Genomic DNA, 69451 nt, shown 5'->3' with positions numbered 1-69451 from the left:
GAGGAATGAAGTGAAATCAACAGAGGGGACTGTGGAGTGTCGCTCTCAACCTCCAGTCCACCCTTCTCTGGAGAGGTCAGAGAGCTGAAAGCCACATTTCTCAGAACTCGCTGGCAATAGGGATCCGGGTGCAAATTAGTTTCCCCCTAATGTAGATGCATTGGTGGTATTTGGAAGCAGCCGTGAATGCCCTTTTGGGCTGCTTTTGCTCCCAGGAAACGTGGAGGAAATGTGCCATTTTTCTGCTGCAGCCTCCCAGGGGCCATTCTGTAGCTTCCCGGCTGTTGAGAGGCCGGTTTGGCAGAAGCAGTAGCAGCTTCCTGATCCCTGGATGGCAGCCATGGGGTGTGATCTTGATCTCTGCGCTCCAGTGGGGCCTCAGAGGGAGAAGTCCCTGGTGGGTCCCAGATGCTCACCTCCTCTTCTGGGAGATGTCGTCCTCCTGACTTGGGCAGGGCCACACCTTTCTGGTAGGAGCCACATCTCCCTCTGCCTGGAGGCTTGTCTTCTCTTCTTCTTACCTCTCCTCCCTCTTTCAATCCTCTCCCCACGAGAGCAGCTCAGTTTCCAAACTGTCACTTATTCTGTAGATTCGAAGGTACCCCTGGGCTTGCAGGAGGATGGACAAGGAATCCAGAGGTTGACAGTGTAGCCTTGGAGCTGTCACTCACCACCTGAGCCCTGGGGAACACGCCCTTTCTTTTGTGGGCCTCGGTTTTCTAATCTGTAAAATGATAGTGTTGAAATGAAAGTTCCCTCCCAGCTTGAACCTACGATGATTCATTCCACAAACACGTAATTGAGGGTCTGCTGTCTGACAGGTACTGGGCTGGGTGCTGGGGCAACAAGATGAATGGGGCCTGGTTTTGGCAGAGCTCACCTTCTAGAAGACAGGCAGGTGAATAAGCACGGAATTAAACCATAGAGGGCTGTGTGCTGTGCTGTGGTTGAAAGAATAGAGCTCTACCAGTCTTGTGAAGAAAGCAGCAGTGTCCTGGCTCCCTGCCCCCCACCTCCACCCCTCCACCCCACCCCAAGTCCCCCCACTCTCAAGTCTTTTAGATGATTCCTTTGAGTTTTAGCATCATACATATCTGTAGAAAAGAGACTTGCATCACTACTTTTTGACTTTTCAGTTTTAGGTGCCAATTAAGTTCTCACTTTATAAGATGTAGATTAAATTCCCTTTTATCCACCCTCCCCATTAGAACCTTCCCCCAGAACCCCTTCGTGTCTCCCCATTCTTCCAACATGGTTACATCATCCTCTTGGTTAAATGGGATCTCAGTGTCTTCATTTTTATGACTAAATGTTATTTATAGCTAAACCATGTAGTTAGTATATTATTACTATTTCAACATTTTTTTCTCTCTAGAGTGAGCTGCCCTTTTTATTTGCTTAGTTTTCCTCATACATATTAGTGTTTCAATCTCTAAATCTTCCCTGGTAGTGTGGATCTCATCTCAATATGTCCCAATTTTAGGCATTCTGAGCATTTCATCTTGAAAAAATCTCTCCCAGAGCCCTTTCACTTCTCCAGGAGGACCTGCTTGCTCTCTACTCCTGGCACGGATCCTAATCTCTCTCTTACGTTGATTTTCTGCTTTCTTTTTCTTGTGTTTGGGGGAGGGAACACATCCTCCACCCTCCCACTGTGAGAAATGGTAAATGAGAGTTGCAGTTTGGGGAGAATTTGCATGTCTCAACATGTTTTTATTTTACAAATTAATAGTTTAGCAGGGTATGGAATTTTAGGTTGGAAAAAAATCTCTTAGAACTTCTACGGCAATGCTCCATCATCTTCTGTGACAGTTCTGTTGAACAACCAGTGCTGTTTTGAGTCCTGATCCTTTCACGTGACTCAGTTTTCTCTCTAGAAGTTTGTAGCATCTGCGTCTCCAGTTCTGAAATTCCATGATGCTGTGCTTTGGTGAGGGTACATTTTTTTTTTTTTTTTTTTTTTTGCGGTACGTGGGCCTCTCACTGTTTTGGCCTCTCCCATTGCAGAGCACAGGCTCCGGACGTGCAGGCTCAGCGGCCATGGCTCACGGGCCCAGCCGCACCACGGCATGTGGGATCTTCCCGGACCGGGGCACGAACCCGTGTCCCCTGCATCAGCAGGCGGACTCTCAACCACTGCGCCACCAGGGAAGCCCAGTGAGGGTACATTTTTATATGCTCATTGGCCTGTTCAGTTTGGAACTCATGCTCATCAATTCTGGGAAATGTTCTTGAAATACTTTTTAAGGGATTTTCTCTTCTCTGTTTTTTCTGTTTTCCTTCTTTGTTTTTGTTTCTTTGTTTGCTTGCTACAGTTTGGGAGGATATCTTTAACTTCCAGTCTTCCTGTTTAATTTTCATTCCTGTTACGTTTTAAATTTCTGAGACCTCATTTTGTTCTCTGAATGTTCATTTTTATAGCACCTTATTCTTATTTCATGGATGCAATATCACATTTCTCTGAGAATAAATAATTTTTTTAAAAGTTTCTTTCTCTCTGCATAACAGTTTCCTCCAAATTGCTTTCATCTGTTTGTTTTGACCTCTGCTTTTCACATTAGACGCTTTCCTCATATGCCTATGAATCTTTGGGTTTCTGGGGTTTTTTTTTAGTTTATTTAGTTTATTTATTTTTGGCTGTGTTGGGTCTTTGTTGCTGCATGCAGGCTTTCTCTAGTTGCAGCGAGTGGGGGCCAGTCCTCGTTGCGGTGCGGTGGCTTCTCTTGTTGCGGAGCATGGGCTCTAGGCACATGGGCTTCGGTACTTGCAGCACGCAGGCTCAGTAGTTGCGGCACACGGGCCCTAGGGCTCGTAGGCTTCAGTAGTTGTGGCTCGCGAGCTCTAGAGAGCAGGCTTAGTAATTGTGGCGCACGAGCTTAGTTGCTCCACGGCATGTGGGATCTTCCTGGACCAGGGCTAGAACCCATGTCCCCTGCATTGGCAGGTGGATTCTTAACCACTGCACCACCACGGAAGTCCCTGGGTTTCTGCTGAAGCATGGAACTCTAAAAGCTTTGCAACTGTGGGCAGGCCTTTGCTGCCTCTGCCCTTTAGAAACCCTTGATGTCAGAGTCCTTCACCCAATCCCCTGTTGTGGTCTTGCCTCTCCTACATCAGTGTTTCCTCCAGCCCAAAGGCCCTCCATTTTACTCACTCCAGAATATGCATCTCCCATCACCTACAGTGGTACAGGGAGGGGAAGGGACCTGCCTGCACAGAGTAGGGGAGGGATCTGGAGGACTAACTGCTCCTTAAACTGACTTTCAACTAGTTTGCTTTTTTTTTTTTTTTAATAGACTTTATTTTTTAGAGAAGTTTTAGGATCACAGCAAAATTGGGTGGAAAGTATAGAGAGTTCCCATATACCCCCTGCCCCACACATACCCAGCCTCCCCCGTCATCCACATCCTCACCCCAAGGGACATTTGTTGCAACTGATGGACCTACACTGACATATCATTGTCCCCAAACGTCCATAGTTTACATACAGGTTCACCCTTGGTGTTGAACATTCCATGGGTTGGGACCAATGTATAAAGACAAGTATCAACCATACAGTCTCACAACGAGCATTTTCACTGCCCTAAAAATCCTGTGCTCCACCTATTCATCCCTCCCTCTTCCCAGCCCCTGGTAACCACTTACATTTTACTTTTTAAAATTCGCCTTTATCCCTACTTCTAGAGGTAACCAAGGTAACCCATGCCAACCCTCCCCTGACCTCTGGGCCCTGAGTGTGGAGCAGGGGGAGGCAGGGAGATTGCCTCTCAGCTGCCCTCTTCACTAGCTGAGGACTCAGCTTTCTCTGCCCATCCTCTCTCCAGCTTCTGAAACTTGTTGCTGTTATCTTCTCCCTTGTTCTTCTTCTTTTTTTTTTTTTTTTTTGCTGTGCCGTGCATCTTGCGGGGATCTTAGTTCCCCAACCAGGGATCGAACCCAGGGATCTTGCAGTGAAAGCAGAGTCCTAACCACTGGACTGCCAGGGAATTCCCTCCCTTGTTCTATTCTATTTGTTTCTATGAGTCTACACCCTAAAACAAATCCCTCTGCTGTAGTTTAGCAGGGCTTCAGGATGGCTGGAAGGGAACTGCATGAGCTCAACTGGCCACCTTTAATTAGAAGCTGCTCCAGTTGGATTTTCTGTTGTCATCTCAAATTCAACTTGACCCAGACACCCCACCCTTGGCCCCATCTTCTGCAAAATAAGCTCCTTCTCTTAGGAGATTCTTAGTAGGTTCTGATTTCTGCCAGTGGCTTCCACTGCTCTGTTACCCAAGGCTTAACACCATAGGGTCCTCTCTGCACCTGTGTGTCCCTTGCCTCCTGTTCATGAAACTAGTGTCCCGTCCGGTGTCCTTCCCATTTCCCCATCTCTGTTCACAGAGGCCGCCCAGATCCAGCCTCTCACACCCAGGCCTGAAGGAACGGCCTGTTACTGATCTTCAAGCATCCTCCCTTCACATTTAACCTACGAAGTGTCTTCAAACAAACTTGCCATGGTCATGTCATTCACGGCTCAGAAATATTTTGTCTAGAGTAAAAAGTGCCAATTTCTGAGTTAGGTAGGGGAGTTTCTACAATATGACTCCTATCCGCCTCTCCTGGCCTCATTCTCCTGCTAGGACCGCTGGGCATGGTTACGGCCACTCTGAACACACTGGCCCTTCCTGACTCTGTTCCCTCTGCCTGCACACCTTTCAAGACTCAGCTTAAATGCTGTCTCTGACACAGAGCTTCACAAGTTATCCTGGGGAAGTTGCCAACACCCTCTTCTGTGTTCCCAACCTCAAGTCGAATGTCCTAGTGCCATATTTCTCTTTTTTTTTTAATATATTTATTTATTTATTTTGGCTGCACCAGGTCTTAGTTGCGGCATGCGGGGTCTTTAATTAGGCATGCGGACTCTTAGCTACGGCATGCACGTGGGATCTAGCTCCCTGACCAGGGATCGAACCCGGGCCCCCTGCATTGGGAGCGCAGAGTCTTACCCACTGGACCACCAGGGAAGTCCTGTATTACCATTTTTCGGCTTACATATCTGTCTCTCTTTGGGGTTCTCTGAGGGGAGGGACTGTGTCTTATCCATCTTGTACATTCAGAGCTTAGCTTGGTGCCTTGTATACATTAAGTTCTCAATAAATGTTGAATGTATGAATGATTGACATTATAGTTATACTTCATTATTTGTGTCTATTCTTTTCTATGCTGCTGCCTTCATTATCACCATATTAATAACCCTTTGATAGGAAGATCGTTTTAATAATTAAACTCCCTGCAAGTGTCCTTAGAAGGGCCTTCTTTGTACCAAAGATTGCTCACAGCAAAAGGGGAAAGAGTATGTTCTTTTTGCATGTCGCCTAGCTTCAGTTATTATTTTACTTCTTTACATATCCATGTTCTTTCTCCAGCTGCTCTGTAAGCCTCCCGAGGGCGGGGCCTGTGCCTAGCTCTTCCTTCCAGCATTCTCCATAGCACCCAGCACCAGCCTAGGTAGAGAGGAGGGGCTCAGTGAGGATTTGTAGATGGAACGCGTGTGCTCTGAGGTCGGGGAGGGTAAGTGGGCTGGTCTGGGGTGACTCTCTGATGTGGAAGCAAAATCAGGAAGCCCAGCTGGGCCTGAGTCAGGCCTGGGAGGAGGGAGATGGCAAGGACCAGCGTGGACTATGGGAGAAGGAACAGCCCATCACAGCCAAGTGTTCTCTGGGAAGCAGGGAGAAGAGGAAGATGAGGAAGGAGGGAGGGGGAGGGAGGAGAGGAATGTGTGTGAAGAGAGTGGCAGCGGGGTGGGAGGTGGCCAGTGCAGTGGGGGAGGAGCTAAGTGGGTGGGAAGGCCTCTAGGGTCAAGGCCTCAGGGCAATTTCTTCACTCTAGGGGCTGATCAGCCCCGGTCCCCCCACTCCCCTGCCTCCCGTTCGCCTCCGGAACCCCACTTTGTAGTGTGGGCATCAGAGCCACCTTCAACTTCATTGCTGCTGAACCTTCCCTCCCTGAAGTGAGCACCACCAGGCCCAGGCCTCTGCTTGGGGATGGTGTGCCCTGCTCCCTCCCTCCTCCCCTCCCTCCCTCCCCTGGTGGGTCCCATGACCATTCCAGACTCTCCCTCCCAAAGGGGGCCCCACCCCTCTTCCTGAGCAGCTGTGGTCGAGTCCTGGGGGAGATCCTGAGAAAGGAGATGTGAGAAACACCTAATCTGATGGCGCAGGGAGGGTCCACTCACAGACACTCATGAGAGAATCAACCTGAACCTCTGCTTCCCTCTCCCCACCCCACTTAAATATGTATCAGAAAACACAAAATCATTACAGCCGAGAAGACTAATAGCAAAACCTTTTCTTGACATTCCATGGCGGTGTCTCCTCCCCTTCACCTCTGGGGTCCTTCTTCTCTCTCTCCCTTTGCTGCTAAACTCAGTGAGAGAGAGATTTCCCCCTCGCCTCTGTTTCTGCTTCACACAGGGACTCCTTCACGCAGCTCTCCTGTGCTCCTCCTCTCCTCGGAAACTATGCTGTCCTAGGGTGCCAGGGGCCTCCTGTTGCCAAGTCCATGTTGGTGGCGGTGGCATGGAGCCTGAAGGTGTCCCTGGCCTTGCCTTCCATGAGCACTGCGGCCCTGCCACTGCAGAGCCCCTGCCTCGGTCTCGGGACCACCTTCTCACCAGTTCTCCTCCCTCCTTGCCCCCTGACCATCTCTGCCTTCCTTCACAGCCATGCCTCTTGCCCCACGACCAGATGTGGGCCCACATGTGCTTCACCAAGGTCCATCTCTCCAGCCCCTCTGCACAGGGTCAGCTGGCTGTCCTGCCCCTCCCTGCAGGCCCAGTTGAACATAGAACTTCTTCCTTGGCTCTGTCTTGAGCCCAGAGGGGCTGAAAGCATGAGATTTCTTCCTCTGGCCCAGGACCCAAACCTTGGAATCATTCCTCTTTTGTTTTTAAATGAAATATTCCAGCCACACAAAGGTACAGGGAATAATGGAATGAACCCCTGTGTTCCCACCAGCTGGCTGAAGAATAAACCATTATCGATATACTTGAAGCCCCTTGAGTACCCCTCCCCATCGCATCTCCCCTTCCCCAAAGAGGCAGCCACCATCCTGAATTTGTTATTTATCATTCCTACAAATTCTTTAAATGTTCGCTGCATGTGTATGTGCCTTACATGATATATAGCTTTCATAGGCATGGCTTTATGCATTATGTAAATGGCAGCACTATGTATCTTTCTTCCATTTTCTCCCCTTCAAATGTACCCAGCTGATGACAAGTAGCTCTGGTGTATCCCTTTTCTTTGCAGTCTAATATTCCATTGTGAAAATGTGCCACACTTGACGTCCCCCCGTCCTGTGAATAGACATTTCAGATAACACTCAGCTGAGGTCATTCTGGACCTCTCTTCTCTCGTGCAGTCACCCGGTCCCAGTTTCTACTCTGTTGTTCACAAAACCTCCTGATATCATTTTCCAAAGCAACCTCCCTATTTGGGACTCCTTCGCCCATCCCCTGGACAACCCCAGTAGCCACCTAATGGCCCCCGCAGCCCCAGCTTAGCCCACTCGCCCCACGGCTACTTTCTCCCCGCACCTGATGTCAGTCGGTTCCCCTCTGCTCTAAACCCTCTCCTGAGTGCTACCCCTGGCCCCCCAGCCTGGACTCCCAGCTTGCCTTTGGACCCTCCAACAGTCACTCCCACTGGCTTTCCAGTATCATCTCCCAGTCCTCCAGCCTCTCTGGCCTTCTTTTTTTTTTTTGCTGTATACGGGCCTCTCACTGCTGTGGCCTCTCCTGTTGCGGAGCACAGGCTCCGGACACACAGGCTCAGCGGCCATGGCTCACGGGCCCAGCTGCTCCGCGGCATGTGGGATCTTCCCAGACCGGGGCACGAACCCGTCTCCCCTGCATTGGCAGGCGGACTCTCAACCACCACGCCACCAGGGAAGCCCTCTCTGGCCTTCTTGACTCTCCCCTAAATGCCCTAACCCATCCCACCCCTCTTTCTCTGGGTGGTTGCCCTGCTTGCCAGGCTCTCCTACTGAGCCTCATCTTTCCCTCGAGGCTACTACAGTGCCGTATCTTCTCCGAGAAGCCTGCTCTGAACACCTCTGCAGGCCACAGCATGGCGTGATGGAATCACGGATTTCGCCCCTGCCAAGCTCACTTATGTATTTATTGAAGTACCAGACTGTCCCCCTCTGATGTAAACTCCTCGGTGACATGGGCCACAAGTTTGAATCTTCAGCAGCAGCACCAGCAGCATCGCTGCTGACAGGGTATCAGCAGGCGTGGGCCCGTGTGCATGCTTCACATCCACCGTTCCATTTGATTCTCCCCTTGATCTTCTGAGGAGTCAGGGATTCTGATCACCACTTTATAGATAAGGAGACTGCACCACAATTCACATGCCAGGGGCCTAGCCCGGTGCCAGAGGAGGTAAATGTGGGGCGGCAATGACAGCGGTGGGCTGGGTTTCTGTCAGTCCACTGGCTTCTGGGCCCCTGCCTCTCTCTCCTCACTCAGCACCTTGTTTTCTGCCACGTGAACCTTCCCAAAGCTCCATCTAGGTCTACCTACAAGCTTAGAACATTTCTCCTCTCCCCACTTCCTACCCAAGTTTCCCCCTCCCAGCTGCAGCCTCTCTTCCAGGGAGTCCTCCAGGAGTGCACCGGTCCCCTCACCCCCATGGTAATTGGCATCCAAGACCACATTTTGTTAACAGCTATTATGTGCTGTGGGCCTAATATGCACTAGACATGTTTTGATATGCTGTATAATTAATCTTCTCAACAAGCCAGTGATGATCGCCCCACCCCAGTCTACAGACGAGGAAACTGAAGCCCAGAGAGGTCAAGAAGTTGTCCCAAGGCCACAGAGTCAGCAAGTAGCAGAGGCAGGGGCTGAACCCCTGCAGGCCCTGAGTTTTCCCCCCTGCAGTTCTCGGCACTTGGCTGATCACCGTCAGTTTCCCAGCCAGAGAACCAGCTCTCTGAGAGCTGAGTCCCGTGCGTCTCTGGTGTCTGCCCACCTGTGTTCCTGCGTTTGGCCTGCTCCTGAGCCCAGGCAGTGCCCTATGGAGACAGTCTGAGTTCCAGGTATGAGAGCAGGAGGGGCCCTGACCCCTAGCAGGGGTAGAAGCCTTCTACTCAGGGCCAGGAGCTCCAGAATGCCCACCCCACCCTGTACCAATCTTGCTAATTCGACCCATCTCCCAAAGGTGGCCAGTGCCCCCTCCCCACACCCCCTCCCCGGACCCTCTTGGGTAGGACAGAGGGCCTTTCAGCCTTGGCTGCCACCGTGACCATCTTCTTGGGAGGGGCTGTTTTTCTAAACTTTTGAACCTGAGGTGGAGGCAGACCGCAGGCGTGGAGGGGACCTGGGCCTGTGTGATGGCATGTCACTGTGACTACCGTGTGGTATGTGTCCCTGCCCTGGCTGGCCACAGGATAATAGCAGGCTTTCAAGATGGAAGGGACCTCTTGGTGTAAACGTAGCTAGCTAATTAGCAGCACGTGTGTGTGTGTGTGTGTGTGTGTCTGTGTGTGTCTGTGTGTGTCTGTGTGTGTGTCTGTGTGCGCGCGCGCCTTGTGAATCTGCACCCACTCCCACCCCTGCCCAGGGGCCTCTTTGCCTTCACTGCTCAGACTCACTCCGTTTTCCAGCAGAAGGCCCCCCAGTACCCTGCTCCCACCCTCATTAGTTTTATAGAGCGTTTCAGCCTTCTTTCTCCGGTTCCCTCTGTCCCTTAGTGACATTCCAAGCCCCAACTTACCTCATTCTGCCTAGAGAAGAGCAGCATCTGGGGAACTCTGAATTCAGGGCCTGATTCCTGGCTCTGAGGCACTCTGTACCTCAGTTTCCCCTTTGGGAGTCTCCAACAAGGGGTGGGGGGAAAGCCAAAGTGTATAGCGTCACTAGAAAGCTGAGACTAAGGCACGGAGCCGCTGTCTTCCCTTCCCCCACTGCAAACCAGATTCCTCATTCTTAATGCTTCATCTGTTAGCCTCTGAGTCCCTGAGTCTCAGTTTCCTCATCTGTCAAATGGGGATAATAACAGTATCTAACTCAGAGCTGTTGTGAGGATTACACAGAATATAGGGCTTCTAGAATAGTGTGTGGTATGAGATAAGAACATTAAATGTTAGTAATTATTGTTACAATTAAAAATCTTTACTGAGCCCTTTGTGGTGAGCAGTGTACTAGGCTCCAGAGGCGTCATCTCTCTAGATCGCGCTCATCTCTCTTCTCCTATTTCTACTCGGGGTGCTTCATACGTCACAAGTTGGAGGGGGTCTGGAAGCTCCGAGAAACAGCAGGAGGAACCCTTTTCTGCCCGAGGCTAGAGACTGTTCTCAGGGACATGAGGTTGTAGGGCTGTGGTTGTCACAGGAAGCTGAGCGCCCTCTCCCCACACCCCCACCTCCCATCCTCCCCTGGAGGGCAAATTTGCCCAAAGAGGAGCAGAAGCTCGGCTTTGTCTGAAGCGCCCTCTGCTGGCCATCGGCGAAGGCCTTGGGCAAGGGCGGCGAGTTAAATAGAAGGTTGGGGGAGGAGAGCCTTCTGAATGTGAGGGGAAGGGGACTTCTGCCCGATGCAGAGCCCACAGTGCCACCTTCTCACCCTCAAAATGCCTGGCTTGGAGTTGTTTTTTTTTTTTTTTTTTTTTTTTTTTTAACCAGCCTGAGAACAGTTTCCAAAGACAGCTTCTCTCTCCCCTGGTAAATGCTGAAATAGACCAGGGCAAGCAGCCAGCCAGAGCTAACAACCTGCCCCCCACCAGCTGCACAGAACAGTAGGAAGGATAGCAGCTAGACAGCATGCAGAACTTCCTGACAGCAAAACATGATTGGGGGCGGGATGTGGGAGGCGGTTCTTATTTAGAAGAAGGTAACGATGTAATGACGGGGAGGAGTGTCCCGCGTGGGATCTGTCAGATCAGAAAGGAAATTATTGGGCTTCCCTGGTGGCGCAGTGGTTGAGAGTCCGCCTGCCGATGCAGAAGACACGGGTTCGTGCCCCGGTCTGGGAAGATCCCACATGCCGCGGAGAGGCTGGACCCGTGAGTCATGGCCGCTGAGACTGCGCATCCGGAGCCTGTGCTCCGCAACGGGAGAGGCCACAGCAGTGAGAGGCCTGCATATGGCAAAAAAAAAAAAAAAAAAAAAAAAAAAAAAGGAAATTATTGAGTCTGTACTCAGAAGATGGAGGCCCACAGCAGCCTCCTGCTTCTCATATTGTAAGACCTTCTTCTCTGCCAACACCTGGGATAGATCTTCACCCCATGTCCAAATGTACTGACCAGACATTTGCCGGATCCCTGTGGGGAGGAATCAAAAAAAAAGGACTCAAGTTTGAAGCAGGAGTTAGATCACTGGACGGACTGCCCTGGAAGTGAGGCTGGGTGTATCCTTGTCCCTCTAGAGTCTCCCATGTGGGAAGGATGCTCCCAGGGCCAGCCTAGAAAACAAATCTTCTTCCGTGGGTGGAGTAGGGAGTTTGGCAGCCAACACCTCTGGATTTTCTAGAAGGCTGGTGGGTTCCAAGGGGGAGGGGGGAGGGGAAGCGGCGGCTGCAGTGAAGCTGAGGGTAACTGCTTTATTGCGTTGTAGAGAATGCCGTTGTCCACACCAACTATTCTGTTCTACCGTACAGAACCCTGGCGGCCTCCACGGAGAGCGAGGTGGGGCAGATTATTATCAGTGCCACTTGTTCATAGCGCCTCGTGGGCGAGCTGGTGGGTGGAGGGTGGGGATTCTGAGCCCCCAGGCTGAGCTCCCCTGGCCTGACCTGGCCGGGCCCCTCCTGAGATGCCCTCTGAAAGGAGGGACAGGGTATTCACCCTGGGCTCTACAACAATGTCCGGAGGCTTCGAGCAGGGGGAGGAGGCAGGGTGGACAGAAAGTGGGGAGAGTGAGACAGGACACAGATGGTGGCTGAGAGTAGGAAGGGCCTGAGACCCGTCAGTCAGCGGAGACTCCACCTCCGGCTCCTGCTGGCTCTCTTCTGCTCGACTTCCCTCAAGCTTGGCTTTCGGAAAGTTCCAGCAGTTTGGTGATTTGTGGGGTTACTGATTCCAGTTCTGCTGCTCTCTCAACATCTTCCCCCCTCTCCCCGCACTTCCGCCAAGTACACACACTCCTTCCTGCGCCCTGCTCTGGAGGAGGGAGTGTCTGGAAGGTGAACACAGTGCGGGGAGTAGGGAACTGGCCGATAACCCAGTAACGGCACTGGGGTCTGAGGAAGGCGGAGGGGGCTCCCTTGTTGGGGTGGGGCAGCAGATGGGGAGCCAGGACTTAATGTGGGCTGGTGTGGTGGTGCCCCCCACCCCACCCCGCCTTTAACAGCCTGCACCTTTTCCTCCCCCAGCTGTCGAGGTCCAGATTGCATGGGCTAGAATAACCTCTTTTTCGACCTGAGCCCACCAGTGCTATGACATTGCACACAGGGGTGGGTGAGCATTTCAATGCCCCCACACACACACCTATCCAGGTAGCCCCCAGGAAGACACGGGTGATGGGCCCAGAGGCCACCTGGGCATGCGGTCCTGCAGCAGGAACCCTCTCCATCCCTAGAGGAAATCTACTCCCTGATGAAAACATCCAGGCCAGGAACCTGGATTTCAAACCCACAAAGGAACCGGGGCAAGGAGCTGTGACTTTGAGAGAAAACAGGAGAACGATGGAGAGACCTGGTTTGAAATTTCCGAGAATACTAAGATGACGGACGGAAAAGGGGGCCAGGCAGAACAGAGAGGAGCCAGAGCCCTGGCTGGGATGAACGTGGAGGTGACGGTGCCCGGGGCTCAAGCCCACTCCTGTACGTGCAGGAAGTGCCCCTTCAGGAGCCCCCAGCTGTCCAGAGCCATCTTTGTGCTTCCACGCCCCTGCCCTCCCTCCCCTTGCTGACACACGCAGGGCCCTGTGAATAGAGGACGTTTAATATTTCTGTGCTGGTCAAACAGAACACAGGTGGGGAGTACACAGGGGAGGGGGCGGGGGGGCCCCCTGCCTCTTGGGAGGGGTGGCTTGTGAAGGGGTGTATGTGGGGGGTTTCTTGGGAAATAGTCCAAGGAGTCTTCTCAGCAAAGGGGCCTGGCCTGGGGTGTCATAAGCATCAAATACACCCAGTCCTTGGCCTTAAGTTGGGGTCCCCCATAGGGGGTCTGTGGAGAGTCTCACTTTTTTTCCAGCTCCTTCGCTGGAATCCACACTCCCAGTGTGATGGGGGACTTGGTCCTGGAGAGAGGGGTCTGGAGAGCCCCCAGTAAGCAGCCCAGGGTTGGGAAGAGGGCTCCCGTGCCCACCGCCCAAGGGGCCGAGCACCCCGCTGGGTGCCGAGGGCTGCCCATCTCCTCCCCTCTGCCTGCTTTCCTTCCCCCGGGCTGGGCAAGAGCAGAGGGGAGGTGAGCAGGGCCGCCAACCTCTACTGAGTCCCAGGGTCCTCAGGGTGGGGTGGAGGGAGGGTGGAGAGAGAGGGTCTTGGCCACCAACAGACACTGTAAACTTTGGTTTAAAACAATAACTTAAGTTGGGGAGGGCTTCCAGCCTGGGGCCGGGATGGGAAGCGGGATGAGCAGGGGGTGTGGGAGGCGACAAAGGAAAAAGCCAACAAAAAGTTTTGGTTTTTGCTTCCGGCATAAGAAAGGTCTTTGGTCATCTGTGTAACTGGGGGGAGGGGGGCACAGGGAAGGGGTGCTGAGGGCGGGTGAGGGAAGACTGCGATGGGGGAACCTGAAGGCTGGGATGGGAGTGACCTGTCGGGTCACATCAGCCACCATATTCATCCCACCCGCCCCTCAAGCCTGGTTTCAGCCTGGCCTTTCCCTGGGACACAGGCAGATGCTTCCCGCAGTCCTGGCACCACCTGGGGCCCCAACTCCAGCCTCAAGGGCAGCTCGGCCGCCTTCAGCGGGTCCACTTCCACGAGTGCACCGGGCACAGGCCTCTGTGGAGGAGGTGGGCACCGGGCCACTTCCTATGCTCCCTGGCCTGGGGGGCAGCACCCAGCAAATGGGGGTGGAGGCCCCGTTCGGCCCTGTTGGGGGGGGGACCTGGAACCAGGCATCCCTGCTCCCACGGAGCCCCCCAGGGCACTCCACTTGTCCCCCCCACCACCACCAGCTGTGGCTCTTGATCGGGCACAGCTGAGGAGCTGATTTTTTCTGGGGCTGCTCTGAGACTTTAGCTGCCCCCGACCCAGGCCAGGGCAGGGGTAGGAGCGGGGGTGGAGCTACTTCACAGTAAGGACAAGAAGGTGGAAGGGAGCACAAATTAGGGAAACGGGGGCCTCTGGCCAGAGAGTACTGCCAGAGCAAGATTGAGGGGCCCTGGGTGTGAGAGGGTGGCTCAGCCCCGCCTGCGGGTCTCCATGGCACTGAGGGGCCCTGCGGGGGCGAGCTGGTGGGGGAGGAAGGCCCTGCTGCTGCTGCTGGTGGTTGGGGGGCGGGGGAGGCAGGATTCGGATGTGGGCGGGGGAGTCTGAGGAGGGGTCTGGGCCCTCCGTGTCCTCTGCCAGTCCCAGACCAGGGGTTCTGTGTCCCCTCGGGGGGCGGCCGGTCCCTGCCCACCCCCCCCACCCCCCCGACTCCGAGCGTCGTCAGGTCAAGTCACCTTGGGAGTTGCTGGCCCAGCCCCCCATCTGAGTCCTGGAAGTGCCTTGAGGTTGGGCGGGGCGAGGAGTCGGGGTAGGTGGGGCCTGGCTTCCGGGAGGGAGGGGTCTCACCCCTGCCCTGCCTGCCCCTAGAGGCCCTTAGGACAGTTCCTCTCCAGGCAGCTCCTCCTCCAGGTCCCTGTCTTCTGGAGGCCCCGAGGTGCTGGGGTTAGGGGGCCCCAGGAGGGGTCCCGGCCGCCTGTCTTCCTCCGCCTCAGCTGGCTCCTCTTTCACCTGCACCTGGTGGCTGTGACAGAAGGGATGATGTGGGCACCCTTGAGGTCCTCTCCTGCCGGCCCCAGCCCAAAATGCATCCAGGATCTGGGGGCGCAGGGATGTGTCCAGAGTTTGCCTCCCCAGGACCCCCTCATCTCTGAGCCGCTGGGGCCTGACGTCTCAGGTCTGGTCTCCCTTCAAAGGAAAGGAGGTCTTGGGATGGACAGAGATTGCCTTTGGTTGGGAAGGAGAGAGGAAGGGAGATTACAGAGGATGGAGAAGGGAGGGAAATACAGAGGATACGGGGGGGGGGTGGGGGGGGCGGGGCGGGGAGCAATAAGGGAGGGGCCACCTGCCCTGGGAAGAGAGCTGTGGTGAAGGCGACAAGATGGGGATCCCAGCTGCAGGGGGAGAAGACTCTGCCTTCCTGATGTTTGCGGGGGGCACGGCGGTGGGCTGGGGTCCATGCCATGGGCTCACCTGTACTGGGGTGGGGAGAGGCGAGGGGGGCTGCTGCTGCCGTTGCTGGGCAGCGGCTCCATGGGGGCGCCCATGTCGTCATGGCTGAGGGGCAGGAGGCTGCTGGCGGAGCCAGGGTTCAGCATGCCAGGGCTGTTGAGGAGGGGGAAGCTGCTCTCGGCCAGGGCAGCCTGGAGGGCACAGAGTTGGGGCCTGTCAGCGGGCTCCACCCAGTCAAGTCCTGTCCCTTCCCCAGCCCTAGAGCGCCTCCCGTGTGTCCACGGGCTGGCAGATCTCTGGCACCCCCTCCCAAGGCCAGAGCTCCGAAGCTGAGCTGCCTCCCAGCCTTCCTGAGAACCTGGGCCTGACTTCTTCCCTTCCCGGGAGACAGAGGACCCCCACCCCCTGCCCCCGCTGCCACCCCAGATCTGTAAGCCAGGGAAGGGATCACCACTGGCTATGCCAACCTACCCGCTCTGTGTCCCGTCTCTGCCAGGGAGGGTGGGGGAATGTCTCTTCTGAAGATCAGTGTGCTGGAGGGAAAGTGAGGGGGTGGGAGGGCACTGGGCGGGGACCAGTCCACTACCTGGTAGCTGGCGTTAAGTGCTCCATAACTGAGGCCCGAAATCATGTTCTTCACCAGGGTGGGGCTCCTGGAGGAGAAAGAAGGCAGCGTCTGCTTCATTCATTCGCTTGTTCCTCACTCAGGCCTTGACCCCAACTGAGGGCGTGCTCTGTGCCAGGGACTATCCCGTTCATCATCCTGGGAAGCCAGAGTTGGCTGTGCCCCATCTTATTCAATCCTCCCACTGACCTGGCACATCTGGGACCGAAAGCCCCCTTCACAGGTGAGCTGCCGGGGCTCCTAGGGGCCCTGGAATGTGCCCAGGGTCTCAGGGCTGAGAAGTAGGACCCAGATCCCTCCCTGTGTCTGTCTCCACGTCAGGTGGCCCAGTATTTTCTCTCCAGTCTAGATTTCCCGATGTCTGGCAAGGTCTGAGTGATAACCTCCATAGTCCCCTACTATAAAATCCACTTTCTTGCCATCCTGAATTTTGGGACACCCAATAAGCCGTGTGCTCAGCCTGTCCCCACATGCTCCACACCAAAGGCTTTTCTGCACAAAAAAGTGTTCAGGAGTTGGGTCAGGAAAAGCAACGGCTTAAGGCCATCCTTCCACAGTGACTACCCCCAGTTTAGAGGGTGACTCAGAGAGGTTAAGGAACTGGCCCAAGGTCACACGGCTGGTGAGCAGCAGAGGTGTAATTCGAGCCCAGGTCTTCTGATTCCAAGTTGATAACAGGATATAAAGATTCCAAGCATTGTTGACTGGCACATGGGGGCACTCAGAAGGGAATGGCTTTCCTTTTCGGGTCCCAACCCTGCCCCAGCACCCACAGCTGCCTGAGGGTAGAGAGGCTCTTGTCTGGGGTGAAAGAATCTTTGAGGGGCACAGGCACCCACAGAGAGCCATCTAACTTGCTTCAGAGGCCCAAGATACGCAGGCAAGCCCACGTGGGGTGCTCAGAGTGGGGAGGTGGTGGCGCTGGAAGGGAAGCTGAAAGAGGAAACCTCCCCCAGGTTCCTCAGTTTCCACTGGAAGCGCTGCGTGGTAGAGGTCAGAGACCCAGCTCTGCCAGGAATCTGCTGTGTGACCACCCTCCAGCCCCTTGTCCTCTCTGGGCCTCCTCTCCCTGTAAAGTGAAGAGGTGGGGCCTGGAGATCTCACAGACTGGCTCATCGGGCAATAAGATGGGGGAGAGTGGCCCTGGGGATGGCAGCCCCCTCCCCAGCGGCCACACTGGCTGCCATCTGCCCATGCCCCTGCTCCGGCCGGGGCTACTTTGGGCTTCTGTCTCTCTCTGGTGCCAGGTTCCCCCCAGCTCCTTCCCTCAGTCAGAAGCAGAAGAGACAGAAATGTCCTCTTCCTAACCAACTGTCACTTCCAGATTCCAGGCTCTCCTGGGCTCCTTCAGCCCTTTTCTCCCCCGCCCCCAACCCCACAGTGGGAAGGATCCGGGGCAGAGAGGTACCCTGGAGAGGTATGGGGGGTGTGGGCCCACGTACCCTGTCATCTTTGGTGGTCTCCGCTTCTGGTATTCCCGCTCGTCCACAGTCCACACGGCACCCTTGACGTTCTCCACACGCACAAAGCACTTGTGCAGGCTGAGGTTGTGTCGCACTGCATTCTGGGGGTGCAGTGACAAGAAGCAGATGCTCAGAGGTGGCCCCTCCTCCACTCAGGGGAGCACAGACAAGAGGGTCCTCAAGTCCCACCTGGTCCCACCTTCCCCAGCAACAAGCAAGGGGAGGGCCGGGCAGGAGAAGATGCAGCCGGAGCCGAGGGAAGACCCCTCTCGGCCCTTGGAGCCAGGGGCTCCGGCATCCTCACCACCGCCAGCCCGTTGTATTGTCTGCTCCCTTCTCCCTGCCACGTTTTGGAAAACTCTGTCTACCAAGTGAATGATACCTCATTAGCAATAATCTGTTTTCTCAACATCATTAGTCAGATGCATGTAGCTGTTAGGGCTTCTGAGCGGCACGAGACCATACTCAGGTCCTGGCACCTCAGTGAGCCTGGGACACCTTACCTCAGGTGCACACAGAGTTCCCATTAAGCCTTTAAAAGTTTTGGAAATAACTCAGGAAGCCTCACTGCAACCTTCCTTGACCACCTTGGAGCGTGGGAGCCTTGACTTTGGGCTGTGGCTCAGAACAGACGGCTTATTGAGAGCATGAGGTATACAGTAGAGGCCTAATACATACTTGTTAACATAAAGAAGCTGAGAGAAAGGAGAGCCCGGGTTTAGTGGCTGTACAGCAGGAAGAGGAGGGAAAAGTCACCTTGTCGGTCCCACCTCCTCCCAGCAGGATAACTTCAGGAATTGAGGTCATGCGGTTTGTAGGACACTTGGGTGGGGGCAGGGGTGCTTGGCCCAATCCCCCCACCCCGGGAACCTGGGCCAGGGCCCTAATCCACCCCACCACCGCCCACCATGTGCCTCGCTCCTGTCCCCACGCTCTCCTCTCGCAACTTCACAGCCCCAAACCGTCCCTGTCCCTGTTACCTGTCCCCCCCTCAGCCTCCCACACCTCATCTCCAGCCTTGTCTCCTCTTTACATTTCTAAACGGGGAAGAAAGCAGGCTGGGCAGGCAGCCCATGCCCCTGGAGATCGATCCCCTCTCCCTTTCTCCCTTCCAACTCTTGCCACTTGCAACTGGCCCGATTTCATTACCAATTTTAATTTGCCTCTAATTAAATCCTGTGTATTTTTCCGACTCGCTTGCTAATCCACGAGGGAGGCGGGCGGCTGGAGTGGAATCTCTTGGAGCGATAATTACAAAGGGCCTAATCACGCCGGGGCTCCTGCCTTGGAATAAATTTGCCCGCATTACGGGGCTCCGATCCTCTGCTTTGCAAATGAGAATGACCCCAATTTCCGAGGATGGCCTCACTGGGGCTTTTTTCCCTCATTTCGAAGCCTGATTCGTGATGAGAGACTAATTCGTTACGCTGAAACATTAACGGCAATTTAAGGGGTCTGGCAGGGGCTGCGTAAACAAAAGGACAGGCCCACAACATGGGCCCTGGGAGGGGACAGACACAGGGGAGGGCTGGCGAGGACCATCAGCTTGGCAGATGGCAGCTCTGTCCCCGGATGAACGGCAGCTGGCCTGGCCCACGCCGGCTCCCAACCCTTCTGCCCTGGTCTGAAGTGGACAGCATCCCAGGGTGGGGGCCCAAGAGAGTAAAGGAGGAGGAAGGAAAGGGAGCTGAAATAGTTGAGGAGAAGAGGAGGGACCTCAAGGGGCAGATAAACAGGTCGGAAGCGGGGGTGGAAAGAAAACAGAATTGGGAGTAGACAGGGTGCATTTCCCAAGTGACATGAATGGAAGCTTGGCGGCAAAAAATCCTGAAGGTCAGAGTGGACCGCAAGCTGAGGTGGATTCTGCTGGGCCACAGGGAGGGCGCAGGCAGTGCCCCCAGTGGCAGAAACAGCAGCAGAGCACAGTTAAATGGGAAGGTCACTCAATGAGCTGGCTTCTTGCTGAGACCTAGACTAGGGGAGGGGAGATGGAGGTGAAGACCTGGGAGGGAGGCACGCCGCTGAGATGACCAAGGCTGGGCCACCAGTCAAAGGTGGTAAGAAGGCCTAAGGGGGCTGGGCTACAGGAGAGGTGGCTTCATGATGGTCATCGAGGGGTTTAAGAAAGTCACCTAAACCAGCTCCTCCCGACCTCACGAAAGGAGAGAAGTAGAGATTGCAGAGGGTGATGCAGTTAAGAGAGAACAAGAAAAGAGGGTAGGTGGATGAGAGGCACTCTGCCCCCAAGGAGGAGGTTGCCTAGGGCAGTGAGGCTCCACATTGACTCCCCTAAAGGTAGAGGGTTAATATACAATATTAAAGTGAACATTACGTTAACAATTGTAATGATCCCTAAAGTTTGTATAGGACTCTCTCATTACGAAACCTGGTATCCAAACTGGCCTGCAGGTTGGAGACTGAACCAGGTGGCTCCAAGAAGGCTCTGATGGCTCAGAGAGAGGGCAGGACTGTGGTTGGCAGGAAATGACATCACTCGCAGCCAATCACAGCAGCTGTCCCAGCCTTGCAGCCTCTTTGCCAAGCTTTGGGAATTGGGCACGGGGATACAGAAGGTCACGGAGCAGTCTCTCCTGCTGCACTTAGCACAGAGAAGGCAGAGAAGGCTGGGCCCTTACAGACCCCACCTTGTCCTGGTCACTGGTAGGGAGGGGGCCCTAGTGACACTTGTTGAAACCTGGTGGCATCGGGGAGGTAGGCTGTTTAACTGCAGCTTCTGCACTGGCCAGCAGAGGGACTCAAGAACCAGGGATCCAACTCAGGTCCTGAGATGTGGGGGACTCCTTCCCGGTGTCCATCCTACCCGACACTCCCTTCTCCTTCCCCTCACCCCCTCCCACCCTGCTGCACAGAACCTAATATTCTCACCCATCAGCCAGCCAGACAGACTCATACCCCCCATGCTGGCTCTAGAAAAACAAATGGCTTAGTGTCCCAGCCCACAACTCTTGTGTCCCATTTTCCTAGGTTCCCTCCCTTGTCTGTTTCTGATCCCCCAGGAAAACTCTTATGGCTGAAGGTGTTAAAATGACTAATTGGATGAAGACAATTATCTTCCTGCTACTGATGGCAGAACTGGGGAGAGTGTGAGCGTCTCTGTTTGTGCCCCAGTGTATTACAGTCCAGGGTCTTGGTCCACCCACGTGTCCAGGCCTGTGAGCCCCCTCTCTCCACCGATCCTGGGCTTCAGAGCATGCGCCTTTAGACGAGGACTCTGAACCCTGAGGGTCTCCTGTGAATGTAACCCAGGCCTCCCTACCAGGCTCAGGCACTACCGACTCCTGCAGGCCCTACTTCAGGGGGCTGGGGTTTTTGGGCCCATGGGGGGAGTGCTCCAGAGAGGTGGAGGTAGAGGGGCCCAGGGCCCAGAGCCCAGCCTGGAACCTGGTGGGGCCACATCTATAGAACTGCCTCCCCGAGGGGACTGTTAGGCAGCCTTGGTCTCAAACAGATCTGGAGGGGCTTCCCTGGTGGCACAGTGGTTGGGAGTCCGCCTGCCGATGCAGGGGACACGGGTTCGTGTCCCAGTCCGGGAAGATCCCACATGCCGCGGAGCGGCTGGGCCCATGAGCCATGGCCACTGAGCCTGCGCGTCCGGAGTCTATGCTCCGCAACGGGAGAGGACACAACAGTGAGAGGTCCGCGTACCGCAAAACAAAAACAAAAACAAAAAAACAAACAAAAAAACAAAAACAAAGAGATCTGGAGATGTCCAAGGCCGCCTGGGACCCTGGCAAGGAGGAACGGGCATGCCTCACCTTCCAGGTGGCCGTGTTTCTCCGGAAATAGGCGAACATCCTGGTGAACCAGTTATAGATCTCATTCAGGGTCAGCTGCCTGTCGGGGGTTTCCAGGATGGCCTGTGGACAAGGAAGAAGTATGGGGACCCTCAGTCTGGGCCTGCAAGGGCCACAGGCCTGTGTGCTGTGCTCCAGCTCCCCTCAGCCTGGCCCCTAACTCATCTGAGAGCAGAGGAGACCCGCTGCGGAAGCACGTGGACAAGGCTGGGGGTGCTCGATGGTCCCCTGAGAGGGGCAGGCTGGTTACAGCCCAGAGGCTAAAGGGAACACGAGCCTCGAGGGCCATGCACTTGTGCGAGGAGCACGTGAACTTCTGCTGGAGGGAAAATGGCTCCAAGGGCCCCTGCCCTAGACTGGGAAGGAAAGCAGTATTCTTGGGAGAAAGAGGTCCGGGGGTGGGGGATGTGTGGAATTTGTCCTGGTTTTTGTAAAGGGCACCCTAAACATGAGATGGCGTGTGTGTGTGTGCGCGCGTGTGTGTGTGCGCGCGTGTGCGTGTGTGCGCGCGCGCATCTGAGAGAGACAGAGAAAAGGAAACAGACTACAAGTGACCATAAGTCTATCAGAAAATTATCTCATGGGAGTGTGTGTACGTGGAAATGAGGGTATGGATGACACAGGGGGTGTAAGTGGCATCAACAGTGTGTATGCTCCCACACAGGTCTGACTGACCAGCAGGATGGCTCAGCCGAAGCCCACGTGAGGGGCCGTCTGGCTGAGAAGGAAAACGCAGGTGTGAGTGGGAGATGGAAAGTTACGTTCTCTGGTCCCAGGACCCTGAGGGAGGGGTGCAGACTGTGTGCCTCCCCCCACCCCCCGACTCCGTCTACCTTCCCACGCTCACCTGGCGGATGAGGGAGGCGTAGGTGAAGGGGGGCCGGACGTCGGCATTCTTGTAGAACTCGTGATTCTGGGCCAGCTCTGGGGGAGACAGGCAGAGGCTGAGGTAGCCAAAAGGGGGGTCCAGCTTGGGGAAAGACGCCCCTCCCCACGGCCCTTACCTGAGGAGATGGGGGAGCAGAACTTGTCGCTGGCCCTCCGCCGGGCGGGTCCCCCACTGTGCAGGGAGGCAGAGCCGAGGCCAGGGGGCCGTAGGGGGGTGACAGGGGCAGCGGCCGAGGTGGGGGGGTGTACGAGACCATCTGGGAACGAGTCCGCCGCGGAGACGGTCACCTTGGAGAATGAGGAGGAGCCGGAGACTGGGTTTAGCTGTGAGCAACGGGGAGGATGCTGAGACCAGTGCCGACGGGATGAGGGGTCCGGGGTGGGGGGGCGCGGTTCTTGGAGGGCCGCAGGGAGGGGAGAGTCACTCACTGGCTGGCTGAAGGGCTTGGGCTCCGAGGGCCGCATGTGCAGATGGGCCATCATGGCCTGTAGCCGCTCGCTCTCCTTGGCGAGCTGTGGAGAGGTGGGAGGTGAGCAGGGGTTGTGCCTGGTGTCGGGGAGCGGGCGGGCGCAGCCGGGCCCTCCTCCTCCACATACCAAGCCCGTCACCACCACGCGCCCCCGCCCTTGGCACCCCAGCTCCCTCCGTCCCTTGATCCTGGAGGACCTCGGCTTTTCCCTGCCCCTCTGGCCCCTCACACCTGAAAGCCAGGACTGGGGGCTGCCTGCTCCATGAAGCCCTCCCCGCTTCTCCAGACTGTGTGTCCCCAGCCTAGACCCCCGCACAGCCGCTGCACTCTGGGGGGCCTTCTTCCCAACAGCACACGCCTTTCCTCCCCATCAAGAGCAGAGGCTGTGGCTGAACAACACCCAAGTTCAGAGGCACTTGTGTGTGAGAGTGCCCTCACATACTGAATGGAGATGCAGGAACGGATGAATGATTCATTCACCTCTATTCATAAATTCAATAGATCTTTTACAACCACCCTCTCATGCAGGGAGCTCTGCTAGGTGCCAGAGGGAAATGGGTAAATATTGATTGGCTGCCTGATGGACTGTCCTGAGGAGCCTCCTGAGTATTCCGTGCTGTAGAGTGTAGACTCCGGAGCCAGACTGCCCTGGTTCCAATCCCAGCTCTGCCACCCACTGGCTGAGTGATCAGAGGCAAGTTACTTCACCTCTCTATGCCTCTGCTTTCTGTATCTGTAAACTGGGCATAATAAGAGTACCTACCAACCATATAAGGTTGTTCAGAGGATCCCTTGAGTCACATAGGTATTTAGTATAGCACAAGGTGAGGGCTCAGTATGTTAGCTATGCATACCATTTTTGTTGTTTGTATTAGTATGAGTCTCTTCGGGACCTCGCATCAGAGAGGCCCCCAACCCTGGTTTCCCCCTCAGAATCTGGCTGCCCTCACCTTACAACCATGGTAACAAGGACCTAGAAAGCATTAGGTGACCCTTCCATGAGACCCCCTAAATCCCTCCTGGAAAGTCAGTGCTGTGGGTGAGGCAGGGGTGGGAGCCCCCCACGCCCCTCTCCCGCAGCCTGAGGCCACACCTGGATCTCCAGCTGCTGCACCACCTGCATCTGCACGCGGCACTGGGCTGTGCTCCGGTCGTCCAGGGCGTGCTCTGTGTTGAGGTGTCTTCCGGGGGAGGAGGGGGTGGAGAAGAGAAAGTTGGCCCTGGTTCTCCTGCTGTCACCACCCACCCCATCCCATCCTCTAATCCCGCCCACAGCCTGGAAAGCAGACAGACCAAGAGATACAAAGAAGGGAAAGAGATGGGGAAAAAAACAAACACAAAAACGGAGCAACGGAGGAAGCCGCCTTCTCGTCAGCCTCCTTTGATGTCTTTGCTAAAACCCCAGCTACAGAGAGATCTAACTGCAAATGAACTAATTAAGTAAACCTCTGACGAAGCGTGAAAACAATTTGTTTGACCCTGATGCTGCAAGGGTCTGGGAGACAGTGGAGTTAATCAGTCAGTGACAGAGCCTGGCACGGCTATGGCAGCTGGCCGCCTGCTGCCAGCCGCCTGTCCGCCAGGCCCGAAGGCCGTCGCTCTCCGGGGCTGGGGCTGGGGGAAGCCGGGGAGGGCGGTGGGGGAAGTCTTCTCCTTCTCCTCACACTCCCAACCTGCTGGGCTCAGCAGCCTGGGGTCGGGGTGGGGAGGCTGCTGGCCCAGGAAATACAGAACGCAGACAGGGTAGGAGTGACCGGGGAGTTGACGGGGGGCAGAGAAGGATCAAGGGCCCCCCCTGGGGTGAGGATGGCAGGACAGCTGGTGGCTGAAGGCGCAAGAAGTGGCAAGCTAGGTGGCAGGCTGGGGGATGAGGGGCCCTGTTAGGGGAGGCAGGCTGGGGGGCAAAGGAGAGTGGGGCTGACACCTACTTGATAAACTGGCCCAGGTCTTCACAGAGGGTCTCACAGCCTGGCCACTTGCACTCTCCGTGTCCGTAGAGGGGGTGGGAGCCGGGCGTCTCCTCGTGGGAGGAGCTGGGAGGGCAGGAGGGAGATGGTGGTCAGGGACCCTGAAGACCCCGGCAGCCCTGGGTCCCGCCCAGCCCCAGCTCCCCTACTGATGACGTTTCTGTCCCTAATACAGGTTCCCCAGAGGCCAGGCACAGCTGTGCGTGCCCCGGGAGAGGCAAACCTGCCGGTCGGTCCCTGAGCTACACAACCCCACCCCAGCCTCTACCACAGGTGCCAGCCCTCAGGGTCAAGGCCAGTCCCCGGGCAGGTCTGCAGCACCTCCTCCCAGCCGGAGCCCCATACCTGTCTCTCCGAGGTGTGAGCACAGTGGGCTGTCCGTTGGGCAGGGTGTGGTGGGAGAGGGGGGGTGAGACTTTGGGGGGGGCGGCGAACGAGGTAGCGGTGGTGGCCGTGCCGGTGAGGTCCAGCCCCTCCTGCTTGACGCTGTCCTCGGCGGGCTGCCCGGGGGCACCCTCACCCTTCCACAGCTGGGGCAGGTCCGTCGGGCACACGGCTGCGATGGGAGGGAGAGAGAGGGGAGGCTGGCCGGGCCCCAGGAATGCATGGGGCCCCCACCTCACTCCTGGGAGCAGGGGCTGCCAGCCTGCGGGGACAGCGAGGGCGTGGGGCTGGGGCTGGCTGAGGGGTGGGCACTCACCTTGCGGGAGGGTCTGGAGGGGCCCCGAGGCTTGGCTGGGCTGCAGGCTGACCAGCCCCTGTCTCTGCAGGTTGAGCAGGTGCTGTTGCTGCAGCTGTTGCATTTGCAGGAGCTGTTGCTGGAAGGCCAGCTGCTTGTTCCCCAGGGCCTGGTGGGGGGCCCGAGGGGGCGGGCAGAGAGGGGTGCCATCAGCCTCAGGCGTGCCATCTGGCCCCCACCCTGCGGCCACCCCTTCCCAGGGCCTGTCGGCCCCCGGAGCTGTCGTTGTGGTGTCCGCAGCTGCAGCCTCCCTGCTCCCGGCCCAGCTTCCATAGGGCTGCATGCCTCCTCGCAGGAAACACGCACGCACACACACACGCACACACGTACGCACGCACGCGCGCAGACACACACGGCCAGACCCAGACACGCAGCACGACGCCCTCCCCGCTCCCGCCTCCCTCCTTCTGCTGCTTCGGCTCCCGCACCACAGCTGTGCTCGCCTGGGGGGCGTGGGGGGCTCTCATCACAATGATGGATGAGCCTGTCAGACTCCAGGGGCCACTCCCGCCTGGCGGGCACCCTTCCCACGTGCCCGGGGTGCCCCCCTTCCGCTCTCAGGAGGGGGCCTTCTCCCCTCCAGCTCCTCTCCTCTCTTGCTTCTTAGATACAGAGAATCAAGGCATTTGATGGGACTTTAAAAGATCAGCATCGACAGGTCATCAGGACCCAGGCTAGGGAACAGTCACATCACTACTGCCCAGATGCCCGCCGCCTGCCCGCACTTGCTCACTCTGCTCTTGGTGGCTCCCTCTCTCCTGCTCTGGCCCCGCTCCCCCCGCCCGCCCCTCCCCTCCCCCCCTCCAGATTCAGTACTTCACACAAGCACTGACAGTCAGCCTGTCAGCAAGCCTTTTCAGAGCCCCAGGAGCCAAGCATGTCCCAGGCACTCTGGAGGCAGGGATGGCTCAGCCCACCTGCCCTGGAGGTGGGGTGATGGGCTGGCTATTCAGCCTAGAGACAATGCAGAGAAGGAAGCAAATAGGAGACCTTTGAGGGGGAGGCTGAGGGCGGGAGGGAATGACTGGGTGTCAGCAGGGCAGCCTCCTGGAAGAGGCAACTTGACCTCGGCTGTGGTCTGGCCAGCAGGAGAGAAGTGCGTGTCTGGGACATGGTATGGAAGCTCAGAAGGCACTGTGGCCCAGATGGGGCAGGGGGTGCAGGCTGGGGAGTTCTCTGGAGAGGCAGGGCAGGATGTTACAAGAAGCAACAGAAGTTGGGGCAGGGCTGAGGGGAGGGACTGCAAGATTTTCAGGACCAGGCTAGAGGGCTGACGTGCTGGGTCACTAACAGACAAGCAGGCAGGAAGAGGGCATGACCACGAGGCAGCCGCTCCTGAGTGCGGACCATCCGACACTCACATACCCGTCTATGCGTATGTGCTCAGATGACACAGGGCTCAGCCCTTCTGCTCCCCTAATCCAACACCACAAGGCGAGGAGAGGAGGACTGAATGCGGCTGAGGGAAGGTGGTGGAATGTGGGCCTCCATCCCCCCATCCCGCCCCCCAGCCTTTCCTGGTTTTTCTACTATCCCAAGGCCATTCTGTCCTGACCACTTTGGGACTCCCAGCCCCTGGCTAGGAGAGGGCTGCCGCTGCAGGTGAGGGGCGGGGGTCCTTTGAGGGGCACATCCGGCCCTGCCTGAGCCCCTTACCTCTTTGGGTTGCTGCTTCCCAGCCTGCTGTTGCGTGAGGAGCTGTAAGTGGAGTTGCTCTTGCTGTTTCTTGTAATATTCCTGCAGCTGGGGGTCGACAGCAGAGCGGGAGTGGGTTAGCGCAGGCGGGGGACTGCTGACCCCAAAGCAACGGCCAGCCCTCTCGTGACTGGGCTGCCGTCAAACAGATGGTCCAGCAGGGAGATGTCTGCTCCGAGAGAGGCTCTCCCAGAGCAGAGCCTGGACGGAGAGGGGAGAGGGGAGCCTCCCCCTCCCTTGGTGGGGGAGGATGAAGTGCCAGGATGTTCTTTGTCCTTCCCCGGGGTTTGGAGATACAGGTGGGGCGCTGTGAGGGCGCATGGGGGTGTGTGGGAGTCTGCTGTGGGACAGGCCTGACCTCTGACCCCTCCCCAGCTGTCTTGGAGGAATGCAGGTCAGTCAGGCCAGAGCGGTCTCTCTGGTTTCTGCCACTGCTTTGGCCTTTGGTGATGTTGGTAGTAAACAGGGTGGGAGTGGGGAGGCCAGTGCCTGGAACACCTCGCCCTCCTCTTCCTGCCCTTCCGGGCGGCCCCGGGGCCAGACTCACCTGCTGCAGCATGAGCGCCTGCTGCTGCTGGAGCAAGGCCTGCAGCTGTGGGGGTGACAGGATCTGCTGCATCTGCTGGGGGGTGAGCATCTGCGGCGACATCATGGCCACCGACACGGGCACCTGTGAGATTCGCCCCGTCAGCCCCTCACCTCTGCCCCCACCCCGGGGGAGGGTCCGCGCCCAAGCCCCCGCCCACAGCGGGGCACAGCGGCTCCGCAGTGAGCTGCCTGGGCTCACATTCTGGCTCTGCCACCTGCTAGCTGTGCGTCTCTGGACAAGTGACTCACCTCCCCTGTTCTTGGTTTTCTTGTCTCTGAAATGGAAGTAGCGATAGTGCCTGCCTCTTAAGGTCATCACGAGGGCTAATGAGTTAGTACTTAGAACAGAGCCTGCAGGCGGCTGGACATTACTGCAGGATGTGCTGTCTCTGGCACAGGAAGGTTAGACCCCAGTGACACTGGTTAGTAGAATCCATGCTTTGCAGGGTGTCTCCCCCAGTGATGGGGAGGGGCAGCACCTAGCCACTGCTGACTCCTGCTCGGTCTGTTCTGAGAACACGATCCACAAGGTGGGCCTGGCCAGGAGGGCAGCCTGCAGCCATGGGAAGGTTTCAAAATGTAGCCCACATGGCATGAGGACCTGGACTTTGGCCCCTCTCACACGCGTGTCACGTACTCCAGCACACCTGTCTAGACAGCACACACAGTGACCGGGAGCTGACGGCCAGGGAGCACCATGAGGGCCACCCTGTGTGAGTGTGTACGTGTAATCACCTAACTAGGTCCAAGTGGGGTGGAAAGAACACCACGCAGAGACGCGGGGAGAGGCAGGCTGCTCCTCCTCGCTCTGCAATGAACTTGCCAAGTGACCTCCAGCCATTCACTGGCTGTCTCTGGGGTGTCAGTTTCCTCCACCATAAAACAGAGATGCCTCCTTCCAGCTGGGACTTGCGGGATTCTCATAGTAGGGCAGCTTTCTGCCCTCTGCCCTGGGTGAGGCCTCTATAGGAGGCCCAGAAATCTAGCTACAGGGCTTCCCTGGTGGCGCAGTGGTTGAGAGTCCGCCTGCCGATGCAGGGGACACGGGTTCGTGCACCGGTCCGGGAAGATCCCACATGCCGCGGAGTGGCAGGGCCCGTGAGCCATGGCTGCTGAGCCTGTGCGTCCGGAGCCTGTGCTCCGCAGCGGGAGAGGCCACAACAGTGAGAGGCCCGCGTACCGGAAAAAAAAAAAAAAAAAAAAAATCTAGCTACAGGCAAAAGGTTCAGGGAAAAGCAGTATCATCATTCTTTCCCCAGTTCCCACCTCCCCTGAAACCCCTAGCCTGTGCAGTCACAGCCTGGGTAGTCCAAGTTGCAGTACTGTCTTGATGCCCAGGACAGGTGTCCTGACAGGGCAATTGGCCATCCCCATCACTCTTCAAGCTCCATGTGCACAAGTCTCTAATCTCCCATCTCACTCCCCAGCCCAAGCAGAGCTGACACATGGCAGGCACTCACTAAGTGTGTGCTCCCCCCCCACCCCGCCCCGTTGAGTTACCTTCCTGGCAGATCAACCTTGGGGCAGGGAGGGAGGGGTGCTGGTGGGCCAGTCCAGGGGGGAGTGTCTTGCAAGAGACTTGTCCTGGTCAGGACAGCACAGGTTATGTCCCCAGCAGATTCCTGGGCCCTTTCACCTTCCCCCAGCCCCACAGGCGGGGCAGAAGAGGAGGAGTTGGTTCCATTCAGGATCGCTGGCAGGGGCAAGGCTCAGCCTCCAGCCACCAGTGAGGGCATCCCCAGGCAGAGGAGCAACGGGGGGAAGTGCAGTGGCTCCAGGGACATCGGTAGGTCTCACTGCCCCCACCTCTTCTTGCCCCCCTTCACTAGTGGCTGAGCCCCAGTCCTGGGCTCCCCTCCTTTACTGCAGGCATCTCTGTGCAAACATCCCTGGAAGGGGCACCTAGCTTTTTAGCCACGGCCACACCGTGTGAATGAAGGCTCTGAGGGGCCTCTAACGAGGAGCCCTAAGCGCCAGGGTTGGGACTCATGCCCAGGTCTGTGTGCTCTGCAGTTCCCGCTGTTCCCACATCCCACACCGCCTGCCCACACCCCGCCGCCCAGGGCAGGTCTTGAGAAGGGTTAGGAGAGTGTGTGGAAATGGAACCGTCCAGGGAGCTCAGGGGTTCGATGAAGCCAGAGATCCCCAAGGCCAACCTCTCTCTTTACACCTGTCTCCTGGGGAGGCTCAGGAAAGTCAGGCTGCAGGGCTGTTCTGGTCCCCACTCTCGGAGGGTCAGGCCATGGCACAGATCCAGCCCCCCCCGTGCAGAGCCAGCCTGTATCCTTTGCTGGGTGCCCCCGGGGCAGCTGCATACCTGTCCTTTGACATGGGGGCCCCCAACATGGTGGAGCTCAGAGCCCTGGATTTCTGAGTCAGATGACCCAGGTTCTTATCCCTGACATTGACTATCCCTTTGAAATCGCCAAGCCTCACTTTCTGCATCTGCTAACTGGGTTTGGCACAGCTGCCCTCCCCCCCCTTCACAGGACTACTCAAGATGATGTTGGTGGCGGCTGATTACATGCCAGGCGTGCCAGGTGCTTGGCTAAGCCCTTCATGTGTATTATCTCCCTGAATCCTCACAGCAGCCCTGGGAGGAGGGTACCATCATCGTCACCATTTTAGAGGTGAGAAAACCGAGGCCTAGAGGGACAGTGGGGGAAGAAGTAAGTGAAGGTGATTTGTATGGCCATGAAATTCTACACAAATGTAAAGAAAATTACTTTTTAAAACATTCTGGATTTTCCTTTTCCCTTCTTTCTCTCCCCTCCTCCACGAGTGCACCTTAGGCACGCCAGGGGCCCAACGTTCCGGCCCCGGGGGCATTACGTGGCAAGGGTCACTTTGGGCAAAAGCTCTGGGCCTCCCATGCTCGTGGCTGTGAGAAGTGAACTAGAGGAGATGGACAGGGCCCCCAGCCGAGGAGACTGAGCCTAGACACCCAGGAGGTCTTTCCAGGCACCAGGGGTGTGAGTCACTGCGAGTGGCCTGCAGGAAAGGATGTGGTATTTCCTTCCTTGGGGCTTTCCTCCTTGGAGGCAGGGGAATGGAAGAGATGACCTTGGAAGGCCTCCCGGCCCCTGCTGTTCCTGCCAGTTGGCTGAGCTGCAGGCTGGAGAGGTGGCCGCAGTAATCTGGATGGATTACCTTGTGTGTACTTGTCTTGAAGGTGGCCCAGCAGGGTCAAGAAAGGTCAGTGAGGTGGCAGCTGCCTGCTATCTCCTGAGCTGGCTGAGCCCATCCCTTCCCCTCACATCCCTTGGGGGTTCTGAGGACTGAGCTGGAGCTCCCCTGGTGTCCCCACTGACCCCTCACCAGGCTGGGATGTGTCAGGATGGGCACCGTCGGCTAGTCAGCCCAGCGAGGCCCGTGAGTCACCATCTGGAGGGCGGCCAGGGCAGCTAAATGCTTACAAAAGCCCTGGCAGTGTGAGCCCCAGGCAAAACGCCGACAGCTGCCTCCAGCCCCTCCCTCGGGGACCCTGCTCAGGCCTGGAGCCCTCCAACCACCAGGTGATTTACAAAATCATCTCGTTTTATCTTCACCATCCTACGGGATAGATGCTGTTATTAGCCCCATTTTGCAGATGAGGCAAACTCAGGCCCAGAAAGGTTAAGAAACTTGTCCAGAGTCACACAGCTGACAAAGGGCAGAGCCAGGATTTTAACCCGAACAACTAGCTCCAGGACTCACGCTTCCCTGCATACACTGATGCTGCCGCGTGCTGAGCACAGTGAACTGCAGTCCCCAGTACAGAGCCCTGGCCTGATGGTTCTCTGGGCGTGGGGAGATGGGGGTTCTTGGGGCCATGTCTGAACTTCTCCAGGAGCCTGGAGCCCCAAACCCTGGATACCTTCCTTGCCTCTCATCCCCACCCTCAGGTTCAACATCTCCAAGGAAGTGGGGCTTCTGACCCCGCGTGGGGTCCAGGGCCTAGAAATAGCTTTTCTAAGAACTCAAGGCTGGTGGTGGGATAGGGGAGAGCGTATTTTGTTGATCTGGAGCCTGAATCAAGTGGGTAATGCAGATCTATGGCAGCCTCTTTCCCAGTGGTCCCCAACTCAAGGCAGGATTGCCTGCCCACTCACCTCCCAGCCATGTTCACCACCCCTCTCTTAGAGCCAGCTTCAGAAGAGTTTCTAAAACCATATTAGGTCTCCAGCTCCAGCCTGGAGATTGCCTGGCTTGTGCCTGGGCCTGGGCCCCAGGCAGGGAGAGCTCAATCACAGAAGGCAGCACAGGTATCTGGGAGTTTGGGCAGAAGGTTGGCTAGAGCAGGCCCCTTAGCTGGGCCCAGCCTTCGTCTCATCTTCTCAGCCCCCTTGCCATTTCTAGAAGTTCTTCTTGGTGTCTCACCACGATCTTTCTTGCTGCAGCTCCAGCCAGGACTGAGGACTACCTTCTGGTCATTTGCAAGGGAGTTTAACCTCAACTAAGCTCCGGCCTAGTCTCCCCACTCACCCAGGGACCCCGATCCCCATACTTAAGAGGTTGAGTTTGGGTCCTTGATTCTGGCACCAAATTGTATCCATCCCAACCCTCAGCCTCTAAATAGGCTTGCTCTGTGTCCGGTACCATCCCTGCTCCTCCCAGCCCAGCATACATGGTAAGCACTCTGCAAATGTTGTCCGTTTAGGAAGTACTGAGTAAGCTTTGTTGAGCGACCCCTCTCGTTTTTGGGGGGTGCGGGTGATCTCCGAAGGAAGATTCCACAGCCTCTTTTCCTTTCTTAATTACTTCAGATCCTACCCTTCTTACCCCGCTGCAAAGTCCTTCCTGGTGTCTGACCTCAGTCCCTCCAACCACCATCCAGAGCCCTCCCTCTTACTTGGGTCAGGAGACCCTCTCTGGGTTGGGGAACATTCCCCTACTGGTCCCCAGCCTACCCCTCCCTGTTCTTAGAAGAGGGTACTAGGCTGGGCCCAGGGTAGAAAATCAGAAGAGATTCAGAACAGTAGCCCGAGGGCCACTTCAGACCCAGGGAGTCTATGGGGGGCTCCTGAATTCAAAGAGACCCAGTCCTGACACTACGGGGGCATGAGAACCTACCACCTCATTCCAGAGTGAGAACTTTTTCTTCCAGTTAGTGGCTCTCCGAACTGTCCTCCCCTTCCCCGCCCAGGGCACTACCCCTCTTTGCCCAACTCCTCCCCCTGAGGCCTGTCTCATCAGGTTGGAGACTTTTTAAAAGAGGGTCACTGCTCAGGCCCCACAACTGTCCGGTCCGGCACCTTCAACTTCTTGAAAGCACTTTCGGAATGTAAGCTTGTTTCACAGAAAACCCAGATATGCCCTCGGAGCCGCAGAGCACTGGAATCTGCCCCAGGACAAACCCAGTCCCGGGTCCTTCTCCGGCCACCCTGTACCCCCTCCCCGCCCTGCTCCTCCCGTCCCCCCACTCCCTCAGCACCCCACCCTTCAGGCTTCAGCGCTTTGCGGATCTGATCAGTGCTCACCCTTCCTCCCTTAGATAAACTTCCTTCCAAAGCCCCGCTTAGTCCCCTCCCCAATTTGGAGCCACCACCCCTCCCCCCCGCCCCCCCAAAAAGGGGTGGGGAGAGCGAGGAAGCCCGGCTGCGGGGGGAGGGGGAGGGGAGCAGGCTGCCCGCGGAGCTGCGACCCACCCCGACTCAGACGTCAATTCTCCCAAGTTCTTTGTGACACAAAAGGTAAACAGAAGGCCTAGCTTACCCCTGCCCCCAACCCCGTCTCCCCTCCCCTCCCCCAGCCAGCCAGATGGGCCGGCACGCTGCGGGGAAGGGAGAGGGGGACAAAAAGGGCAGATTGTGCAAAGGAAAACAAAAGAGACAGAGAGACATCAAGAGACAGGAAATGTGGGGAGACAGAGAGAGTTGGTGGGTGAGAGACGAGGAGGTGGGGGGAAGGCGTAGTGGCCTCAGCAAGTGAGAGAGCCTGGGAGGGGAGCAGAGAGGGACGGGCCCAGTGACCCAGAAGTGCCAGGGAGAGGCCCTGAGCGCAGAGCCAGGGAAGAGGAGGCAGGCAGACAGGTACAGAGACAGAGGGCTCAGACAGACTCAAACTCTGGGCGACAGACGCGAGGCTTGGTGGAGGAAGGGCTGGGCGGTCAGGTGCAGATGAGAAGGTGGTGTTTCTTCACCTGCCCCTGCAGTGACTGCAATCCCCTCTGGAAAGCCGCCCCCTCTCTGGCACTGGGGATGGGGCCAGAGCAATTCTCCAGCCGGTCCTTCCCCTCCCTCGGTGCCAAGCCCACCCTCCGACCTGGCCCCCAGCCCAGCCCAGTACAGCAGGGCATCCTCCTCACCTGCACGGCAGAGGCCGACTGCTTGCTGTCATTGTTCCCTGGGGAGCTCAGGCCTGAGGCCTGCTGCAGCAGGAACTGCCGGGCCACTTGGAGAGCCTGCAAGACAGGGACGAATCAGTGCTCCGAGCAGACGTGGGGGGGCAAGGGTCGGTGCAGGATCCTGGATTCAGGGAGCGTTTGGAGAGAATAAAGGGGAGGAGGTCAGGGTCATGTAGAAGGTCTTCGGGATGAGTGAGAGGGTCACAGGGTCCACCTGGGCTAGGGGATAAGGATAAAGGTAGGAGTCACTGAGAGAAGCTGCCAGGCTTTGGGGATCAGAACCTGTAGGGACTCACTCTGGGACCTGGTGAGGTTTTGTTGGGACTCAATGGGGTCAGCAAATGGGTCAGCGGTCAAAACAAGGACGCAGGAGAAAGTCGTGGTGGACTCAGGCTATTAATAGTAGGTACAATTTGTCGAGCATCTACTATGTGTCAGGCACTTTACAGGCAAGATGTCATTTAATCCTCTCCTGGGAGGGTGTGAGGTAGGGATTATCAGTCCCATTTTGCAGAGGAGGAAGCTGAAGTTAAGTAATACGCCCAAGGTCACACAGCTAGGAAGCGTCAGAGCCAGGATTTGAGGCCAAGAAGCCTGGCTCCAAGGCCATCTGCCTTACTAGGTGGTCGGTCTGGGGGCTATGGGAGTAGCATTCACTTGGAGTCAAAGCACACAGTTGGGGGGATGAGGGTGGAGTCTCAGGGTCTCAGGGTCTGAGCGCTATGTGGCTTTATGAGTCAGTGCAGGAAGTCTGGGAGCAGGGCCTTGTGGCACTGGGGGAATTGGATCAAGTCCTGAAGGGAGTGTGAACTATCAGTGAGTTACACTGACTGTAGTGGTCGGGGCTTGGAAGCCACGGTGGCTCAGACCGGACTCTGAGCCAGTGGGATCATGAGAATGGGAGGTGCATGGAGCCTGCAGGAGGAGCCTCTCCGGCCAGGCAGTGGGCCTAGGAGGTGGGCGGACGGGCAGTGAGAGGTTGAGAAGGAGAGGTCAGGTAGGAGACAGAGGCCAGGAAGTCCTCTGTAAGGTCAGCCAAGCAAGCCCTCCATCCCCCGCCACTCCAGGTCAGTAGAGGGCTCAGAGGCAGGGGATGTGGGGACCTGTCCTGAATCCACATTTCAGGAACACAAAATATACGCAGGTTCCTCAAAGATCTCCTTGGGGGCCAGAGCAGTTGTGTCCAGGCCTTTGAAGGGGGGCCAGGCATCAGGTAGACCTGGCTTTGAAGCCCAGTTGTGCCGCCTACTGGTAGTGTGACCTTGGGCAAGTTATGCCCTACCTTTGTGCTCCAGTCTGCTCTGCAAAACTGGGCCACTACCTAACTCTGAAATACGTGCGGGTGGGGGTGGGGTGTTAAAGGACCAATGCTTGGCACTTGGTCGGCATTCGAGGAGCGTATCCTGAATCTCTCACCTCCTCCAGCCTCTCCCCAGTGCACCTATTAAATGCCACAGGCCACCTGCGGCTTCCTCGCACATCTATCCACACACACTTGTCTGTCCTCACGTGGACTTCCACTCTCCTACCCACCGCGAGCACCACCAAGGCAGACCTATAAGGTGGGACACAGATGCACTCATAGCCCCCCACCCTGCCACTGAGCAAACACTTAGGGGACGCCCACTGTACACCAAGCATATATACACACCCCCTTCGCAGCCCTTTCATTGAATAGCTGAGCCTCCCTGAGGCTTAAACCTAGTTTACCTTAGGACAGTACCTAAATACACCCTGGTGTATCTGTGGGAGCGTGTCCCAGGGCAGACCTGGCGTCCAGATTGGCACGCCCCTCACCAGCGCCCCAGATCCTAGGCCTCTTCCACACCCCTCCTCCCCAGGACCTCACACTGGGAGGAGTGGCCCGGGGTTGCTTCTCTTCAAGATTCACATCAGAAAGTAGAAATCTGACCTGAGTCAAGGGCTCTGAGAGGCTGTGGGAGGAGGTGCAGGGTGAAGAAGAGGGGAAGGAGGTGGCCAGCTGGTCATCCGGAAGGGGCCCTGCCTCTATGTGCCTCGTTTTTTAGGGACCCCGCCCCAGGTCTAATGACACGGGCTGGACAGATGCTCTTTGTCCTCCAAAGGTAGAGATGGGGTAGAGGGGTCAGAGATCAGGGGGCAAGGTGGGTGAAGGATGGCTCAGAGGGGCTGGCAGCCCAGGTGACCCAGAGGGGATGCTGGTCAGGGTGGGGGGAGGAAGCCCCCCCCCAATCCCTGGTGGGAAGAGGGGAGCCACAGGGGAGGGTTTTCCAGGGGAAGTTGGAGGGAGTCCCGAGCAGTCTCCTGGTGGGGGGAGTGGCCTGGGGGGCTGGATTCTCTCCCCACTGACTCACTTACTTGGTGGTCCCCTGGAGCATGAAATTACAAGATTTACAGGGAAAAAAAATGACAGGGCCTTGCAATCTCATTCCTGTGAGACCTCCCTGCGACAGGCCCCGCCCCTCCTATCACTCTGAGCCTTTCCTCCCCCCGTTAGGCCAGGTGACAGGGGACCAGGTGAGACTCTAGGCCTGGCCAGGGTGTCACCTCCTCTGACCTCCCACCCTTCCCCCCACACTCCTTCCTTCCGTTTCCTACGTGCCAGGGATGGTGCTGGGTGCTGGGCATACAGAGGAACAGAACTTGGCCCTGCCCCAGGGCTCAGGGCCTGTGCTGTGATGAGACGCCCGTCACAGACTGAGGTGGGGATGGACACCAGCACCGGGGCCCGGACGAGGTGGCAGCACTGACTGGAGGCCGGAAGGGCAGGTTCACCAAGTGGACAAGGAGGGTGAAGGGTTCAGGGCGTGCCAGGCGCAGCGACCCTCACACCACAGACCGCTGAAATAGCTGGTGAGTCTGGGGACCTGGAAACCACTTGCAGGGACAGAAAATTGAGCTGTGCTGGAGGTGAGTAGCCAGAGAGGCTGGAGGAGCCCACGGGGCCTGCTCCTCTAGGCACTTCATTCATTCATCCTTCACTCATTCCTTCATTCACCTTCGTGGCCACCCACCTCATACTGGCTTGGAGGAGATGCGGAGGTGACACTGGGCAGCACACGCTCATTTCCTGGACTTTACTTACAGCCCAGCCTCGACCCAGTCAGGGACCTGGTACCACCTAAAGATCACCCTATAGGCGCCCAGTGGTGAGGGTGATGGGCAGACCCTGGGTTTGGGGCCCAATCTCCTCTCCCCAGACGGCCTGCACGTGTCACTGACTGCTCAGTGCCCTGTAATGCTGCTCCATCCCCCACCCCCATCTGGACCCCTAACCGGGGATGGTGCTCTGGGAGGAGGGGCGGGGGAGGCCCTCTGGCCTAGGATGTCCCCCTCCAGGGTGGTCACCCAAGGGATCAGGTAGGTCTAAGGCTTTCTAAAGCCCCATCCGAGTCACAGTCGCCACTCTGGCGGCACCAGGCATGTGTCTGCACTGCCTGCTGTGGCTGGGGACTGATACACGGGGTTCAGTTTCTCTTCCTTGTGGGCCAGATACAGCTTTGAGTAGGAAGAGGCATTGAGAATCCCACCGGGGAGAAGGCATGGGGGCGCTCAGGGTAGAATGGGAAATTGGGAGCCATCTGGCCTTTTAAACCTTATTTTCCTGCTCCCTCCACCCTTCAGACTGAAAACCAAATGCCCAGCTCTGTGGTTTGGGGAATGAAGTCTAGTTTTCCTCTAAAGGAAGCAGTACTGGTCCATTCAGGGCCCGGACCCTGGTCAAAGGGATCTGGATCCAAATCCTGGCTCCACCAAACACTGAGTGACCTTGGGTAAGTCACATCACTGCTCTGAGCCTCAGTTTCTTCCTGTGTAAAATGGGAATAACCCTGTAGTCGGCTCACAGGTTTGCTGTGAAGAATACATGTGACAGTGTACATGGAGTACTCAGCACAGTGCTGGCAGTGGGTCCTGGATGGACATTAACTCTTGTGATTGTGATTACTGATCTTTCACCTTCCCAGGCAGCTCCTGATCATCTGTCCAATGCCACCCAGAAGGACTTGTTAACCAAGCCCTCTTCCGTCTACACCCACCCCCATTCCCCCTCAAGCCTAAGAACTCAGTCTCGCTAATGAAGCCGAACTCTCCTCCCCCAACCGCCCATTCAGAAGTCATTAGCAGGAGCTTCACAATTAGGAACAAATGGCTTATAACGGATGGCATCCAGGGAGGGCGGCAGGGTTGGAGGGGAATGAAGCTAGTGCTTTGAGGGCAACAGGGAGCTGCTATGAAAAGAAAAACAAGTCTTGGGGCAGATGCATCTCTCATCTTCGGGATGAGACTACACCCTCATTTCTGTCTTGGAGAATTTGGGGGAGGACCAGCATCCTCTCTATGGAGGCCAGGTGCAGGGCTGTTTACTGGTTCTTTCTCCAGGCTGGAGGATCCCAGGTCTGTGTCGGGGTCCCAGCCTTACTCTGTGCGTTTGGGAGGGCGGGGATGTGGTGCTCAGGGAGACAAGCACGAAGGGCTGAACTCTGAGAACAGAGAAGCAGAGTCACGCAGGTCACAGACCTGGTGAGCTGGAGTGTTAGAGGGTATCTAGTCTAGCGTTTTCCCAATTGCTGGTCATGAGCTAATGGTGGGTCATATAATATCAACTTAGAAGGTCAAAAAAATAGGAAAAAATACACACACACACGAAAACATCAGAGTTACTAGGTAAGCATAAGCATTGTTTCGTGAAACTCTTGTGCGCTGCCACTCCAAATAAAAGGCATTTCTTATGGCAGATCTCCAGCAAAAAGGTGTGTGAAACACTTATCTAGTTCACTTTATCGATAAGGAAACGGAGATCCGAAGAGGGGCAGCGAAGCGCCCGAAGTCACACAGCGGCAGAAGCAGAACCTGAGTCCCCCGGGGCCTGACACGGGGCTCTGCACAGGGACGAGGAGCCAGGAGCTGGGCAGACAGGATGGAGGAACCCCCGCCCCAGCAAACTCTGGTCTAATCCCGATGGTGGTAAAGAGCAGCCAAAATAAACAAAACCCAAGCTTCTTTTGTCTGCATCTAGCTAATTTTGGCAAAATTGGGATCTCAATTGTCATGATAATTTCAACTGGGAGCTGTGGCTAGATTTAGGGGAAGGGGCCCTAGAAGGGTGTTTGGTGGGCCGGCCCACCCCAAACCTGAAAAGCCCTCCCAGGAAGGCCCATCACCTGCCCCCACCCCCCCGGAATATGACTTTTGATTCATTTATCTATAATTCATTTTTGTGAAGCCCCACAGGGCACTCACACTGTCCTAGACACTGGGGACATGGCGTATTTGCTTTAATGGAGCTCATGTTCTAATGGGATGAGACAGACCCTACAACAAAGCGAAGCGAGCTGTGAGAGACGGTGGCCAGCGTTACGCAAAGGACGGCTGGCTGGTTACTTAGGTTGTGTGGCCAGGGAAGGCCTCTCCGAGGACGCATTTAGGATTAGGGGGCTACTTTTTCAAGGGAGGGTATTCACGGCTGGAAGGAGCTGGTGCAAGAGCCCGGAGGTGGGCATATAAGGTTGGAGCATTATGAACCAGAAAGGCTAGTGTGGCCAAGCTGAGTGGCCTGAGAAGAAGTCCCAGGGGTAAGCAGCAGCCACATCACTGGGACGATGGCTTTTTATTGCCTTCTACACTCAAGGAAAAACTGCTGGCGGATTTTAAGCAGGAATTGATACAATCTCTGAGAGGAGATACCTAACCCACTGCTAGTAAACAGTAGGTACCTAATAAGTATTTGTTGACTTGAATTAAACAGGAAATGTCTCTCCATCTACCCCTTGAAATACAAGTCCTCTGGGACCAGAGTGTGGAGGGAAGGGGTTCAGGGAGAAGGGTCAGGGGCCCCCACCACTAAGAGTGCTGACCTGAGGAGATCCAGGTTCTCCACCAGCCAGGCTTTATCCTCTAGCAAAGAGACATAAAAATGAAATTACACAGAGAAGGGGGGCAAGGAGGATGGGGGAGAGGAGACCATAAAACCCCCGAAGTGATTCTACACCTTTTTCCCTTGGAAAAAAAAAAAAGCTTTTTGGAAAAGGCTGTAAATTTTTTTTACACCAACCTCGTAAAAATGACATCGGCGCATTCTCAAATTAGAACCATTAAAATGAAAACCAGCAACACGCAGATACAGACAGGCCCACGTGGGTGGGAGACGCACAGACCGGTTTTAGGACCCCTTCACCGCCAAGCGAGCGTCTTGAGAATGCCTCCTCTCCACAGAACAGAATTAACAAGTGAACCCAACAGTGCCCAAAAGGGCAAGGCCCTCCCCAGAGGCTCCTTCCTTCCCTCCCTTCGTGCCCCCAGCGGGGAGCAGCCCCAGGCCCATCCAGCCCCTCTGGGCCAAAACCGGCTCCACCAGAAAGGTCCAGCAGTGGCATCTGGGAAGGAGCTGAAACAGTGCGGGGTAGTCGCGGGATGGTGGCGCTTCCCCTCAGAGAGACTCCTCCCAGATGCGTCCCAGTAACTGGAGTTCTCCAGAAGGGTGTCTATTCCCAGGCCTGGGTTCAGCGCCACCCTCACGCTAGCCATTCCGCAGGGGCTGTAAGTGTGGGGTTTAGAGTGGGGACTGTGGGGGGCATGCAGTTCCCTCCCCACTGACTCCCACAGGGGCTCCTCAGAATGAAGGGGCTCCAGTAGGAGAAAACCTAGCTCACCCGCTGGGCAGTGGCCCTGGGATGCGGCCTGTCCTGCTTCAATCCTTCACCCTCAGAAGCGGAAACACTCACCCCCTTTCCCCAATTCTCCCCAGTCCCCGAACTCCTATCAGGAAGGACAAGAACTCTGGTAATAAAAAGGGGGTGAGAGGGGGGAAAAAAGAGGGGGTGTCAGAACTCCACAGCAGAAGGGAAACCTGGGAGCACAGTGGACTTGCTCTTCCCTAGTCCCAAGGAAGCAGGGGCCTGAGCATCCCTTTCCCAGGCCCCAGGCCCTCTCCTTGACCTTTCTCTCCCCTCTTAGGGAAACTTCCTTTTTTGTTGGACTAGGGGGCAGACACACAAAACAGGGTGGCCTTTGGTTTAGTAACCCAGGAAGGGTAAGAGAAGGGGGGTTAGGTCCTCCCCCCTGAGGCATCCTCTCAGGACCCTGCCTGTCACCTTACTACCTGGGCCCACCTCTCACCTGCTCTCTGTTCCCAAGCAGGAGAGAGCGGTCGGTCTTGTCTAACACTACCCAACAGCTGTCCCAGGTCAGGGACCTCACCCACGGGAACTTTCTAAGTCTCGCCTCTGAGGAGTTCGGGTCCCAGCTCTCCCTCCAGGCCCCCAGCACTTCCTTGGAAGGGGCTGATTCTACGGAAAGAAAAGGGGAGTTTGGAGGGTGTAGGACTAGAGGTGAAGGAGCAGAATCTGGGGCAGGAGGGTGGGAGTCCCAAAGACTGAAGAAACGGGCCCCAGACCTGAAGACGAAACGCAACCGTTGACAGCGTGTGTGAGGTGTCTGGGCTAATTCACCTCTGAAGCCTCCCCTTTCCACCCCCTCCCCCTAGAGGAGAGCCAGATGGGGGAGGAGAACAAAAATCTCTTCCATTCTTCTTTCCCCAGCTCCCTGACACTCCCCTCGCTCCATCTCTACGGAGGGGGGTGAGTTAGAAGCCCATGGATGTGCAGAGCCCCCAAACCATTTTGAATCTCCTCACAGGATGTGAACAGGGTGGGATTTGGCCCCAGTTGCCAAGGCAACTGCGGTGGGAGTTCCCAGACGCTAGGCAACCCTCCTGTGACCCCCGCTGACCTGTCACCCCCGCAACCAGAGGACAATAGCAGTGCAGGCTCCGGAGGCCCAGGACGCCTTTCAGCTCAGCCGCAGAGCCAGCAGCCCTGCCCGCCCCCACTGTCTGGCCCAGTCCTCCTGGCCCCAAGTCCAGCGAGCATCCAGCCTGGCCCCAAAAACCTCCCCAGGCCCTCCACCTCACCTCCCCAGAGCTGGCACACACTTCTCCCAGCCCTGGCTGCCCCCCATCAGGGATATTTGTGGAGTCTATGCGGAAAGCCCTACACACTGGGAACATTTTCATACAGGTGAAATTAGATTAGGAGAAAATGCAGGGGCGACCTTCAAAGAAAAAAGCCATCCTAGAGGGGAAATATGTGGCCGGGGGCCACTGAGGAAGGAGACTTTGTCTTGGTGAAGGAAGGGAGGGGGTTGATGGGCAGCTGGCACGCCTGTTCGGTCCAAGGCATTCTTTAACAGCAGCTGGGGATCACCAACTCCAGCGGGCCAGCAGGGTGCCAGGTGCAAAATAAGGTTCGATGCGTGTTTGCTGAGTGAATGCACGCTCCAGGGCCCACAGCGCTCTCCTCTCCACGCTTCCTTCTCAGGGGTGAGTCTCCAGGAGACTGGAGACCAGATGAAAGCCCCAAGGACAGAGTGGAGGCGGTGTGGCTCTGTCACTCACCAAAGAGAGGACTGGGAGGAGGGAGCGGGAAGCTGGGGCCTTGACTGCTGAAATGGGGCAGCCAGAGGGGGACCCTCTCTCCAGTCAGACAGAGCCTGGCAGCTGAGCCCTGTCTCCCCTACCCCGCCTCTGTTTAAACAAGCTCCCGGCCTGCTGTTGCATGGAAACAGGCGCCTGCTCTTGTTCCAAAGTGACGTGGCTGCCCTCTTCAGCACTGTTTGTTTCAGCCTAAAGTCCTGTCACCAGCCTGACTTCTGACTCGCCCTGTTTATCTCTCTCTCTCCTTTGTCAACTCATTACTCCCAAAGGCCAAGACTGCATTTCCAGGGCTTGTTTTTCCAGAGCAGAGGGGCAGGGACCAACAGACCGACCGACAGACGGACAAAGAGGAGCCACGGAGGCACAAGGAGGAGGGACCAGGGCACTGCCCGAAGACCCACTCACACCCTCTGCCTCTGGAGTGGCTACTTAGAGCCGGCGCCCATTGCTGCTTTTGTTGATTTGTTTTAAGAGCGCTTTTAGATTGGGAGTGGAGTGCTCTCATTCACTCACCAACAGCGGTTAATTTAGCACCTACTAGGCGCCAGGCCTTGCTGCCTCCATTACCCTCAGGGAACTGTGAGTGTGGTGGGAGCTGAGTCCTGCACTAGGAACCGGGAGACCTGAGATCTAGCCTTTCCCGTGTCACCTGGACAAGTCAGTGCTACCTCTGGCTGCCCCCTCGTTGTGACATGGGAATAATAACACCCATCTCCCCAGGATGGTGAAGCAATTAAAGACCCAAAGCACCAAACAGAGGCAAGGTGTTTGTTTGTCCTCGAAGGACTTCCTGGTGGGGGTCGAGGAGGAGGGGGCACTCGCTGGGCCACGGCCCTCTTTCCTACATTCGCTCTACCCCACAAACAGTCAGAGACACTTGTTGGGGGGGACCAGAAAGTGTTACCCTCAAGCTCCCCCCAAAGCCTCACTCAAATATTGGAAGGAGAAGGACAGCCCATAGACTGTTTCCTTTTAATTGAAAATTTTGTAATTTTAATTTTGCAGGGTTCTTTTCATAGTTTGGAGCCAAGAAAACCTTTTTTAAGTCTCAAATATTTTCCTTGGCCCCAGGCACTACGCCCATAGTGAGCCCAAATGGATAAAACAGCCCTCCCTCCGCCCGCCTCCAAATCTCCACCCCAGTTTATTTGTGAAACAGATATAGGATTTTCCAGGACTTTGGGATATTCACCAAAACAAACAGGGATAACTGGAACGTGGAATATAGATGGTAAAACATGGCCTGAGCGCGACGCAGAACAGAGAAACCTGATCGGTACAGACAGTTCCGTCCCTCCCCACCTCTCCCCACTTATCCTGATATCTGTGTTCAGTCTTCTCTTTAAATAATTTTTTTAAAGAAACTTTCCAGTTTCAGTATTCCTCCCAGCCCTCCCCCGACATTCAAACTTTTTCATAGCTCTGTCTGCATAGAGGTGCAGGAGGGGAAGAGTTTTCACCCATACAAAATGGGTGGCCTTGGAGATTTCTGCTGGGGTGTGTTCTATTATTATTTTGATGAAGGGCAGGGTTCTGCCCTTTGACCTTCTGTCCCCCGTAGGTGGTACAGATTCTGTGGGTCTCTTCCCCAGACAACCTGTTTAGGAGGGCTTGGGAGATACCAGCAAACTCCCAAGGACCATCTCCCTGGAGAAAGGAGACAGGCCCTTACTGCTCAAGTTTCCACTGTTTGCAAGAGGAAGGAATTTTTTTAAGTCCTCAATTCTGTTCACATCCGTACTGACCAGGGATTTTACCCCAAACTGCATCTGATCCTAACAACTCCTGTACTTTAGGTGCCAAGAGGTAAAGGGAAGCCCAGGACTGGCCAACGTTGACTGCTGGAAAGGGGCAGGCTGGGACTTAACCTGGGTTTGTTCAGTTCCTGCATCAGTGCTGGCTGACCAGCTCAGTGCAGAGCGCGGGGCCGAGCTTCTGACGGTGCTGCTTCCAGTCTGACCTCTAGCTTCAAGAAGTGTGGTGGTAAAGGACCCCTTAGGGGCTATGGAGTCGGGGGAGGAGCCCCAGGGCAAACCTGGGAGAGAGCATGAGGGCGATGTGGGTACACACATCTGTGTGCACGAGGCAGGGGTGGGGTACGGGCAGGGAGGAACATGCAGTACCCGAATTTTCCACATTCCCAGCAGAGCCCCCAAGGGGCAATGCCACCAGCAGTGATTCGAGGAGCAAAGTCAAATAAGAGAAGGAGCATCCCAAGGCCAGGGCTGGCTGGGCCGGTTCTCCTGAACTTGTCAGGCACGATTCTCCCTTTTTCCCGGGTGGGGCCGGGACCTGGGGCCCCTGCTCTGTCATAACCCAGCTAGGCTTCCCCACCCCCTAAGGCCTCTCGATCCTCAGAGAGGCTGGTCTTGGACTCCTGAACTCTGCAGTTTGGGGTGGGAATGATGAAGGGGAAGAGGGCGGGGGACACAGACAGGGCTTCCAGTCTGAGCGCTGAAAATGGAGGCCTGCCTCTGCCTACTGCTCTTGACCTTTTCCCAGCTGCCTTGACCCTTGGTGCCTGGAAGTTTAATCTCACAGCTAGCTTGCATCAGGGCCCCAGGCAGAGGTGGAGGTGGGGAACATTTTATAATACAAATAAAATGAAGATACCACTGTGCACAGCCCCCCTCCCCCAAAGAGCACACACCTAGAGCAGGGTCTCCCTACCCCAACCCTGTTTGTTAACTTAGCGGGAGTGCGGGAGGAGAGCCCAGGCGCCCACCCACCCAAGACGCACACCCTCAAGCCTGCTGCCCAGGCGTCTGTCTGCCCTTGTGGGCGTTTCTGAGGCTGCCCTAAGGTCCATGATCTCAGGGCGCCCAGCCCCACTTCTCTTTCTGGGAGGGCGGCTCTCCCCCTGCCTTAGTGACCACTCGAATGGGAGCGCACAGAGGGGGTCCCTGCAGGCTGGACCTTCTCAAGAATGTTAAAGTGAGGCTGAGTGGCAGGGAGCTGTGGCCCCCAGGTGGCCAGGGTGTAGTGGGAAGAGAGGCCTGGCGCCCCTCTCCCCTCTCCTGGGTTGCTGGGGAGAGGCGCCAGCTCCTACCTGTTGCTGCTGGAAGTGGAGCAGCTCCGCAGGGCTCATCTCGCCGTTGCTGTCTGCGCCCGCGGCCGCATCCCTGCCTGCGCTGCCTCCGGCAGGGCCCGCAGTCCCAGCCCCGCCACCGCCGCTGCCGCCGCCGCCGCCATCGGCCTGCCCGGAGAGGCTGCCCACGCCGTTCTGACCAGACGGAGCCGACCTGATTGTCTCCGAGGCGGATTCCACCATCATGTCGCTCTAGCGGGACCTGGAGGAGGAGGAGAGACACGGGGGAGGGGCTGAGGCTGGACAGGCAGGGCGGGTTCCACCCGGGGAAGCAGGCGGTGCCCCTCAACACCCCATCCCTAAACAACACAACCCCCACCAAGTCCTGGGGCGGCTTCTCCCTCTCAGTTTCCTGGAGGCTGATCCCGGGACCCCTGTTGCGGTGCAGACCCTCCCTCCTAAGGTCACCCTCCGCCCCAGGCAAGGGAAGCTCCAGACTGAAGCGGAGGCCGCCCCGTTGCCCCCGCCCCTATTTCCTCGAGGAGGCGCTCCCCCCACAACCCCCCCACACACCCAAACCGGTTCAGGCCTCTCCCTCCAGGCTAGTGTGTAGGGAAGAGCGAGGAGGGGGCGGGGGTCCTGCAAGGACTTGAAAGCAGGTGAGCTAGTCCCCGAACCACCATATTGCCCGCCCCCGCCCACACGCACCTGTAATGGCCTTTGTGTTTGTTCCCCCACTAGATGGGGAGTTCCCCAAGAGAAGGGCCTCCTTCCCGCACCCCCCACCCACACACACACACAGCAAAAGCCGCTGCCATTTTCCCAGCAACTATTGGGTGCCAGACCCTCCGCTGGGCCTGGAGCTGTGCAGGGAAGGCAGCTGGTGGTCCGACTTCTCTGACCTTCCATTCTAAGGCCCTCAGACCAGCACCTGGCCCAAAGCAGACACTCAATATTTACTGTCTCTACAGGCAGCAAGATCCCTTCTCACAAGAATTGTGGGAGAATAGTTTTTGGGGTTTTTTAAAAAATTTTATTTGTTTTTGGCTGCGTTGGGTCTTCGTTGCTGCACAAGGGCTTTCTCTAGTTGCGGAGAGCGGGGGCTACTCTTCGTTGCGGTGCGCCGGCTTCTCATTGCAGTGGCTTCTCTTGCTGTGGAGCACGGGCTCTAGGCGCGCGGGCTTCAGTAGTTGTGGCACGTGGGCTCAGTAGTTGTGGCTCGTGGGCTAGATCTAGAGCGCAGGCTCAGCAGTTGTGGTGCACGGGCTTAGCTGCTCCACGGCATGTGGGGTCTTCCTGGACCAGGGCTCAAACCTGTGTCCCCTGCATTGGCAGGTGGATTCTTAACCACTGCACCACCAGGGAAGTCCCGGGAAATATAATCTTGATTTTACAGATAGGAAACTGAGGGTCCAGAGAGTCAGAGGATTTACCCAAGGCAAAGTCAAGGCCTGAATCCTGTATCTTCCCCCATCTCCCCCAATTGCCTCTCAAGGAGTGGCTGAAACATGCTCAGAAAGAGAGAGGGTATGACTGGGATAGTTACGGTTATAGCGAGGAGGAGGCCTGGGTTTCCTTCTACAACTCACGGAGGCTGTACTATCTCAGGGACTTGTACACAGACTATGAAGCAGATGGGGGACTTCAGCATGCAGAGCTGTTCTCAAAGTCTGGGGTCTCCAGCTATCCCTAGATTCACAGCCCCTTGAGAGGAACAAAAATTTCAGCCAAACAGGACAGTTGGTATTCCCCACTGATCTCTGACATGAGTCTTAAAACTCCCTAAACCTCAGTTTCTTTGTTTGTATAAGTAATGACTCCAAGCCTCTCAGATCCTGTGAGGAATAAATAAAATAGCACATACAAACCACCCGGCAGAGTAAGCGCCAATAATGATGAGTCCCTTCTTCACCTGCCCTATTTGTAAGGCTGAACACCCTGGGCTCAGAGAGGTCAAAGACTTGGCCCAGATCACACAGCGATCGGGCTGGAAGTCAGCCAGCGTTCTTTCCTCCCTTCTTGATTACCTTTTGGCCTTGGCAGACCCCACAACCACACGGTGTCCCTGACCCAATAAATAGGTGCAGGAGGGCCTTTATGAGAAACTGCTGGAAGGATTATTTCCCGAGTTCCTTCTCCGAGGTGGCAGCTCCCCAATTCTCTTTCACTCTGGAAGAACTCTTTTCTCCTCACTCTATTGGGCCACTTGCTGTTTTTGTCCCTGCTGTCAGCACAGTGGGCAAGACAGTGAGGGTATCTAGGTGTGTGAAAGGCCCGTGGGGAGGCCACTAGTTCACATGTGTGCCGTATCACCCTGTTCTTGTGACTCTAGGTGTCTGTCCCAGTGGACCTGTGTGGCCTCCTGGGTGACTGTGCTGCTGCTAGAGTGTCCCACGTTTGTGCATTTCTCTGTGTGTTCCCAAGGGCTTGTTGCTCCCCCACCCCCCAGCTGCTGCTCCCAGTCCTGGGTTCTGCGAGGAGCTGGGCGAGGGGCAAGGGCAAGGTTGGGGGCAACGGTTCAGAAGAGATTGAGCACTTGGTCTCCGGCCTTAATGGCCGTGTCAGCCCCAGGGCCAGTGGCTACCAAATGATGGATGGGGTGGGCACCGTCCTCCACCCACCAGAGCGCAGGGCTCCAGCCCCTCCCCACAACGGCCCACCCGGATCCCTCCCAGCAGCCTACAGAGCACGTTCCCTCACTCAGGCCTGGGCCCCAGCTACACGAGGGGGTGGGGGGACAGCAGGGGCCACTCTGCTCCCCCTCTGCCTGACCCTGGCCCTGCTGGGGGTCGAGAGCAGCTGCCTGCCCCATTCCAAGTCTAGCTTCCCTGAGATCTGAAAACTCCTGGGCCCCAGGGGACAAAGACCAGAGCCTCAGGGGTGTGTGTGCACTGGAGAAGGAGAGAGAATCCAGCAGTTTCTTCTTGGGGTAAAGGGAGAGTGCCCCCCTTCCAACATTCGCACACACCATAAAGTTGCTCAGACAGCAAGTTTGGAAAAGGGAGAAAAAAGGAAGGAGGACGCAAACAGAGGTGCCCCTTTCCTTTCTTTTTATTGGGGGGGGGAACAGAGCGACACCCAGTGAACAACATAATTGCTGCAATGTGGCGTGTAATAACAGCTATTCAAGGGCCGATCATTCATATGAAACAGGGTGAAGCCAGCCTCTCATTTGCATGCTTGAGATTATATGCATTTGAAAAGTCATTTCCGCAGGGTGTACGAATGGCATTAATTCCCACGTGGCGCACTGCTCTGCCCCCTCCCGGGGCCTTCACCTCTTTCCTGGCTCGCGCCTGCCTGTCCACCAAGACCAATCCAAACCTGCAGGTGGGTGCTCCCAGGACTCTCCTCACCTCTGCAATGAGACACCTGTCCTCCTGAGGAGGAGCACAGCGGCAGCCTCAAGCCTCCTGCCTGTCTCTCTGCAGGTGTTGCAACAGCACTGGGTTGCTCCCTGCACTGTGGGTGAGCAGGCTCTGGGTGCCTGGCGCCCAGCCAGGTAGGGATGGGGTGGGGTGGAGTGGGGTACTGGAGGCAGGCCTTGATATCCGTGCCCTGCACCCACAACAAGGGTGTGGGCTGGAGGGGAAAGGCAGAGTCCATGGGAGCCTGGACTTTGGCTAGAGAAGGCAGGGGACTGGGTGTCAGGGGGCCTGAGCTCAGTCACAACCAGCTGTGACTTCTTTGCCCCCCTCCTTCTCTGGGCCTCCATTTCCCCATCTCTACATGGAGAGGTGGTCTTGAAGGTCTATTCTGACTTGGGAGCTCCAGGAGGGAAACTCCCTAGTCAGTATCTACACAAGAAGCCACCGTGTTCTAGCGGCTGGTGAGAGCCACCGAGGCTCCACTTGAATCACAGCTGTCCCTTTCCCAAAGGGAAATGTAGGCCTCACATTTCCCAATGGGGACCGGGGCTGCCTGCTCTGGTACTGAGGGGGACCCTCCAAGAGCCCCCTCCTCCATTCACTCCCACCCTTCCGCCTTTCTCCACACCCTCCTATCCTGCCAATCCGCGCTCCCGCCCCAGGCACCCATTTCCTCAGTAAAGAGCTGCTGACTACCTGCAGAAGTGGAGAGGCGCTCTGGGAATGAGACCATCTGGTTTCAAGGGCCTGCTGTATGACCTTGGGCAAGTCACTGGGCTCATACCAACAAGTAAGGAGAGGCAATTAGGTCTTTCTAGGATTTGCTAATGAGGCCCACCCCAGCCTTCCCTGCACCCTCTCCTACGCTGCGCTGGGGGCAGAGGCCGAGTCATTTCCCGTGCTCTAGGATTTTTGTCTGGGGTGCTGGTCCTGTCCTTGGGTAGGTCCTGGTCTTCCGTCTCTCAGGGTTCCCTTGGGGAGCCAGGGCACCTCGGAGCCTTTGGCCAGTACCCCGACGCTCCCGACGCTCCCGCAGACAACGCCGTCGAAAGGAAGGAAGGAAGGAAGGGAGGGAGGAAGGGAGGGAGGGAGGAAAAAAGGAAGCAAGCAAGCAGGGTTAAAGCCACAGCCGCCTCTTCCGCTCCGGGGGGAGCCTGCGGGCCGCCCGGGGGGGGGGCGTGTGGGGGGGGGTCCCACTTCCCGAGGCTCCTGGCCCTTCGAAGAACGCGGGCTCGCAATGAGGGCCGCCTCGGAACGCGCCCGGGTCCGCCTCTGTCCCCTCCCTGGCCGGAAGTGACGAGTTCCACCTACCTTGGGGCCAAAGGGAGGACCCAAGGGCTAGGGTGCTTTCGGGGGAGGGGAAAAGGACGGGGAGCCCCACACGCGTAGAAACTTTTTGTGCCTTTTCCGCGGGCCCATATGGTGTACGGAGTATTAATTACCGTAGCTTTTTAATTAACAATCGCTTAATCTGAGCCGTAACATTTGCCACGACACCCTACGCCTCGTTGCGAACCCGCGCCGCCCGCCCTGCCAACTCATCAATTAATTTTTATTGACGTTTTCTTCCCCAAACAGGCACAATACCAGGGTTTTCCAATTAACACCTCCGCGATCTCTAATTAGTGCAATTAACAGACTGATGGATGCCCGGAGTTTACCCGCGAGGGAGGGAGGGAGGGAGGGAGGGAAGGAGGGAAGGGGCGGGGCAGTCCCCAGCGCGCTCTCTCCCGGCGCGCGTCCCGCAGGGCGCACACGTGCATGCGCTCAGCCTGAGAGGGGGAGCACCCCCAGCACTTGGGGGAGCACGGCGGATGGGGTCGTGACCACAGGTAACCTGTACCCAGAGCAATGGTGGTGATTTGAGTTGAAATAGCATATACAGTTTCCAGCCCTTTCGGAAACCTAGAAACTAGTTGGAGAGACAGCTGAAAGCCTGAGACTAGAAGTTGGGAAACTGGCTTCTAGCCCCAGCTCTATCACCAATTTGCTGTGTGACTTGGGCCAAGTTAGTTCTCCCCTTTTCTTCTCTGTATGATGGGGGAAACTAGACTAGATGTAGCTACCTATTTATAATGCATACCCCTATCAACTTCCAAGAAAGACTGGGAAGCAGGCTGCAATAAAAGACAGATTAAGCTACTTAAAATATAGTATCGTGGGGTAGTAGGAAGGGAGAATAAATAGGCCAAGATCTTAAGCCAGAGGATCTCACACTTGAGTGCATCAGAATCACCTTGGAGGGCTTGTTAAAATACAGATTCCTGGGCCCCAGGCCTGGAGCTTCTGATTTTAGGTCTGGAATGAGCCTGAGAATTCATTTCTAAAAAGTCCCCAGGTGGGCTTCCCTGGTGGCACAGTGGTTGAGAGTCCGCCTGTCGATGCAGGGGACATGGGTTCGTGCCCCAGTCCGGGAAGATCCCACATGCTGCGGAGCGGCTGGGCCCGTGAGCCATGGCCGCTGAGCCTACGCGTCTGGAGCCTGTGCTCCGCAACGGGAGAGGCCACAACAGTGAGGGGCCCATGTACCGCAAAAAAAAAAAAAAAAAAAGTTCCCAGGAGATGCTGATGCTGTCTGTCCAATTCAACAGGGCTTCAACGATGAGCACTGGCTTTCAGTTATGAGCTTCCTGGTGGCCAAAACGAGATGATCTACCTCCGAGACCATTCACTCATTCAACATGGATTCAGTGCCCGATTAAGCCAAGCACTGAAGACCTATCTGCAGGAAACTGAAATTCGGTCCTGGCCCCCTACAAGGCTTACAAAACACAAACAAGCCAGTACAGGTGTCCTGGCTGCTTTGAGGGCAACTGGTAATAATGGAGGTCCTATTCCCCCTCCCTTTTTTTCCTGGGTAAACCTGGCATTTGCCTTTTCGAAAGTTTAGCCACTAGTGGAGTTATGGTCATGAACAAAGTCATTCTTCTCTCTCCTCTGACGCTGGCCAGGAGAATATTTCACCGGCAATGACCCTTCATCCATTCATTGGTTCAACAAATATTTAAGCACTTACCCATGTGCCAGGCTGTGTGTGTGCAGACCTGAACAGAACAGGGCACAGGCCCTGCTCTCCTGGAGCTAATGTTCCCAGGAGGTGAGGCAGATGATAAATAAGGACACAAATAGATAAGCTCAAATAAAATAAATTCTATCAAATATGAGTGCAGGGTATAAAGAGGGGGATTTACACGGGGGCAGGGGGCAGGGAAGGCTTCTATCTATCTATCTATCTATCTATCTATTTTTTTGCTGTACACGGGCCTCTCACCGCACTGGCCTCTCCCGCTGCGGAGCACAGGCTCCGGACACGCAGGCCCAGCGGCCATGGCTCACGGGCCCAGCCGCCCCGCGGCACGTGGGATCTTCCCGGACCCGGACACGAACCCGCGTCCCCTGCATCGGCAGGCGGACTCTCAACCACTGCGCCACCAGGGAAGCCCAAGGCTTCCTTTTTAAATGGCGTCTATACTTAGAAAAGAATGAGCAGGTATGGGTCGGGTAAGGTGTACACTGAGTGCAGGGGAACAGCATATGCAAAGGCCCTTATTTTACAAGAGAAGTCACTGGTTTCAGACTTCCTTCGGAGCAAAACGTCTTTGAAATGGACACATTTCTGGATTATATAAAAAGACACGTGAGTGGGTACCACGTAGACCAGAGCAGGAGGAAGCCGTCTATTTCCTTCTTTCTCTTTCTTTCCCTTTCTTTCTAGCTGTCCTGCTATCAGCTCTTACTTGTGTCAAGGGACGTAAAGCAGAGGGCTTTTCAGAGCCATGAGCACTCTGGCATTTCAAGTAACTTGGGGTACTTCCCAATCTGTCATCCCAAGACCCAAGGATCTCCTTCCCCATTCAGCTCAGGCCCCAAAGGCCCACTGGCTTCAGGCCACCAGGTGAGGAAGGGCTCAGGGAGGAGCCACTTGGGGCCTCAGCCTTTCTTATCGGCCCCTCATTTAGCATCCTACCTGCTGACCCTGCTCTGATCTCTTATTACCTCTGTAATTAGAACATGAGCAGTGAGGTCACCATTCTGAACCTTGGTTTCCTTGTTTACCATACGAAGCTAATACCAATAACCCTTCCCTTCAGGGTTGCTGTGGTATCAAATAAAATACACTGCCGGAGAAGGTGTTCAGAGAAGGATAGTTACTACAGTTATGGGGACCTAGCAAGTCCAGATCCCATCCCCTCATCCTAGCCTTATGGTTTGGCACTTGAGGAAAGTGAGACAGAATCCAAGGGTTAGAATGTCTCTAGCTCCAGAATGGGTCCCCACACCAGAGCAGGGTGATGCGAGTCACATGACTACTTGGTTCTCTGATCAGCCTGCCAGTGTCTCTCCTCAAGCAGATGGGGCTGTCAGAGTTCCAGAAAAAGCTCAAACCCTCTCCAGGCCCAGCCCTCCCTGTACTTGGGGACTCTCCCTCGTGTGGGTCAGAGGCTGGCACCCTCCGTTTTCTCCCTATGACTCCCACTTCAGCCTGAGAGTCTCCCTAAATGATACACTAGGAGCTATCTGGTCCACCTGTAGGGACCATTCAAGGCCTCTTCTTAGCACAAAACTTCCAAGCCCAAGGAGCTAGTGCACGTGGCAGGGTGAGGACACACCTCTCAAAGGCTGCAGCAACCTCTGATTTGGAAGGGGAGCCACCATCCTGGGCTGTCCCAGGTTCTCCCCCAAGTTTTTTTTTTTTTTTTGGCTGCATTGGGTCTTCATTGCAGTGTGCGGGCTTCTCATGGCAGTGGCTTCTCTTGCTGCGGAGCAAGGGCTCTAGGTGCGTGGGCTTCAGTAGTTGTGGCTTGTGGGCTCTAGAACACAGGTTCAGTAGTTGTGGCACACAGGCTTAGTTGCTCTGCAGCATGTGGGATCTTCCTGGACCAGGGATCGAACCTGTGTCCCCTGCATTGGCAGGCGGATTCTTAGCCACTGTGCCACCAGGGAAGTCCTCTCCCCCAGATTTAAATAACTTTATTTTCTAATCATAAAAGTAAGACATCCTGGTAGAAAAGTATGAAGAAAAAGTAAGTAGACTTATAAATACCTATAAGTCTACCAGCCAGAGATCCTTTTGGGATCCACCCCTTCCAGTCTCATCCATCTTCGCTCTCTTTGGGCATATAAACATTTAAAACGTGAGCTTGGGTTCATAATCTGTACATGGTTTGAATTTTTCTGTTTTCCCACTCACCACTTATGGTCATAACCATTTCCACATGACATCAAGTATTTTAATTAACAGTTTTTAGTGGTCACAGAGTTGTTTGAATGGGCTGTGTGTTCCAGAATTTATTTAGCAAATCCCCTAAAGCTGGACATCCAGACTGCTGCCTATTCTTTCACTATGACACTGTAATAAACACCCTCATGCGAACAGAATATTCTCCATTTCTATTTGCTTAGGATACATGTTTAGGTGGAATTGCATATTTTTAAGGCTCTTGATATACATTTATTCCTTAATTGATGTCCATAAAATGTGTGCTGACTTTGCCCTACCTTCAGCAATGCACCCCTGTCCCAGAGGACTCCATTCTCCTCAGCTCATTCTCCAGAGGATTCTCAGATTCTGCTTATGGTATTGAGAGCCCAACACTACCGACCCCGTCAAATCTGGGCACATAGTTGGGTGATGGGCCTCTGCCTGCAACTGACACTGGGCACAGTGGGTACTGGCATTTGGACATACAGAGGGTGATAAAACACAGCCCTTGTTTTCGGGGGGTGGGTTATAGTTTGGTGGAGAAAGACATACAGACAAACACAAGCATTTAAAAATACCCATACTGGGACTTCCCTGGTGGTTCAGTGGTTAAGACTCCGAGCTTCCACTGCAGGGGGCGTGGGCTCAATCCCCTGACAGGGAGCTAAGATCCCACATGCCATGCAGTGTGGCCAAAAATTTAAAAGAACCAAAAACATACCTAGGTTCCACTCCAAATCAATTTAATTGGATTATCTGGGATCGGCATGGATAATTTAAAAAGCTCTTCCAAGTATTCTAAACTTCAAGTACAGCCAGGGTTGAGAACCTCTGCCCTACACAACACACACAACTTCACAAATGTTAAGTAGATACTGGGGGGGGGGGTGGCGTGGTTGCTGGCTATGGGTGCCTAGAGGGAGTGGGGGCGCTCGGGGAAGGCTTCCTGTAGGAGGTGACTTCTGAGCTGAGTCTTATGGAAGTGAAGCCTGGGCACACAAGTTGTGAATATATTTTAATAACAACCATTCCCCTCAGGGTCCTTGAAAGTTCTTTCCCATACCCTGTCACACACAACCTGCACTCACTCTGACAGATGAAGGAACCATACTTCAAAGATGCTTAGTGATGTGTCAAGGTCACTTGGCTTCTAGGAGGTTGAGCCAAACTGAAACCCTAGAGCTCTTCTGACTCCCAAACCAGTGCTCTTCCCCAGAATTCCACCTCAGACGTGGCAAGGCCCAGAGGGCGGTCACTCTGGAATTTCCCTGGAATCTGAACCTTTCCCCACCACCATCACCACACCCCAGCACACTTTCACTGGCTCTGGCCCCAAAATGCTCCCAGCAGGCCCTAGCGAGGTGGCCTCCCTCAACACGCCTTCCAAGTACCATGACCAAAAGGAAGAATTAACTAAAAGAAAAAAAAAAAAGAAAAAAGAGAACCAAAGATCCCACTCCATCTCATTAAGAAAGTAAACATAAGAGCCATCTAAGTGTCTAATTAAGCTTCTAATTAGTCCCTGCTTGTTACTAATGCAAATTAGATTACTCCGATTAACTACAGCATGTCCACAACACCCTTGTTAATTGCGGCCTTTTGAAATTAAATTACTCCCTAATTAGCATATCAAAGCCATTGATTCGGAGCTGGGAAAGATGAGGGCAAAAGGAGCCGAATGCCAAGTTTGGTTAATCAGAGACGGCTAATTAAATAGTGCCGTCTTTCGTGGGGGGCCTGCTGGTTAAGAGGTGGGGTACTCATCCAGGGCCCAAGTGGCCATCTGGAGCCTGGTTCTGGTAGTGCCCTTGGCACCAGGGGGCTCCAGCTGGCCTGGGACAGCCCAGTAGTCTGGCCTTCTCTGGGGCCCTGGCTGCTCTGCCCAGCCCGCCTCTGACATGCCCCGGCCCCTCCCTTTGTCTCTCCTGATGATATCTAGGGGCGGCATTCACAGGGATCTTGGGTACCAACTCAGGGGCATCCAAAAAACACACCCATATTCGAATGTGCAAGATTCAGCATCCTTCCACATCTCTCTCCCTGTTCCAAGATGAATTCTGGAAAGGTGACTGCTCCCAGTGCTTCTCTAATCCCCACCTGTGGTTCCATTCTCGGAAGAGTCTCCTGATCCCCAACAAAAAGTACATAAATTTCGGGGGGGGGGCAGGTAAGAGGGTGATGACTTTCATAAAGGGGCTCACCTGGGCAGGCGTGGGCTGATTTCAGCTTGGAACAGACCCCTCAAGACACAAGATCCTGTAATTTCCTCCGTGGTAGAAGGAAGGGGAAAAAAAATCACCCACCACCATCAGTTCTTATGCAGCTGTGCAAGAATTAGATTTGGGTCAGGGTGTCGTTAAAGGTCTTCTCTGAGCTCTTGTACAGACCCTGCAAAGCCTCTCAGACACCTGCCCCTCCCAGCTCTTCCTAGAATACGGAGGATGGGCAAAATCTCCTTGAAAAAGTTGCTAACTGAAATGCCCTCAGGGGCTAGGCCGGTCCCCAAGGGGGCCAAGTGGGAAGTGGAGGGTACTCAATCCCAGTCTATCTTTACCCCACAGAAATGCAGGCTCTGTGTTTGATAGGGTTTGGGTTTTTCAAAAGCAGCCAAGTGGGGATGTTTATGTGAAATTTACCACCATAATAAACTTTGTGTGAGCCAACAAAACACATAAGGGGTGAAGTTGGTCCATTTGTGACCTCAGCCCTTATGGCCAGCATTCTAGACAGGCAGGTTCCAGTCAGCTGTGTGACCCTGGACAAGTTACATCACTTCTCTGGGCCTGGGGACCTCACCTGTCAAACAAGAACAAGGAGGTATGTGAAATGGCAAAGCACAGCTCCTCAGTCAGGGTCTGGTGACCACCTAGTTCTACTCTGTACCTGCCATAATCCCTTCCCAGACTTCGGATGTCTTCTAGAACCTTCTTCCATGCAGAAGGCAGAGTCTGGGCTTCCAGGTGTCCTTGGAAATGCTGAGGGCTTGTTCCTACAAATGCCTGACTTGGCAGCTGGGCAGCTAGGAGGTACACACCTATGCTCTCTGCCCTACATTTAACGGATTAGCCCTGGTGGGTGCAACAGATCTTAAATGCCTCTTCTAAAAACGACAGAACTTTCACAAGAACAAAATCTTGATGACTGACAGGTCCCTAGCCTGGTCCTTCAGTATCCCCCTCCCCCAACTTGGGTGTGTATATGTGTGTGTCTGTGTATGTGACTCTGTCCACAGCTCTCCTCCCCCCAGTTCTCCTCTCCAAGTTTCTCACCAGCAGCCCCCGCAGCACAGAGTCAGGGTCATGGCCAAATTCCCAAAGGGTTTGGTTTTGCTGATTTACGTACGGAAGGATCAACCAGGGCCCAGGGGAGAGGAAGCCCCCGCCCCCACCCCCCAGTGTCCAGCTCAAAAGGGTGAATCTCAGGCAGTGCCCAGTCCATGGGTATTCATCCAAACTAATTGGTCTAAAGGGCCCATAGCAGTGGTTTTATTTTAGAAAACAAGCGAAATTTAAAGCAAAGCAGAAAAAGATAAATGGGGAAGGGGTGAGGCTGTCCTGGTGTGAGGGGGAGGGCGGAACGGTGGCACAAGCGGGCCAAGCTGCAGCCCGCCTCGCTGAGCTCTCTCTCCCAACGAGATTCAATTAATTGATAACAAGAGGCATCAAATTAATTTCTGGAGGATGTGAGATTCTGATGAGGGGAAATCTCGTAGATGGGGATCGGGTGGGAGGCGGCGGGCAGCGCCCCCTCTAATCAGGCTCCGCTGCCTAATTGGGGAGGAGGAGACTTGCCTGGACCGCAGGGTCGTCTGCCCCACGCTCCACAGCGCCCCTTTCGGGCAGGACACGAGGAGGCAGTGAGCTCCGGATGCGTGGAACAAAGGGGGCCGGTCTCCTCTCACCCAACGCCCAACTCCCTCCTCCCCGCCACCAGCCCACAGCTGCGGGGAAGGGCGGGGGCAGGGAGAGGCGAGTGTGGGTGCTCCCTCACCAACTGCACAGTTATGAAAACCAGGGCCCAGAGAGAAGACTGTCTTGCCTAAGGTCACAGAGGGAATGAGGACGCTGGTAGCAGTGCACTTACTGGTGCCCTCAAGGGTGAGTCCCAGACCCGCGTGACCCAGACGGGTGAAGTCATCCCCAAGCTCAAGGAGGTCGGCACACAGCGTGGGAGACCCTCCCTGTAGCTAAAAGATAGAGGCCACCCGCCCCCTCTTCCAGAGTTCCCTGGACCCCCAGACCCCAGTACCTTAGGGCCGAAGACACCGGGCGCGCGAGCTTCCCGCCCCTCGCAAAGATGTGCTCAGGGTAACACTGGTCCGGCTAGCAACCCAGAGGGAGTGCCCCCAGCTGGGGGGCGAGGACCGGGAGCCCTGGCTCTCCTGAGAACCCTGGAGGCTTCCTAAAGGAAGGATTCTCCCAAGTGGACCAACTGTGCACCCTCAATATCCGACCTTCACAAGTGCCTCTGTGCCTCTGGCTCCAACCCAGAGATGTGGAAGCCTCCAGAAGCACTGCGCCCAAGCACTTACAGTAGCCGCCGCTCCCTCGGTCTCCGGCAAATCCTGAGTTCCCATCTCTCCCCCAAATTCTCCTCAGCTGTGCCCACCCTTTTCTTTCAGGGTGTGATACACATCTGCCCAAAGAACCCCGTGAAGGAGTGAAAAGAGAAAGTATATGCTACCCTCTTTTGGACCAACTTCTTTCGGCCTGGGTCTCCTGGAAGCCTGAGCTCCAGAGCTGGGGAAAGGAATCCCAGGGAGCCCGCCCTCCAGCACGCCCGGTTGAAGAAACAAGAACAGAAGCCCCTTCACCAGCCCACGGGCCAGTTTCCCTTCATACAGCTCAGCCCTCCTGAAGGCTCTCAGGGCCAGCACCTGCATCCTGTGCCCGCTGCGGAGTGTGAGGACCGGAGCCTGCCTCCAATCACCAGAACTTGCGGGAAAGATCCTCACTGGGGCACTTGCTCCATTTCTGATTTTCCAAGTTGTAAGCGAGCCACCTCTTATTAAACCTCTTCACCTAGACTCCTGTGGGCCACTGCACACAGCGATGGCTCCACAATATTTGTGGAATGGAGAGGAGGAGTCCCGGTCTCCATGCCCGGACCCACCCTGCCCTCCTGTCGCCACCATTTGTCCCTCCCTCGTTGCCGGTGGGAATTCTGGGTAATTGCCACCCGCTGACCCTGCCTACCTTGAACAAATGCAGAGGGTCACTAGTCTACACACCTCACTTTGTTACTGTCTGAGGAAAAACCATCTCACCTCCCCTCCCTCCCATTTGCACCGTAGCCCAGGTCAGGTGCCATCAGAAACTCCAAGTAGGGGAGAGGACTTTCCCCATGCCCTGCACCACCAACGACTCCACGCACCCTCAGGTCCCAGCTTGGGAGGCTTCAGCTGGGCAGAGGATGGGGCCTGGGGAGGTGGGCAGAGCTGCTGGGATTTTGGGGAACAGGCTGCATGGCTATGACCAGGGCTGGGGAGAAGAAAGGCACCGGGCTGCACTGGAGCAAGGGACAGCCAGGTAAAGATCCCGGGAGGAGTCATCCTGGGACAAGGAACAAAGGAAGGAAGGGCATGAGCCTGGCCCAGGCTTGAATGGCTCACTCCTTTGAGGGACTAGATGCTTTGACTCTATGGCTCAGCGCCCTGTGGCCTTGTCCAAATGGGCACCTTTTGTGCTAGGAGCTCTTGATTTCCAGCTCAGGCAGGCATGCCCCGAGTCCAGGCTCTGCCCAGGGCCCACGAAACGCCATCTCACAAGACCACTGCATCTGCAAGCCTCAGCGTTTGGAGTGGAGGGTTCCTGCTGTAATCCCAGCAGGGCAGAACTGGCCGTGGGTGAAGGTGTGCATTTCCATGGAGAATCCAGGAAGGCAATGTTGAAAGAGGCAGAAACTTCGCACTCAAGGGAAGTTTCTTTTTGCTTCTTTAAGCTGGTCCATCCAGGAGTAGGTCCCAGATTGATCTGAGACTGCCTGCCAAGCTTGTCTTCCATAACGCTGCATAAGCCAGGGTTCCAAACCATACAAAGTCTCCCTTTTTGGAGAAAGGTGGTGCCAGCCATTTTTCCTCCTCTGTGTTCTAGGGAATTATCCCTCCCATTTTTGTTTCCATGAGCACCTTAGGATGCTGGGGGAGGGGGGATGACTGGACCTTCCAGGGTCACGTGCACGTGGGAAATGTCAAGTTCTGAGCCCAGACCTTCCCTTAAAGGGAAGACAGGAGGAGGAAACCCAGCCTTCTCGTTGGAGGACTGAGGGGGGACGCAGGCCTGAGCTTTTGAAGGAGGGATGGGGAGTGGCAGGCCCTCCCATCCCCTCCTTTCTCCCTTCCCCACAGCAGAGGCTCAAGCCCCACCGGTTACACTGGGAGTCCTAGGAGCCCCACATGTTAGTCCCAGCCCTACCACTAACTAACTGTGTGACCTCAGACAAGTTGCTTCTTCTCTCTGGGCTTCATTTTCCAACCCCCTAAAATGGAGATTAATTTCCAGTATTCAGTCCAGCATGTGGCCTGGCAGTGCTGGGAATCTAATAATAAAAGCTACCCCTTGGTCAGCACTACCCTGCGCCACTCACTATGCTAGGTTCTTTACATCTGCTCTTCCACCCTACTCCCAAACAGGCTCTAAACGGCTATCATTGACCTACTTTACACGTAAGAAAACTGAGGTTCCAAGAGCTTAACTAAGTTCTCCAGAGACCCATCACCATTGGCAAGTTCCAAAGGCTTTTCCCCTGTGACTCTGTGACCCATGTTCTGCCCTGGGGAGGCCTGAGTTCCTTGCCCTGGGTTCCAGAGTTCTGGAACCAAGTCATAGGAAGTCATTTCAGCCATCGGAGCCTCAGAATCCTGTCAAAAACAGTGCCTGCCCTGCCTTGGTCTGGGAAGCTGGGAGATTTTGAAAGGAAACTGTGCAGAGCTCCTTGGATGGAAGAAATTATTACTTTGCACAGTTTGGGTTACTAGAAAAGTAAAGACATTGTGCCTGCTTGGGATGGGCATGGAGGGGTTTGCATTTCAGCTGGAGAGACAGGAAAGCCACCAAGGCAGTGGGGCAGCAAAGGATTAGGATGGAGGGAAGGAGGGTGCAGCTACTCCAGGTGTGGAAGATCAGGGAAGCCTTCTTGGGGAGATGGCCCTTCCCCCCTGCACCTCATACCCTTCCTCTGAAACAGACACCCTGCTCCCACCCTCCTCTCTCTAGTGTGATATCTTATCTGCCTCTCCTACCCTGACAATGTGCAGACCCCAGCCTTCACTGCTTGGGCACACCAGTGCCCAGCCTGGGACCTGCCCAGGCAGAGTAGGGGCTCAGCAAACCTTTGGGGAATTAATGGATTAAAGGATCCCCCCTCCTTTCCTGCCCCTAAGGAAGAGGTGTGTTTGGAGTGGGGGCCCAGCAGGATATGCACATTCCTGGCAAGAAGGGATCTACCTGCCAGCAGCCAGAAAGGAAGTTTCTGGCTAAAGGCACAGGAAAGGAGGTGGGGTAGGGATGTCTAGGTGTGAGAAGTGTACCTACACAGAAAGGGACAGGGACAGGTCCTTTCTCAAGTTAGGCCCAACCTGCCCTCCCCCCACCCCCCAGCACTGGTGTCAGGCCTTTCTCCCCGCAGGGCTCACGGGTTCACCAACTCCATAACTCCTGCAAAACCTGCCCAGAACCGGGAGAAGGACAGAAAACCCCACCCAGGGGCCCAGCACTTAGTGCCAGAAGAGAAGGTTCCCATGGTCCCCCCCAGTTTAGTGCCAAGGCTGGGATGGGGCTAAGGTAGTGGGGGGGGGATCCAGGAGAGATTCACATCTTACAGGGGTCCTCAGTTGGCGGGGAGCACTCTCTACAGCCACCTCCTCCCCATGCCACGTTGCCCCACTGACGAGAGGGGGAGTGACGCCAAATGGGGAGCCCCACGAGACATAGCCCTGCTTTTGAGAGGCTCAGATCTAAGGGTGCCAGAGCGAGCAAGCTGTCCAGGTGCCCACAGCACAGTCTCAGGGCCCTCCCTCCCTCCTGCCAGGTGACAAAGAGCCCCAGAACCCAGGCAAGACAAAGTTAAAACAAAAATAAAAACAAAATAAGCCTGCAGATTTCCCATCTCCTGAAGCGGTTTTCTGCCAGGTTGGGCAGGGCTTGTCTGGGGCAGGGGCTGTCTGAGGTGGGTGGCTCTCCTTAGGGCAGCTGGGGCCTGGCCAGCTTGTTGGGCCTTCGGCCCCTGCACCCACCCGCTAGCTCACCAGGAGGATCATCGGCTTGAAATGCCCAGCGCCAGCAGCGCTCAGTCCCAGAAGTGAGCTTCTGGGTTCAAATTCCTGGTGTCGAGGTCTCCATTACCCACTGTGCTCCACAATGGGACTTGTCAGACCCTCCCGTGGCTACAGGCGGTACAGATGATCCCACAGCTCCTTCCTCCTGGGCGGGAGAAGGGGGCACCCAGGTGGGCCTCCAGCTCCGACCCTAGCTGCCTCTCAAACTGCGCTCCCAAGGCCCTCAATCCCAGACCCAACACGGTTCGCCCTAGGACAATCCAGGCGTGTGCTTTAACACGGGATGAAGATGCTGAAGTTCAAGTGAAAACCCGCATTGGCCAAAATGCTCCTGGGCTTTCTCAGCAACCACGGGGATGACAGCTTCAGACTTGGGTTTTCTCCTCCGGGCACCCCACCTCCAACCCCTGCTCCAGGCTCCGAGGTCAATCAGCAGGGAGACCCGGCGCTGGGGTGCGAGACACGCGGTGATCTCCAGACGCCTTAAACCCCAGGCACGGAGTGAGCGAGGAAATCAGTCAGGCGGGGGATGGCAAGAGAGGCCGGCGGTGCAAAGGGACGAGCCGGGTGTTCTAAGGGCTCAGGGTCTCCGCGTTCCCGTATCCTCTTCCCCTAACCTAGACAGTCCGGGTGAGACGCCGATGTGTTCCCGAGGTCGCCCCAGTTGGAAAGAAAGAATCCGCAGCCGTCAGGGCCTCTGACTCAGAATCCGCCTCCCGCGAAATCGCATGGTCCTTTGCCGGGGACGCCGGGACCCCAGGTCGCTCAGGGCGCCCCGCATTCTAGCGCCTCGAGCTGTAGCTGGGCTCAGCTCAAGTTAGTTTGGCGTTGATGGGGAGCGCAAGACTCGAGCACTGCCGAGGTGACCGCCTCTCAAAGAGAGGTGTCTGCCAGGGGGCTGTCCAGGGGAGAGGCCACAGTCCTGGATCTGAGGGGGGGTCTTGCTTAGTTATCCCGGGGCACTCTTCCCTGGCGGCCTCCGAACCCTGCTGCCGCCCTCTCTCCCCACTACATGGTGAGGCGGGGCTCTCCCCAAATGCGGTGAATGAAGATATCGGCCGGGTCAACCCCCCCACCCGCCAGCACCGGCGCACAAAATCACAAGGGTCCGTTTCCAGACGCTCTCAAGTCCCCAAGAAGTTTTCCGCTCTATCTCCCAGCCGACCCAGGTATGGCGGAAAAGCGTTGACTGGCCCCGGAACCTCCGAGGTGCGACCCCAGCAAACCAAGTCCCCTCCTCACCTAAGGCGACGCGTTGGATAGGATCCCGGTGCCCCCCCCCCATCTATCTGCCTCCGGCGCGTCCTGGGGAGTCCTGGACAGACAGGGGTTGGGGGAGCCCACTTCACCACTTCCCTCCCCGGCTCAGGAAAGTCCGGGCTGGGAAGTACTCTTTGTCTGACTCGGGGCGGTGGGGTGGTCGCGCCCCCAGACACCCCATTCCCCGCGGCCAGGCCGGGAGGAGGCCGGTCCTAGATTCTTGGGGGGAGGGCGGGCCTTAGTAGCCTTTCCAGCCCCCCCAACCCCTGCCGACCTCCTCTGCCCGCCCCCCCGGCGCCGCGCCGTAGCCCCCACCTGTTCACCAGGCAGCTCCGGGCCGCGGGGGCCTGAGCCGGGGCGGCGTGGGTGTCGCGGCTGCGCTGGGTCAGGGCGCCGCAGCCGGCCCCGGCTGGAACAAAGTGCGCCGGCCTGGGCCCGGCTCCTCCCGGCGCGTCTCCCGCGGGCAGTTTGCAAACACAAAGTGAGCCAGTGAGCGGGCGAGAGAGTGCGCGAGCGAGGGAGTTGATCTGGTCGCCGGCCCAGCCCCCACCCGCGTCCCCGAGCTCGGCCAGCCACCTACCTGTCCGGCCCGGCCGCTCCGTGCGGGCTCCGGCCCGTCAGCCCGCGCGGGGCATGGGGCTCGCTCCGGTCGCCGCCCGGGCCCGCCGCCGCCCGCTGGGACTGCCCCTCCGCGCCGCTCGGCGCCGCGCAGCTCCCGGGCGTCCTCCCTCCGCGCCGCGCCGGCCGGCCACCGCGCGCCCTACCCTCGCCGGGGCATCGCACTTTGGGGGCAGCTCGGCTTGCTCCGGCTGTGCTCCTCCTTCCCGATCCTCCCGCGACGCTTGTTCGCTCGCTCGGGCGCCGGGGCTCCGGGACCCCGGCGTCCCCGCCCCCGGCCCAGCCCTGGTTCCGGCCCGGGCTCCTCCCCGCTGCGCCGCCGCCGCCTGCGCCGCGCCCTCCTCGCGGGCTGGGGGCTACGTCCCGGTCGCCGGCCGCACAGTCCGGTCCGCAGGGGCGGCCGGCTCCGGACTCCGAGGGGCTGCGACTGAGCCCGGGCAGCGAGTGGCTGCGAGCGGGCGGCGCGCGGGCGGGGCGGGAGGGGGCGGGGAGGAGGGGGAAGGAGGGAGCGCGCGGAGAGCGAAGGAGGAGGGAGCGAGCGAGCAGCGGAGGGAGGGAGACCAACTTCTAGCGCTACCATAATTCACCTAAAGCAGGTGCAGCAACTTTCACCCTGCCCGACAGCCAAGTCGTGAGCGAGAGGAGACCACGTGGACCAAACTTTAGGGGAAGGAAAAGTGGGGATCTGGGGAGAAGACGTAGGGCTGCGATCCTGTAAAAAGGGGGGGTAGGCGGAGAGACCCCAGGGGCTCACCGTGGCCTTGCGAATCCCTTGGCGAGCTTTGCAAACTCCAGCTTTTCCCTGGAGTCTGGAGGTACGGCCAAGCCCTGCTCACACACGGTTCATTGGTTCCCGGAGGGCTGCGCCCTATGCAGGGAGTGGCCGGGGGGCCCAGAGTCCGGAGCCGGTGTCCTTCCTCCTCTCCCTTCTGCGCCCCACTGCGTGGGGCTGGGGGTGGGCTTTTGAACCGGGGGTGGGGGAGGTGGGAAGGCTCCTTTTGGGCTTTGTGAACGGTCACCCCGGGCGCGCGCCGCCTCCCTCTCCGGAAGGGGAATTTCCCATAAAGTGCTCTGCGAACCGGTGAAGAAAGGGCCCAAAGCCGGACCCACGCGGGCAGAGCGGAGTGCAAAGTAGAAGCAATTATCCGGACAAATTAGATTGTAAACAAAACTCAACGTCTTTTGCCTGAGGGCGGGGTAGGGTGCGGGGAGGAATCGGAGGGATTGTGGCGGTAGCCAAGGTGTGTATTTGGGTTGGGAGGGGGAAGTCTGGATGAGGAAAGGCCCCAGATCCAAGGGGGAGGGCTGTGCTGGTAGCAGGCACCCCATTCAGAGACCCGTGGAAACCTGAATAAATCCTCCCCCCGCCTTCCACCCCCAGAACATCTCCGGTCTGGCTCAGTGTGTTGCAGTGGGGAGGGGTGAGGGACACCTCAGGGGTTGTCAAGGAGTGCCCATGACCAAGGGATGACCCTGCTGTGGGGGGAGGGCAGGAAGACCGTGGCTCTAGAAGGCTCTCCTGCCCCAAATCACCCGAGGCAGGTGGAGACGGGCAGGCGCAGGATGCTCCCGTGGAATGTGAGCTGGGGGTGCTTCAGGGATTGGAGCTTAGGGTATGCCAGGGCTGTGCCCTGGGGAGAGAGGATTTCTTGGAGGAGAAGCCTTTCCAATGGGGCTTGGAAGAAAAAGAGAGGAGACTCCCCCTTGGGTTCTCCATCCCTTATTCCATCCCTTTTCTGTGGGTGCAAATAGCCAGAAGGAGCTGTAATGTCAATGCTCTCTGTCCAGGCCTAGATCCTATGTATTGCCCTACACAGGGCAGGTGTGACAGGCATATTCAGCTTCTGCTGGTGTATTTCAAATAGCTAGGTGTGAAATTGTTGGGAGGAGGACCCTAAGCACCATTTATGTGGATACCACAGGGTCCTTTCCAGTGTAGTAAGAGCAGAAGCAATAAGAATAAAATAACCACAGCTAACCTTTGAGTCATACCACATGCCAGGCATAGGACTCATTTCATCTTCACAATAACCCTATAAGTAGATAGTACTATTAACTCCATTTTACAAAAAGGTTAAGTCACTGTCCAGGCTTACCCGGCTGGTAAGTAATGAAGCAGGATTTCAACCAGAGCTACTTCTGTGGGGCCTTTAAAGCAGCACTGCCTGCTTGTGGGTTACCTGAGGAGTATGGTTTGGGAGAAAGGAAGCCTTTGGTGGTGTGACTCTATTTATTTTCTATAGAGAGTCAGCGCTGGTGGGAGTCAAGGTGTGTGGACAGGCCTGGGCGTGGCCTGGAGTTGGCAGGTTCTTGTGTAAGCCCAGCTGGATTATGACCACGCCATGCCCCTCAGGTCTCCTTACCATCGGTCCTACAGAGGCTTCAGGTCAGGTGAGAACTAGGGACTTTCAATACAAAAGAAGGGATGAGGTGACCTCCAGTGGGCTTCTCTGGCTGTCTGTCATGCCCACTGCATCCTTTCCCATCACCTTCGTGCAGCAGCCCTCCATACCTCACACGTGGATTCACGTGCCCAGAGGGATTTCCCTAGGAAATGCTTTGGCTTTCATTTCAGTTTACCCTCATCTCCAGGCCAGGTCAGTTCCCAGCACCCTGTGAGTCACAGTGGGGGGCCCAAGGGAGGCAAAAGATCCTGTCTGGGCCTCACCTAAAGGGCATTTTAATGAGGAAACAAAGCCTCAACGGGAGAAGTCTCACAAACAGAATGTTGAGCATAAAACCAAAGAAAGATACAGAACACACCCCCCAAAATTAAAGCAGCCCTTCCTTCTGATGCAGGCCCTCTAGGAGAAGGTTCAAAAAAGTGGCCCTTGGCTCCTGAACCAGAGTGCCTGGGAACAGGATGGTCCTCTTTCTGCCCTTGTTCCTTCAAAAGGTCTAGGCTGTGGTGTGGCAAGAACCAGGGCCCATGGCGTGTCCTACTACGGAGGCCATGGTTAAGAGCACAGAGACTGGAGTGAGACGGCCTAGGGTTGAACTTCAGTGTCTGTCACTTACCAACTGTGTGATCCGGGCAAGTTACAGGATGAAGCCAGTTTCCTCATCCACAACATTGGGAGAATGCCTCCTGGGGGGTTGGGAGGGTAGCATGAAAAAGCCTGGGCAAAGCATCTAGCTCTGTGACCTGTTCATCAGATACTTTCCATAAACACTCATTTTCCGTTTTGTGAGCTCCAGTTTCCTCACCTAAAAATGAGAATACTGACTTCACAAAACTGCAAGTCATACATACATCTGCAGTTGATACTTAGTAAGTGCCTGCTGTGTGTCAGGCACTTGATTCACGTGCTATTTGGCTGCATCGCCCCTGGCATAGTTGCTTTTCTCATTTTACAGTGAGGTACTCAAGCTCAGAGAGGTAAGGCAACTTGCCCCAGGTCACACAGCTAGAAGATGGTGCAGCAAGGACTAACTCACAGGTCTTCCTGCTCTGAAGAGTTGCCCTTTCTCAGGGTCAGCTGCCTCCCTGTTGTGGGGATGCAGTGGGTTAGTGGGTGAGCTTGTTCTTAGTACCAGGCCTGGCACTGGGTGTGTGTGTATGTCCAGAAACATTAATCAGTCCTTTTATTCCCACAGTCCCAACACATCTAGACCCAGGTATTTTATGTTTCCAGTCATCCGATTGCTTGAATTTTACTTCTTTTCCCTCTTCAAAACCTTTTTTTAAGGGAATTCCCTGGTGGTCCAGTGGTTAAGACTCAGTGCTTTCACTGCCATGGGCTCGGGTTCCATCCCTGGTCGAGAAACTAAGATTCCACAAGCCACGTGGCATGGCCAAAAAAAAAAAAAAAAAAAAAAAAAAAGTCAAAAAAACCAAACCATTTTTTAGTTAATTAAGGAATAAAACTTTACCAACATCATGTAGTGGCTCAACACCTAAGTATATACCAACAGAAATGCATAATGTGTTCACCAAAAGACAGACACTAGAATGGTCTTAGCGGCCATTCTACAAATAGCCATCAACAGTGGAATGGGTGAATAAATGCTGGTATTCTCATGCATGGGCTAGTACTTGGTAATGAGAATGAACAGGCCATTGCCACACACAGCAACGGGGAGAAGTCTCACAAACAGAATGTGGAGCATAAAAGCCAGTTGTGAGAGAGAAATTCCACCTATCTGAAATTCAAACATCGGTCAAATAAAATCGAGGTGTTAGAACTCAGGAGAGTGGCTACTCTAGGCAGGGGAATAAGTAGGGGTTCCTGGGGGGACTGGGAATGTTCTGTATTTTTTGAATTTGGGATTTGGTTACATGGGTGTGTTCACTTTGTGACAATTGAGCTGGCGTAGACTTATGATCTGTGCACCTTTCTTTATGCTTCAAAAAATAAAGCCTACAAATTGTTGCTGATAAAGTTGAGAACCTTCCATATCCTTCCCTCCCTTTCTCCATCCTTCCCTTGCCAGAAGTAGCCAGTTTCCAGAAGCTGGGAGGTAGCCTTCTCAAGTAAGTGTTATGCTCTTAAACATTTAGTGTGGCTTGGGTGTCTCGAAATTTTAAATAAAAACTATCCTCCTGCTCCTTGCTTTTACTATTTATTGGTGGTATTATTTACTAAATTTCATGTTGCTGAGATTAATCAGGTTTGCTATGTGCATCTCTAGGTCATTAATTGAAAAGGCTTGTGTTCTATCATGTCAGTGCACTGCCATTTCTTTACCCAGCCTCCCAGTGATGGACGGTTGGGTTGTTTCCAACGTTTGGCTATTGTGGTCACACTGCAGTGGGCTTCCTTCTGAGCAGCGTCTCTCCACCCACCCACCCAGGGCCTTCTGCTTCTCTCTCCTCCTTTGCCTCCTGCTCAGTCAAGCTGACCCCCTTTCCTTTTGTGGTTCCTCCACTCTGGCATCTTCTCCCCTCCCCATCTCCCAGCTGCCCCTCCCCACCCTGCTTCCCAATCTTTCTGACTCAGAAAGACCCAGGATCTGTGCTGGGTGGAGGTGGGGGAGGGATGGAAGGGGGTAGCCTCTTTCTTTGCCACAAAGGCCCCTGTTCTCCAAGATAAATGACGATTTTAACAAAGAAATATTTCATTAAGGGTTGGTATCTTAATGAACTGTGCCAGGAACCTCTCAGGCACTCTCCAGACTCTCCCCCTTTTTAAGGGGGGCTCCTACTCTTGAGGGGAGGCTTATCAGTTTACCATATTGCCCTGAGTAGAGGACCATGCAGTGTGGAGAGCTGTCCCTGGGGGCTGTGGAGGAGGGGAGGGCATCCAGGCCTGGGGGTGGGGCCTGGTTACCCCTCTTGGTGGCAGGTGCTGGGCCCTGGGAGATGTTTACAGACCTCACTTTTAGGGCCTCAGAGACTCAGGCCTTGTCCATGGGGTGGTGGGCATGGGACTCCAGGCTGATTGGTGGAAAATCATTCATT

At 55.9% G+C, this 69451-nt stretch overlaps 1 protein-coding gene across 2 annotated transcripts; it reads right to left on the bottom strand.

Annotated features, from left to right (window-relative positions):
- Positions 1-12908: 12908 nt before the first annotated feature.
- On the bottom strand, positions 12909-64494 carry FOXP4 (forkhead box P4). Of its 2 annotated transcripts, none has more exons than XM_081246603.1 (17): positions 64013-64494; positions 45348-45588; positions 33850-33945; positions 27523-27645; positions 26937-27023; positions 25242-25389; positions 24887-25097; positions 24503-24607; positions 23668-23755; positions 22534-22617; positions 22221-22428; positions 22064-22140; positions 21178-21279; positions 17381-17502; positions 15900-15966; positions 15335-15504; positions 12909-14885 (listed from the first exon to the last, which is right to left on the bottom strand). In XM_081246603.1, exons 2-17 carry the CDS (start codon positions 45570-45572, stop codon positions 14738-14740), a joined length of 2061 nt encoding a protein of 686 aa, XP_081102729.1. In that variant the 5' UTR covers positions 45573-45588; positions 64013-64494; the 3' UTR covers positions 12909-14737. The 2 variants fall into 2 exon arrangements, with proteins under 2 accessions (XP_081102729.1, XP_081102730.1); XM_081246604.1 differs by having other exon boundaries at positions 22221-22392.
- Between the last annotated feature and the right edge of the window lie 4957 nt (positions 64495-69451).

This window comes from Mesoplodon bidens (assembly GCF_964165515.1).
Source record: "Mesoplodon bidens genome assembly, chromosome: 10".
NCBI classification, from domain to species: domain Eukaryota; kingdom Metazoa; phylum Chordata; class Mammalia; order Artiodactyla; family Ziphiidae; genus Mesoplodon; species Mesoplodon bidens.
The sequence above is the reverse complement of the archived record's forward strand: the minus strand, read 5'-3'. Positions and strand labels throughout refer to the sequence as shown.

Bases quoted from the DNA above. Each gene is read 5' to 3' on its own strand.
- FOXP4 (XM_081246603.1), bottom strand. From the start codon at position 45,572: ATGATGGTGGAATCCGCCTCGGAGACAATCAGGTCGGCTCCGTCTGGT. The intron at 27,646-33,849 runs GTGAGGAGGATG...CGAATCTCACAG, and splicing joins AGTCGGCCTCTGCCGTGCAG to GTGCCCGTGTCGGTGGCCAT. The intron at 21,280-22,063 runs GTGAGCGTGGGA...CCTTGTCCACAG, and splicing joins ACGCCTCCCTCATCCGCCAG to GCCATCCTGGAAACCCCCGA.